The 71,927-nt window shown below is 47.2% G+C and overlaps 3 protein-coding genes across 3 annotated transcripts; 1 reads left to right on the top strand and 2 right to left on the bottom strand.

The window, feature by feature from the left end:
- Positions 1 to 26,965: 26,965 nt before the first annotated feature.
- On the top strand, positions 26,966 to 30,739 carry LOC127291991 (uncharacterized). The gene is made up of 6 exons (XM_051321336.1): positions 26,966 to 27,509; positions 28,323 to 28,537; positions 29,210 to 29,426; positions 29,496 to 29,581; positions 29,948 to 30,039; positions 30,201 to 30,739. Exons 1-6 carry the CDS (start codon positions 27,123 to 27,125, stop codon positions 30,458 to 30,460), a joined length of 1,257 nt encoding a protein of 418 aa, XP_051177296.1. The 5' UTR covers positions 26,966 to 27,122; the 3' UTR covers positions 30,461 to 30,739.
- Positions 30,740 to 32,349: 1,610 nt separating this feature from the next.
- On the bottom strand, positions 32,350 to 35,538 carry LOC127291992 (phosphoribosylformylglycinamidine cyclo-ligase, chloroplastic). Its single transcript, XM_051321337.2, has 8 exons — positions 35,165 to 35,538; positions 34,701 to 34,795; positions 34,511 to 34,612; positions 34,337 to 34,396; positions 33,666 to 33,838; positions 33,407 to 33,518; positions 33,165 to 33,323; positions 32,350 to 32,751 (listed from the first exon to the last, which is right to left on the bottom strand). The coding sequence occupies exons 1-8, from the start codon at positions 35,457 to 35,459 to the stop codon at positions 32,590 to 32,592; spliced, it is 1,158 nt and encodes a 385-aa protein (XP_051177297.1). The 5' UTR covers positions 35,460 to 35,538; the 3' UTR covers positions 32,350 to 32,589.
- A 12,926-nt stretch (positions 35,539 to 48,464) lies between these two features.
- LOC127291994 (uncharacterized) lies at positions 48,465 to 50,582 on the bottom strand. The gene is made up of 3 exons (XM_051321339.2): positions 50,314 to 50,582; positions 50,097 to 50,199; positions 48,465 to 49,355 (listed from the first exon to the last, which is right to left on the bottom strand). Exons 1-3 carry the CDS (start codon positions 50,434 to 50,436, stop codon positions 48,661 to 48,663), a joined length of 921 nt encoding a protein of 306 aa, XP_051177299.1. The 5' UTR covers positions 50,437 to 50,582; the 3' UTR covers positions 48,465 to 48,660.
- Between the last annotated feature and the right edge of the window lie 21,345 nt (positions 50,583 to 71,927).

The following is a 71,927-nucleotide window of genomic DNA, read 5'->3' on the forward strand; positions in this document are numbered from 1 at the left end:
AAGGAGATCATAATAAACAACCTTAGGCTTATATCTTAACTTTAACTTGTGAATCACTTGGTGATCATAAGTAGAATCCTACCATATCTATGAGTCATAAATTAAAGAACCCAAGAAAACCTTAGAGTCAAACTCCATACTTAATATAGTGAGAAACCATCCATCCATATGACCAAAGTTAACTATAAAAAGAACTATAATCAATGTAGTTACTTAAATGATAAATTGAGGTTAATAATAGAAGCCAATTGGTAGAAGATAAAACCAATTCTCAGTATCATAGTAACTAGAGGAGAACATAAAATGTTAAGTAAACAACCACCTTATCATGGTTAGGGGAGATTAAACCCTAGCATGCAATATGGTGTCATCCCATAGCTACAACCTAGAATTATATCTTAACCTAGATTGTATATCACATGGGTGATCACAAATAAAACCTAAACCACAATTAAGATTCAACCCATGTGTCATTAGGTAAATAGCATTGGAACCATAGATTTGCACATCAAATAAATCTTATGCTTCAATTCTGAACATAAGCAAAATCTTGTGCTACACTTTATAATTAAAACCCTATGTATGGTGAGCAACCACTTAACCTATTAATCAAGATCAAACCATGATGAGAGTAGAATTACTCTAAGCATTTCAAGGTACTAGTAAAATACAATATTAGTAATAACCTTGACATAGAGTGATAATCAAAATTACAAGATCTTAATAAATAGAGGATCACATAAAATCATATGCAGGGAACTAAATTCTCAATTAAGAGCTCAAACCAAATAATAAATTCCAAAACACTTAGAGAAGAAATTATCAACCCTAACAATAATAATAGATTTGATTACACAAGATAAAGGAAATTAAAATGAGTGCATAAAATCATGATTATTACAATTTGTAATAAAGACCACATATGTGAAATGTTTAATCAAAACAATTGAGTATTACAATAATACATTTATTAGTCTTCTTAAAAGACCAAATGTTTAACTCCTGCAAAATAGAAAAATAGATAATACATGAATTATAAACAGAATTCAACACTAAGAATAAAGCAGAAAATAGAAAAAAATACAAAACAGAAAAGAATAGAAGAGATAAAGGAGTTGGGGCTTACCTGGACCTTACCAGCCTAAGCAGCCCAGCAGAAGCCTGCCCAGTAGCCCGACACCACGGCCCAGGCCATCACTACACTGCAGCCCACGATACCCCTTCGCTAAAGAAAACAACGGGAGGGGGTCGTCCTCATCCCCACCGTGCACTGAGGCCACCGCGACGCCGTGTCTCTCTTCTCCCTCTCGCTGGCAGCTTCTCCTTCTTCGGCAGTATGGCGTGGCGACATCCACAGCACCGTATAAAGGCCCCGAACGGAACCAGCTTCGAGCTCTTCTTCTTCCTCGCTCCATTTTCCCCAATTCCAAAACCCTAGTTCAACCCGGCCATGGTCACCGCCGTCAACTGGGGCAACCCCGAGCCCCGCCGTGACCACCATCGTCTTCAGCATCCTCGACATGCCCAACATACGGGAGGAATCGAGCTGGGAGGCCCCGGAGCGTCTCCGACGAGCTCATCTCTCCGACGGCCGGCGACCCCAAATCCGGCGAAGCAAGCCTCCCTCGACCTCACCGTCATGGCCGTCGTGCTCACGGTGAGCCCGCGCATCTCCTGAGCATTTGTTTGCACCGAATCGTCGCCTGTAGACTCCTAGCCGTGTATACCCGTGTCCGCCGTTGTTCGGCCTCGCCGGCGAGCAAACTCCGGCGACCTTTAAGGAGCGGCGCTAGTACCATTGTGTTCACTGCGGCGAGCTGAATCGAGTGGTTCTATTAATCCATCCGCGCGAGCCCGGGAACGGCGGCGCCGTCGCCGACCTCCCGCCGGCAGAGAAGCCCCTGCCACGTTTCGATTTTGACCCTGGTCAAATGCTTGTGTGGCAGCCACCGTGGCGTAGGCCCACTCGTCAGTGTCCCTGAGGGTAGCCAACCCGGGTAGATTTAGCAGTTCCTTTTGTTTTAATTCAAACTCAATAATATCTGAAATTTCAAATGAATTTGTAAAATTCATAATAACTCAGAAAAATGAAAATAAGATATCAAAATTCTTAGAAAAGAAAGATCTATCCAATAAAAATATAATATGAAATTTTTATTTTCAATAAAAATTTAATTATTTAATACTTGTTAATTAAGTCCTTTCCTTTAATTTTAAACACAATTAAAATTCAGAAATTAAAGAAAACATTTATAAAATAAATAAAACCAGTAAGCAAATAAAGAAAACATGAAAACTAAATTTCTTAATTTGTTATCTTATTCAATTTTATTAGTGGAAGATTTAAACCCTAATTAATAATTACCTAATTATTAATTAATTAAAAATAATAAAATACCAAATTGAATATTATTTTTAAGTTATTAATAACTTCAACTTTAGAATGAAGTTATTAATCATAGAACTATATGGTAAATAGTAAACCCTAATTCCAAATTGAATGAGATTACAACCCATCATTTCATGTGATCCCTAAAACCCTAATATCATTAGGAACCCTAGCTCCATTATTACATATAAACCCTAAAGTGTTTCTAACCTAAACCTTAGGTTAGAACATGTGATCATGGTACCTTCTTTCCAAATCATAGAACCATAGTAGCAACTAAATACTTGTCTTATACACATAAAATGTAGAAGACCTATCACTAATATATGGGTATCCCATGTGATCATTTTCATCAGACCTAAATAATCAAGTAGGGTTAATCAAGTAAAAACCCTAGATCCTATTACCAAAGCCACCATCACTATTTATCCCTATTTAGCATCACACCATTGTGATGAACCCTAATAGCAACCATACCTACTATTTTACATTACATAACCCTGTTCCATTAAACCCTACTAGTGTGAGATACTTATGAACCATCCTATTTAGGAACCAACTATTCTCTACTTAGAGATCCAATAGCTAATACAAGACAACCTCAACCCTAATTGATATACTTCTTATTATTTAAGAAGTATGTTCTTCAAAAGTTATTCTTTTGAAGAAAATAAAGAATCATCATCAAACCTGCTTATAAGGACCTATAAACCCTAGCTAGCCATCACCAACAAGATGAATCAACCTTGATAACAACCATGTATAAATACTTGCTTAGGATACCTAGGCTTATCTTAACCTTACAAGCCCTAGTAGCTGATGAATCCAACTAGGTTGTGATCCATCTAATATTTACTCCAGCAACTACCTGAAACCATAGTCAACCATAGAAACCCAACCTAATTACCATACTTGTTCTTTATCTAAGAACATGTTCTTCAAAAGTTATTCTTTTGAAGTATATGATAATCAATCATTAACCATGCCATACAGTACTAAAACTGACCACTGTTCTTTACTTGATAACATTATGCCAATTGTTATTCTTTGTGTGCTCAATTGATTACTATGCTTTATTATCTACCTGTTCATGGTACCAAGTAATCACACCTGAATAAGAACCTTGTTTGTGAATCACTCTAAAAGTGCAACACACCCTGAATCAATTATTACCACTCACTAATCCTAAATTATCGGGGTTAGGTCACGCTTAGAGCGATTGCATCTCATTCTTATGCATTATTGCATCCTTGCCAATCTTTTAAACATCGTCCTTACCGGACGATGATGCTATTTCAGAATTTGGAGTTATTACGCATCGAAGACCTTGCCTGCATAATCTTGCAGTCAAGAAAGGCAAGTTCATCACTTGCTCATGTCATTTGAGTATTTTTATCAAATTACTTGCAAAGTATTATGGTTATCACTATTGCACAAAAATCAAAACCACTACTTTCATAACTATGAATATGACTATGTGGTGGGCAATGGAACCATGGATTGTGTTGATATGGTGGAGGTTCCATTGCACGGGCTGATATCCATCTAGGATTAAACAACAAATGTCGCCAGTGATTCTTGTGCCGTAATATCCGTGTTAACCATAAGATCCGGAGTGGGACGGAGTAGTCAAAAGTGTTTCCACCTCTCGTTCATCAACGGATGCGCTTTACCATAGACACTTGTATACGTCGGGGCAAGCGGTGGGCTGGGGAAGCCTTAAGTCCCCACGGCATAGTCCGTAGACACTTGTCGCTCGAAGTGCAAGCGGTGGGCTGGGGAAGCCTAAAGTCCCCACGGTATCGCGGTCTATGATGGGTTGCAACTACCGGCGAAGGAGTTTGGTTAACGAGTCCCAATCTGTTGTCGTGGTCGGGGTCCATCCTTAAGTGGTATAAGAGGACCGACGAGGACCCAGGGTCGGGGTATGCAACAAAGGGTGGGTGTTCGAGGTAGCGGAGGAACATGATTGGCTAGACCTTATACCGGGCCTCACACCAAAGGAAGTGTGGACGGGAACAATTGCCCGGTTGGCACCAAGGTTAAGATCTCTTATGGGTAAAGCAACACACCTCTGCAGAGTGTAAAGAACCGTGACCTGTCACTCCCTGTTCCGGGATATGGAACTGCGAACGCGGCCGGAAAGGAGCTCCATGAAGTTCTAGTAAACCGGTGAAGGCTGACGGACATAGTTCTTCTGAATAAAAGCAACCTCTTGAAGAAATGATTATGAAAACCTGCATTGGTATTAGACTTTCTGGTCTAATGCTGTAGCTAGTGCATTAAACACCTCTTTCCTATAATGAACTTGTTGAGTACGCTCGTACTCATCCCACTCTTAAATCCCCTGCTTAGATATGGAGGCCACGATGGAGGATCTACAGTGCAACTCGAAGACCGAGGAGTCAACAACTACTTCAAGAGACAGGACCATTTCAGAGGAGTCAGATACCACGTCCAACAAGGAGAAAACCTAGTTTAGCCATAGAAGGGAACTAGCTTCCTAAACCGAGCTCCTATTTAGCTAGAGTCTATTCTTAGCCTCTGTAGTTAGTCAAATACTCTACAAATAGAGTCCGTGATAAGACTAGGCTACGAGTCGTTCTTCTGGAGTTATTTGCAGTTTTACCTCATTGTAAAGTAGGAGGCTGTGCTGATCTTATGTAACAGAGTCTGTATGTAATTCTATAGACATGCCTTGGACCCGCATATGTTTCTGTTGTACCACTCTGAGCGATATAATACTAGTGGAACGATGTTTCATTGGTGTTATATCAGACTTGCATACTACACCATGCAGTGGTATGCCGGGTCACCACAGTTGGTATCAGAGCAAATGCTTTGACCCTAGGATTAAAACCCTTTAAAGGAGACCTATAGGATTGGTAGTGTCTATAGGAGGTGGATTTAGATAAACCAAATACTTCTTTTGACTTGAGATGGATATTCACTTGAGAATAATCCTGACACACTTGAGTCAACATTTCCTACCTATCCTTCCTAAGTGAAGTTAGTTAGCTAATCCCAAATATGTAGCATACATTGAGTCTTTCAAACCATAGATGAGTAGATCACAGTTGGTATACAATACATGGTAGTCCAAAGAGAGGATACAACCATAAGGAAGATATCCTATTGGAAGATGTATACCAACACATGTCATGATTAAGTAAGAGTTACTCAGACCTGTTATAGAAGTAATATCAAGTGATAAAGATAATTAAGATATCCTAATAAAAATGATAGACCAAGTTAAATAATGAGTAAGTAAATTGTACAAACTTGTGAAACAACTGATAGTAAGTGATACAAACAAGTGAAATGAGTAGTATAGACCATGATGAGTCAATCATGGGAAATAAGGAAGAGAGATAGGAATAAAATATGCCTACTTACATGGTAGAGGCAGAAATCATATATGATTCACCTGGGAATCATTATGTGATGGAATAGAACATCATAAACATTTAGGAAGAGAACAATAAGAAGCCAGACAATCGTGCAAGTACTATGTTCCGAAACCATGGGAAGTGTGCCAAGCACATCATGACCATATGCTTATGGTAGAAACGCTTAGAAGTATAGGAACTATATCCTAATAAATATGTATTCAGAATAACCATATTAGAACTAGTGGTATCATACAAAATAATCCTCAATAGCGCTTATATATGGTATAATACTTTGTTAGTACTTTCAAACAAAATTAGGTCAACCATAACTATCCTAGACCACTATGTTCCAAGTTATCCCATTGCAATTGTGCAATTCAGGTAAATGTCAAGACAAATAGTAGAATGCCCAAATTTATGTGCTAAGTATCACAATATAACCTATCTTATGTGGTGTTATATACTACACATCAGAGCCTGATGTTTAGAGATGTCTTACTCAACTATTATATTCAGGCTTATGATGATGTGTATTATAAGCACAAAGCTGAATCTTCTTGGATTTTATTGGAATTTCATTGTTTGACTAGATCCATACATGAAGTTTGACGTTGATATACAAGTGCATGTTGCAATATCAAGCCCTTACTTGATGCTATAGATCTAGAGGGTAATGGTATTCGTGTGAGGAAGTGACGAATTCTGAAGATTCTGAAGACAAGATGAAGGTGCATCAGAAAATGGAAGTAAAGTTGTGGGAAGTAACCACAATACTCCGAAGAAAATATCAACCAAAACTCATGCTTTGCCTCAACAGAGGAGTACTTTAGTACATAAGAAGCATGAAGGTGAGAAATCTTGTGATTATGGTGAAGCTGAAGCAGATCCATAGTGAACATAGAAGAGGGAATGCATGGGAAATCACTTGAGATACTATATTCATAGTGTCAGCTAGTGGTTTTCTTGCAACAATAAAACCTCGGAGAAAGGAAGATGATCTATGAAACCATAGCAGATATAAGAAGACCATAGTTGATACCAGAAGATCACAATTGATATAGGATCAATACTGCGAGATAAAGCAGAAAATACCTCGTTCAGTTGATCAGAACCTATAATAGAATCCATTTTTTTAGATATCAAATAGCCACAGTTGGTATAATACCCACAGCTGGTATCAGTTGGTATTACAAATAGTCCTCGATTTAATTATTTGTAACAAGAAGTTGTGCACAAATAAAATTTTGTTAACCAAATAACAATGACCTATAAACATTTAGACAAAGGATTCACATTGGATGTCCACAATTGAGTGGACACACCACAAGGATTCTTCACAAGACCTTAGATGAATATAAACCACAAGCTACACCTAGACAAATATTCTAACCATCAATCCAATGGTTGGAATAAAAAAAAAGAGTTGAAGAACATAAGTAAACTCTAAGGGGTAGAGTAAAGATTGAGTTGGATGTACAATGACTCAATACTTTAAGTTAGATAGAAACAGAAGGTCTAAACTGAGAGGAAGTTCGATCTTATTTTCATAAGATTGTTGGACATTACTTTCAGAAGGATGTCAGACCAAAAGCCGAGGTTTATACTTCGAGGAAGTAAGAAGTGGACTGTAACTTGAGAAAGTGAGTAATATTTACTCAGAAGTATGATAGCCCAAGTAAATTAAGGCTAAGGAAGTTGGATAAAGGAAATATCGGAGACCAAATACAGCTTGGGAAGGCCAAAGACCGAAGGATATTGATTATACCAAACCTAAAGACTAATTGAATGATTCCTTTCATGGAACCTAAATAACCCAAAATAGTTATAGGTATCAATTATAAACTCTGATTGGATGGACTAAATGAGTCAAATCCATTTCTAGGTAAATAAACCATCACAACCATTTCCATGGTAAGTGCCTTACCAAGTACCATTACTGCACTTTAGGTAGTAAGGGAAAACAAAGACCTATTTTTTTTCAAATAGGAGATTGTTATCCAATTAGTCCTCAATTAAGACTGTCAGGACCAGAAGAAGTCCTAATCATTGAATATTCAATGAGAAAGGAAACAAGATTATAATAGTTGGAAGAAATCAATGAATCAAAGTAAGAGCCATGGTTCAGAGACAGGTATTATTAGATTCCCGGAAGAAAATCATAGAACTGGAGTTAGAAACTAATGTTCAGAGACAAACCCTAATGGATTCCAGGAAGAGTCTGGACAAGGGATATATTCAATTATATCCAGTGAGATCACCAAGGAGTTTGAGAAAAGATATAGTGTGCACAAGTCATATCCACACTCCGAAACGTGAGAGAGTTCAAACTTCGAGGACGAAGTTTAGTTTAAGGGGTAGAGACTGTAATATCCCAGCATTTGGGGTTACAAAAATAGAGGAAACAGATGTGTGCATTGCATTCATGCATAGAAAATCTGGGGAATTTTCGCGCTTTAAAGTAAAACAGTCACAGTAACTGAAGTTTCACTTGACCTTGGTGGAATTGAAGTAGCTCATCAAGTCAAGCGCTATAAACCTCAATGTGACTTTGTTCAAACCTTGTTTTGGGTAGAGATGATTTGATCTAAGGGGTTAGATCAAATGGAACTAATAATCAACACAGCAACACTTTACTCAATGATCAATTGCTTGATCTTATAAAAAAATCACAACATGGTAATCCTTGCCATAACATAGGAACATCCATTTAATTGGAAATCAAGTAACAATAATTGGAGAAACCATTCTTGACTTATCTTTTCCATGTCTTAAACTAATCCATGATCCTACCATGAACCTCATGGTATTTATTCTATTTCAATCTTGGGAACATAATAAGGAGATCAACTCTAGAAATATTTATCCTTCTCTATTCCATGTTATTATACATCAAACCTAGAGAGGTGAGAGTTCTATATTAATAATTAAAGAAGCAATAACAAACCTTGAGCTAAACCTTGGATATACATCCAAGTATTCAAATTATCATCTTCAAGAGGAACCCTAGAGTATTATTCAAGTCCTTCCCAAATGAGAGAGAGACCAATCATACTAATTCTAGCTTTACCTATTTAAGAATCAATGTTAAACTTTGAACTAAAGTATTAGGTAAACCATTTCACCTTGAAGTGGTGAGATCACCAAATACCAAGTGGAATAAGACTATATCCATGACTTAGTGAAATAAGGAGTGGAATAAACCAACTAAGATAGACAATTGAATCTTTGGCTCAGTAACCTAAATAAATATTAGGAGTACACCATACACCCTAGAATAACTATTCTTAAATGAGAAAGCTCAAACCATGGTGTTATACTCAAGATAATTGAGACAACCATAATCATGTCCACTCAAGAAACTATAAGGGAGATATTATGTTTAGTTAATCTAGACAATGCTTGATCATGGAAGTGAGAACCCATTTAATGAGAGATCCTTAGGAAGCCAAACCTTGATCATATTAATTAAGTGATGATCATAAACCCTAAGAACTTGAGGTATGGAGAATAAACCCTAATTAGGAAAAGCAGATATCATTAGCCACATGAAATTATAAGGAGATCATAATAAACAACCTTAGGCTTATATCTTAACTTTAACTTGTGAATCACTTGGTGATCATAAGTAGAATCCTACCATATCTATGAGTCATAAATTAAAGAACCCAAGAAAACCTTAGAGTCAAACTCCATACTTAATATAGTGAGAAACCATCCATCCATATGACCAAAGTTAACTATAAAAAGAACTATAATCAATGTAGTTACTTAAATGATAAATTGAGGTTAATAATAGAAGCCAATTGGTAGAAGATAAAACCAATTCTCAGTATCATAGTAACTAGAGGAGAACATAAAATGTTAAGTAAACAACCACCTTATCATGGTTAGGGGAGATTAAACCCTAGCATGCAATATGGTGTCATCCCATAGCTACAACCTAGAATTATATCTTAACCTAGATTGTATATCACATGGGTGATCACAAATAAAACCTAAACCACAATTAAGATTCAACCCATGTGTCATTAGGTAAATAGCATTGGAACCATAGATTTGCACATCAAATAAATCTTATGCTTCAATTCCTGAACATAAGCAAAATCTTGTGCTACACTTTATAATTAAAACCCTATGTATGGTGAGCAACCACTTAACCTATTAATCAAGATCAAACCATGATGAGAGTAGAATTACTCTAAGCATTTCAAGGTACTAGTAAAATACAATATTAGTAATAACCTTGACATAGAGTGATAATCAAAATTACAAGATCTTAATAAATAGAGGATCACATAAAATCATATGCAGGGAACTAAATTCTCAATTAAGAGCTCAAACCAAATAATAAATTCCAAAACACTTAGAGAAGAAATTATCAACCCTAACAATAATAATAGATTTGATTACACAAGATAAAGGAAATTAAAATGAGTGCATAAAATCATGATTATTACAATTTGTAATAAAGACCACATATGTGAAATGTTTAATCAAAACAATTGAGTATTACAATAATACATTTATTAGTCTTCTTAAAAGACCAAATGTTTAACTCCTGCAAAATAGAAAAATAGATAATACATGAATTATAAACAGAATTCAACACTAAGAATAAAGCAGAAAATAGAAAAAAATACAAAACAGAAAAGAATAGAAGAGATAAAGGAGTTGGGGCTTACCTGGACCTTACCAGCCTAAGCAGCCCAGCAGAAGCCTGCCCAGTAGCCCGACACCACGGCCCAGGCCATCACTACACTGCAGCCCACGATACCCCTTCGCTAAAGAAAACAACGGGAGGGGGTCGTCCTCATCCCCACCGTGCACTGAGGCCACCGCGACGCCGTGTCTCTCTTCTCCCTCTCGCTGGCAGCTTCTCCTTCTTCGGCAGTATGGCGTGGCGACATCCACAGCACCGTATAAAGGCCCCGAACGGAACCAGCTTCGAGCTCTTCTTCTTCCTCGCTCCATTTTCCCCAATTCCAAAACCCTAGTTCAACCCGGCCATGGTCACCGCCGTCAACTGGGGCAACCCCGAGCCCCGCCGTGACCACCATCGTCTTCAGCATCCTCGACATGCCCAACATACGGGAGGAATCGAGCTGGGAGGCCCCGGAGCGTCTCCGACGAGCTCATCTCTCCGACGGCCGGCGACCCCAAATCCGGCGAAGCAAGCCTCCCTCGACCTCACCGTCATGGCCGTCGTGCTCACGGTGAGCCCGCGCATCTCCTGAGCATTTGTTTGCACCGAATCGTCGCCTGTAGACTCCTAGCCGTGTATACCCGTGTCCGCCGTCGTTCGGCCTCGCCGGCGAGCAAACTCCGGCGACCTTTAAGGAGCGGCGCTAGTACCATTGTGTTCACTGCGGCGAGCTGAATCGAGTGGTTCTATTAATCCATCCGCGCGAGCCCGGGAACGGCGGCGCCGTCGCCGACCTCCCGCCGGGCAGAGAAGCCCCCGCCACGTTTCGATTTTGACCCTGGTCAAATGCTTGTGTGGCAGCCACCGTGGCGTAGGCCCACTCGTCAGTGTCCCTGAGGGTAGCCAACCCGGGTAGATTTAGCAGTTCCTTTTGTTTTAATTCAAACTCAATAATATCTGAAATTTCAAATGAATTTGTAAAATTCATAATAACTCAGAAAAATGAAAATAAGATATCAAAATTCTTAGAAAAGAAAGATCTATCCAATAAAAATATAATATGAAATTTTTATTTTCAATAAAAATTTAATTATTTAATACTTGTTAATTAAGTCCTTTCCTTTAATTTTAAACACAATTAAAATTCAGAAATTAAAGAAAACATTTATAAAATAAATAAAACCAGTAAGCAAATAAAGAAAACATGAAAACTAAATTTCTTAATTTGTTATCTTATTCAATTTTATTAGTGGAAGATTTAAACCCTAATTAATAATTACCTAATTATTAATTAATTAAAAATAATAAAATACCAAATTGAATATTATTTTTAAGTTATTAATAACTTCAACTTTAGAATGAAGTTATTAATCATAGAACTATATGGTAAATAGTAAACCCTAATTCCAAATTGAATGAGATTACCACCCATCATTTCATGTGATCCCTAAAACCCTAATATCATTAGGAACCCTAGCTCCATTATTACATATAAACCCTAAAGTGTTTCTAACCTAAACCTTAGGTTAGAACATGTGATCATGGTACCTTCTTTCCAAATCATAGAACCATAGTAGCAACTAAATACTTGTCTTATACACATAAAATGTAGAAGACCTATCACTAATATATGGGTATCCCATGTGATCATTTTCATCAGACCTAAATAATCAAGTAGGGTTAATCAAGTAAAAACCCTAGATCCTATTACCAAAGCCACCATCACTATTTATCCCTATTTAGCATCACACCATTGTGATGAACCCTAATAGCAACCATACCTACTATTTTACATTACATAACCCTGTTCCATTAAACCCTACTAGTGTGAGATACTTATGAACCATCCTATTTAGGAACCAACTATTCTCTACTTAGAGATCCAATAGCTAATACAAGACAACCTCAACCCTAATTGATATACTTCTTATTATTTAAGAAGTATGTTCTTCAAAAGTTATTCTTTTGAAGAAAATAAAGAATCATCATCAAACCTGCTTATAAGGACCTATAAACCCTAGCTAGCCATCACCAACAAGATGAATCAACCTTGATAACAACCATGTATAAATACTTGCTTAGGATACCTAGGCTTATCTTAACCTTACAAGCCCTAGTAGCTGATGAATCCAACTAGGTTGTGATCCATCTAATATTTACTCCAGCAACTACCTGAAACCATAGTCAACCATAGAAACCCAACCTAATTACCATACTTGTTCTTTATCTAAGAACATGTTCTTCAAAAGTTATTCTTTTGAAGTATATGATAATCAATCATTAACCATGCCATACAGTACTAAAACTGACCACTGTTCTTTACTTGATAACATTATGCCAATTGTTATTCTTTGTGTGCTCAATTGATTACTATGCTTTATTATCTACCTGTTCATGGTACCAAGTAATCACACCTGAATAAGAACCTTGTTTGTGAATCACTCTAAAAGTGCAACACACCCTGAATCAATTATTACCACTCACTAATCCTAAATTATCGGGGTTAGGTCACGCTTAGAGCGATTGCATCTCATTCTTATGCATTATTGCATCCTTGCCAATCTTTTAAACATCGTCCTTACCGGACGATGATGCTATTTCAGAATTTGGAGTTATTACGCATCGAAGACCTTGCCTGCATAATCTTGCAGTCAAGAAAGGCAAGTTCATCACTTGCTCATGTCATTTGAGTATTTTTATCAAATTACTTGCAAAGTATTATGGTTATCACTATTGCACAAAAATCAAAACCACTACTTTCATAACTATGAATATGACTATGTGGTGGGCAATGGAACCATGGATTGTGTTGATATGGTGGAGGTTCCATTGCACGGGCTGATATCCATCTAGGATTAAACAACAAATGTCGCCAGTGATTCTTGTGCCGTAATATCCGTGTTAACCATAAGATCCGGAGTGGGACGGAGTAGTCAAAAGTGTTTCCACCTCTCGTTCATCAACGGATGCGCTTTACCATAGACACTTGTATCTGTCAGGGCAAGCGGTGGGCTGGGGAAGCCTTAAGTCCCCACGGCATAGTCCGTAGACACTTGTCGCTCGAAGTGCAAGCGGTGGGCTGGGGAAGCCTAAAGTCCCCACGGTATCGCGGTCTATGATGGGTTGCACCTACCGCGAAGGAGTTTGGTTAACGAGTCCCAAGCTGTTGTCGTGGTGGGGTCCATCCTTAAGTGGTATAAGAGGACCGACGAGGACCCAGGGTCGGGGTATGCAACAAAGGGTGGGTGTTCGAGGTAGCGGAGGAACATGATTGGCTAGACCTTATACCGGGCCTCACACCAAAGGAAGTGTGGACGGGAACAATTGCCCGGTTGGCACCAAGGTTAAGATCTCTTATGGGTAAAGCAACACACCTCTGCAGAGTGTAAAGAACCGTGACCTGTCACTCCCTGTTCCGGGATATGGAATCGCTATGACGCAGCCAGGAAAGGAGCTCCATGAAGTTCTAGTAAACCGGTGAAGGCTGACGGACATAGTTCTTCTGAATAAAAGCAACCTCTTGAAGAAATGATTATGAAAACCTGCATTGGTATTAGACTTTCTGGTCTAATGCTGTAGCTAGTGCATTAAACACCTCTTTCCTATAATGAACTTGTTGAGTACGCTCGTACTCATCCCACTCTTAAATCCCCTGCTTAGATATGGAGGCCACGATGGAGGATCTACAGTGCAACTCGAAGACCGAGGAGTCAACAACTACTTCAAGAGACAGGACCATTTCAGAGGAGTCAGATACCACGTCCAACAAGGAGAAAACCTAGTTTAGCCATAGAAGGGAACTAGCTTCCTAAACCGAGCTCCTATTTAGCTAGAGTCTATTCTTAGCCTCTGTAGTTAGTCAAATACTCTACAAATAGAGTCCGTGATAAGACTAGGCTACGAGTCGTTCTTCTGGAGTTATTTGCAGTTTTACCTCATTGTAAAGTAGGAGGCTGTGCTGATCTTATGTAACAGAGTCTGTATGTAATTCTATAGACATGCCTTGGACCCGCATATGTTTCTGTTGTACCACTCTGAGCGATATAATACTAGTGGAACGATGTTTCATTGGTGTTATATCAGACTTGCATACTACACCATGCAGTGGTATGCCGGGTCACCACAGTCACCTAGCGGTGCATCAAGCACATATTGCAGATTTCCGCTATTGAGGAAAATCCTCACATGACGGAACCAGTCGGTGAAGTTGCTACCGTTGCTCTTAAGCTTTTCTTTCTCTAGGAACTGGTTAAAATTGATTGAGGACGCCATATCTACAACATATTTGCAATAGTTTAGACTAATGTTTATGACAAATTGAGTTCAAATTTTAATTCAATATAATTAAAAACTAAGTGAACTCCCACTCAAAACAATATCCCTCGCATTGTCTTAGTGATCACACGAACCAAATCCACCACACCAAGTCCGATCATCACGAGACAAGATGTAACTTCAATGGCGAACACTCAAAGTGTTCATCATATCAATCATATGATTCATGCTCTACCTTTCGGTATCACGTGTTCCGAGACCATGTCTGTACATGCTAGGCTCGTCAAGGCCACCTTAGTATCCGCATGTGCAAAAACTGGCTTGCACCCGTTGTATGCACTTGTTGATTCTATCACACCCGATCATCACGAGATGCTTCGAAACGACAAGTCTTGGCAACGGTGCTACTAAGGATGAACACTTTATTATCTTGAGATTTTAGTGAGAGGGATCATCTTATAATGCTACCGTCGCGATCTAAGCAAAATAAGATGCATAAAAGGATTAACATCACATGCAGTTCATATGTGATATGATATGGCCCTTTTGTCTTTGCGCCTTTGATCTTCATCTCCAAAGCACGGACATGATCTCCATCATCAACGGGCATGATCTCCATCATCGTCGGCGAAGCACCAAGGTCAATGGCGCCGTCTTCAAGATTGTCCTCCATGTAGCAACTATTACAACTACTTTGAAATACTACTCAACATGAAATTTAAAGACAACCATAAGGCTCCTGCCGGTTGCCACAATACAATAATGATCATCTCATACATAGTCATCATCACATTATGGCCATATCACATCACCAAACCCTGCAAAAACAAGTTAGACGTTCTCTAATTTGGTTTGCATATTTTACGTGGTTTAGGGTTTTCGAGTAAGATCCAATCTACCTACTAACATGAACCACAACGGTGATACTAGTGTTGTCAATAGAAGAGTAAATTGAATCTTCACTATAGTAGGAGAGATGAGACACCCAAAGCCACTTATGCAATACAAGTTGCATGTCGAGCGTGGAGCAAATCTCATGAACGCGGTCATGTAAAGTTAGCCCGAGCCGCTTCATCCCACTATGCCACAAAGATGCAAAGTACTCAACTAAAGATAACAAAAGCATCAACGCCCACAAACCATTGTGTTCTACTCGTGCAACCATCTATGCATAGACACGGCTCTGATACCACTATAGGATAACGTTGCATAGAAAACAAAAAATTTCCTACCGCGAACACGCAATCCAAGCCAAGATGCAATCTAGAAGACGGTAGCAACGAGGGGGTATCGAGTCTCACCCTTGAAGAGATTCCAAAGCCTACAAGAGGAGGCTCTTGTTGCTGCGGTAGACGTTCACTTGCCGCTTGCAAAAGCGCGTAGAAGATCTTGATCACGATCGGTTCCGGCGCCACGAACGGGCATCACCTCCGTACTCGGTCACACGTTCGGTTGTTGATGAAGACGACGTCCACCTCCCCGTTCCAGCGGGCGGCGGAAGTAGTAGCTCCTCTTGAATCCGACAGCACGACGGCGTGGTGTCGGTGGTGGTGGAGAAGTCCGGCAGAGCTTCGCTAAGCGTGCGGGAAGTGGAGGAGCGGGGCGGCTAGGGTTTGGGGAGAGGGGGGCGCCGGCCACTATGGGGTGCGGCCACCTTGGTGGTGTTTGAGGTAGCCGGCCCCCTCCCCCTTGGCCCTCTATATATAGGTGGAACCCCAAGAGTTGGTCTCCAAGTCTTCGAATAAGACCCGAACAAAAAACCTTCCATATGGAGGGGAAACCTAGCCAAGCTAGGACTCCCACTAGAGGTGGGAGTTCCACCTCCCATATGGGGGGGTGGCCGGCCCCCTAAGGGGGAGTCCACTTGGGACTCCACCCCCACTAGGGTTGGCCGGCCATGGAGGTGGAGTCCCATGTGGACTCCACCTTCCTTGGTGGTTTCTTCCGGACTTTTCTAGAACCTTCTAGAACCTTCCATAGAACCTTCCGCGACATTTTAATTCACATAAAATGACATCCTATATATGAATCTTATTCTCCGGACCATTCCGGAACTCCTCGTGATGTCCGGGATCTTATCCGGGACTCCGAACAAATATTCGAACTCCATTCCATATTCAAGTTCTACCATTTCAACATCCAACTTTAAGTGTGTCACCCTACGGTTCGTGAACTATGCGGACATGGTTGAGTACTCACTCCGACCAATAACCAATAGCGGGATCTGGAGATCCATAATGGCTCCCACATATTCAACGATGACTTTAGTGATCGAATGAACCATTCACATACGATACCAATTCCCTTTGTCACGCGATATTTTACTTGTCCGAGGTTTGATCTTCGGTATCACTCTATACCTTGTTCAACCTCGTCTCCTAACAAGTACTCTTTACTCATACCGTGGTATGTGGTCTCTTATGAACTCATTCATATGCTTGCAAGACATTAGACGACATTCCACCGAGAGGTCCCAGAGTATATCTATCCGTCATCGGGATGGACAAATCCCACTGTTGATCCATATGCCTCAACTCATACTTTCCGGATACTTAATCCCACCTTTATAGCCACCCATTTACGCAGTGGTGTTTGGTGTAATCAAAGTACCTTTCCGATATAAGTGATTTACATGATCTCATGGTCATAAGGACTAGGTAACTATGTATCGAAAGCTTATAGCAAATAACTTAATGACGAGATCTTATGCTACGCTTAATTGGGTGTGTCCATTACATCATTCATATAATGATATAACCTTGTTATTAATAACATCCAATGTTCATGATTATGAAACTAATCATCCATTAATCAACAAGCTAGTTTAAGAGGCATACTAGGGACTTCTTGTTTGTCTACATATCACACATGTACTAATGTTTCGGTTAATACAATTATAGCATGATATATAAACATTTATCATAAACATAAAGATATATAATAACCACTTTTATTATTGCCTCTTGGGCATATCTCCAACAGCCACACACTAGGCCGGCGCGGCCAGGGCTTGGGCCGCGCCGCCCTACTGTGTCCCCACCTCGTGGCCCCACTTCGTTTCCCCTTCGGACTTCTGGAAGCTTCGTGGAAAAATATGACCCTGGGCGTTGATTTCGTCCGATTCCGAGAATATTTCCTTACTAGGATTTCTGAAACCAAAAGCAGAAAACTTGACAAGCTGGCCCTTCGGCATCTCGTCAATAGGTTAGTTCCGGAAAACACATAATAATGACATAAAGTATGCATAAAACATGTAGATATCATCAATAATGTGGCATGGAACATAAGAAATTATCGATACGTCGGAGACGTATCACACCCCAACGACCAGAGTTCCAATCCTGTCAGGAACGAATTTCTGGAATTCTCATGCCGAGGTCCCGCTTCTACTATATCATTTAGTGTCTAGTTCCTCCTAGCACTATTTCATTTTTTTTGTTTACTGTTGTGGTTCCAGACGCAGCTAGTACTAGATATTTGGGCGACAGTATGACACACTCTTGGGAAGAGACTTGTATAGGGTCTCTCTATTAGGTGGGATCATAGGATCAACCCACAGAAAACATATTTTAAAAATGTAAAAAACTGAAAATAATATATAACATTCCTATTGGTTGTGTTTACAACTCCAAAAAAAATCAGCTCAAAATTTGATCTACACTTGGAGAAACTAAAAAGACAAATTTGGCTATGAGTAGTGACAGATCTGGTTGAATAGAATTTCACATTATTCACACCTTAATTTATCTTTTTTGATCCTCTAAGTGTATGTCGAATTTGAAGCTGTAAAATTTTAACCTTGCATATGTAACACACATGTGTGTTGTCATTTTTCTCTAGAATCTTTAAACATGTTTTGTCTTTCAAAAAAAATGTTCTCATATATCCCATCTAAAACTTAATTCTACCTAAGTCTTCCCCATCATTCTTGTGCCCGCTGTTCTATCCCCTGTCGACTCTGGTGTCGTTCTGTCTGTGCGCAACATGCTCACACGCCGAGGTGACCATCTGAGCCTTTCGTTATGGAGGAAGGTTTAACAAAATGGGTTGGAAGATATGCCGCTGACATCTTTGGCAAAAGCAACTCGTAGTCTTTAGGCATGAGATATATGTCAGCTCGTGATTGGTCTAGACTAGAGTGCCTCAAGATTTTTGTGCTTTTTTTAGGGAAGATTTTTGCGATTCTAGCATGCCTTGCAACATGGATATATTCCTCTTACATTTTTTCGATAATGGACGCTTTATTATTTGATCAAGCAATTACACCCGGCATCTGCATAACCAGGATGCACACAGCCGTTCGAGTTTCAGATATCTCAAAATTAAAACGACAACGACGAATTACATATCAATTATGAGCAATTGTAGAACGTCTAAAATGATATTGGAGGCCTAGTCTGTAGATTATGCTGCCACCCATGTAGAGAAAAAATATATCTCTCGCCGTATCCTTCAACCGTGTACAGACCTCCTCCGTAAAGAGGTATCGGTTCTCCACTCTCTGCAGCGTAGACCACGAACGGGGAATAGCGGTGCATCAGTAAAGAACCTGCAAAAGGGAACAATTTTTATCATTAAAAACTTTTTCATTTCTACATAGCTATAGCGACCATATAACGGTGAGTGCTCCCACCCTAATAAGCGTTCTAAACCTGTGATCAATACCATGAAGCCAATTTCCAAAGATATTGGTTACACTGGTCGGAGGATATAGATCTGAAGCTACTTGGATGCATGACCATAAAGATCTGGCAAAGCGGCACTGGAAGAACAAGTGTTTATTGTCTCATTGTGCTAACAGAATACACACTTAGTACTCCCAAGCCAATTGCTTTTCACAAGATTATCTTTGGTTAGGATTACCCCTCGATGTAAAAATCACCCAAAACTTTTAATTTTTAGCGGTATTTTCATCTTCCAGATCTTCTTGTTCTTATCAACTGGTACGTTCGGTTGGATAATTGCATTGTATAATGAACTTACTGTGAACTTCCCATTGGATTGTAAGTTCCAGCGAAATTCATCCGGCCCTTTGGATAACTGATGGATTCCAAACAAAGAAGTAAGGCATTCCATGCATTAAGCCTTTGTACGTAGAAATCTCGTCTAAATGTCACATACGGTGGTGAGGTCTCCATTACAAGAGCAATTGTATCACTTTTACGACGAGCAATGATATATAACGCTGGATATTGTTCCGAGAGAGTTCTATTCTCTAACCAAGAATCCTCCGAGGACCGTATTTGCGATCCATCCTTAATGGAGAAAGTATCATATTTGAATACAAATTTCTTCGTTGTCATTAGGCCGGCCCAGAAGTGCTAGTCTCCTGGTTTCCATATGATTTGGGATAACGCTTTCTCGCCAATGTAGTTTCTCTTGAGTAGGATCTGCCATACACCGTCTTCAGTAAGTAGCTTGAAAAGTCATTTACCTAGTAAGGCTGAGTTCTTAACCGCAAGGTCGTGAACACCCAACCCCCCATATCCTTGGGACGACATACAACATTCCACTTACCCAGTTGATATTTCTTTTTCTCGCTATCTCCTTGCCAAAAAAATCTCGATCGATAATAATTGAGATTATGTAAAACACCTTTCGGCAAAAGGAAGAAGGATATCATATACAACACCATATTGGAAAATACTGAATTAATGAGTACCAATCTTCCTACCAGAGATAACACTTTACCCTTCTAACTACTCAGACACTTTTGAAGTCTTTCCTCCACTAGTTTTCATTTAGCAATTGTTAATCTCTAATAACGAATCGGGATTCCCAAGTAATTGATAGGAAACTGGCCTTGCCCACAACCAAATAGTTATAATCGGCAACTGAGTCCTGGAATTCACCGAAGCAGAACAATTCACTTTTATGAAAATTAATTTTGAGGCCGATAATTGCTCAAAAGCGGCCAAGATTAGCTTCAGATTCCGAGCTTTGTCAAGGTCATGTTCCATAAATAAAATTGTATTATTAGCATATTGAAGAAATCCGACTTGGCACGTTCAATCAGGATGGCGATCATATAAGCAATGTTAACAAAAGTGGTGATAGAGGATCCTCTGGCGTAAACCTTTTCTAGTCTGAAAGAAGTGACACGTGTCATCATTAACACGGATCGCAACACTTCCACCAGACACTCGATCTGTGTTTACTCGGTCTCATTTAACTTATCTTGCATTCACATACTTATAGTTTTGTGAAAAAATATGACGGTAACAGTCATCCGATATTGTTTTGGCCAACATCAACTAGGCTACCCTTTGTGTTACAAAATATGAGACATGAACACGACCAACATACAATCCTATATATGATTGAAGTAGTGAACGCCGTCATGTCATAACTCGTTCATCACACATGCGCAATCATCATGATTGTGTTAGCCACACGATATAATGGTCGTGCTGATAAATACCTTGCATATTGTACGATTTTCAAAGTAAATCATGAGGACACAACTCATTAGAATTTATACGCATAGAAGCATTTAGAATTATAGGGTTGTGGTTATCGAATTCCAGCATGGTTTATTAAAATATAGACACAACCCCCAAATTAATACTTTGGCCATCACTTACCGTAAAAATATGTCATTTCAAGTAAAAGCAGTGGATCTAATAATGTGAACTTCACCTCTCAATGCTGGTAAAAACCCCATATGAATAGTGAAACTTAAGAACGATTGAGTGATCCAAATTTTCACCCGGCATATATTTGTCCTTAGAATAAGGGAGTGGTTAGTAATGTTTTAACCTTTTACTATGTATGTGTATTATTTGTTTCATGCGGATTGGTGAATCGTCATGTCGCTTGGAAACTCATGAGGGAGTTCTTTTATGTTTTAGGTCATCCATGTGTGGTTCCAGAGAGCTAAGCGTGATAATTTGCTCGCTAGGATACTTTTATTTTTTTTGAAAGAACATGAAAAGCTCAAGAAATCTCATAACTTCATACATACATCCGAACCAAGCTCATAATTAAAGGATGCTAAGTTATTGACCTAGTGCAGGACTTATGACTTCATTTCAATGATACCATCCACCTTATTTATAAGGAGCAACCCTCCCTATGCTAAATATGAATGACGTTTTTACCGTTTTTTTTACTTCTTTGTCTAGAAAATACCCAATCTCATTTCGTCCAACATTTGTATGTATACTCGGAATATAAACTAGATAGTATAGGTATGGAAGGCACCGAGAATTACACGTCCATCACTAGAATTAGAATATGTTCTCTTTGAATGTGACCAATGTCATGAATTCCTAATGAACACAAAATAAATGCGAGGAAGTTGAGTCTTCGAACTAGAAGTTGATCTTCCGCGTTTAAGTATGAGTAGGATAACGCTACTAATTGTTACTATATCGGTCATTGGCGGGATAACGCTTTCTCTCCAATGTAGTTTCTCTTGAGTAGGATCTGCCATACACCGTCTTCAGTAAGTAACTTGAAAAGGCATTTACCTAGTAAGGCTGAGTTCTTAACCGCAAGGTCGTGAACACCCAACCCCCCATATCCTTGGGACGGCATACAACATTCCACTTACCTAGTTGATATTTCTTTTTCTCGCTATCTCCTTGCCAAAAAAATCTCGATCGATAATAATTGAGATTATGTAAAACACCTTTCGGCAAAAGGAAGAAAGATATCATATACAACACCATATTGGAAAGTACTGAATTAATGAGTGCCAATCTTCCTACCAGAGATAACACTTTACCCTTCCAACTACTCAGACGCTTTTGAAGTCTTTCATCCACTAGTTTCCATTTAGCAATTGTTAATCTCTAATAATGAATCGGGATTCCCAAGTAATTGATAGGAAATTGGCCTTGCCCACAACCAAATAGTTATAATCGGCAACTGAGTCATGGGCTTCACCGAACAATTCACTTTTATGGAAAATAATTTTGAGGCCCGATAATTGCTCAAAAGCGGCCAAGATTAGCTTCAGATTCCGAGCTTTGTCAAGGTCATGTTCCATAAATAAAATTGTATCATTAGCATATTGAAGAATTGATAAACCCCCATCAACTAGATGAGGGGTCACACCTTCAATAAGGCCATCTGACTTGGCACGTTCAATCAGGATGGCGATCATATAAGCAACTATGTTAACAAAAGTGGTGATAGAGGATCCCCTGGCGTAAACCTTTTCTAGTCTGAAAGAGGTGACATGTGTCATCATTAACACGGATCGCAACACTTCCACCAGACACTCGATCTGTGTTTACTCGGTCTCATTTAACTTATCTTGCATTCACATACTTATAGTTTTGTGAAAAAATATGACGGTAACAGTCATCCGATATTGTTTTGGCCAACATCAACTAGGCTAGTGGCTACCCTTTGTGTTACAAAATATGAGACATGAACACGACCAACATACAATCCTATATATGATTGAAGTAGTGAACGCCGTCATGTCATAACTCGTTCATCACACATGTGCAATCATCATGATTGTGTTAGCCACACGATATAATGGTCGTGCTGATAAATACCTTGCACATTGTACGATTTTCAAAGTAAATCATGAGGACACAACTCATTAGAATTTATACGCATAGAAGCATTTAGAATTATAGGGTTGTGGTTATCGAATTCCAGTATGGTTTATTAAAATATAGACACAACCCCCAAATTAATACTTTGGCCATCACTTACCGTAAAAATATGTCATTTCAAGTAAAAGTAGTGGATCTAATAATGTGAACTTCACCTCTCAATGCTGGTAAAAAACCCATATGAATAGTGAAACTTAAGAACGATTGAGTGATCCAAATTTTCACCCGGCATATATTTGTCCTTAGAATAAGGGAGTGGTTAGTAATGTTTTAACCTTTTACTATGTATGTGTATTATTTGTTTCATGCGGATTGGTGAATCGTCATATCGCTTGGAAACTCATGAGGGAGTTCTTTTATGTTTTAGGTCATCCATGTGTGGTTCCAGAGAGCTAAGCTAATTTGCTCGCTAGGATACTTTTTTTTGAAAGAACATGAAAAGCTCAAGAAATCTCATAACTTCATACATACATCCGAACCAAGCTCATAATTAAAGGATGCTAAGTTATTGACCTAGTGCAGGACTTATGACTTCATTTCAATGATACCATCCACCTTATTTATAAGGAGCAACCCTCCCTATGCTAAATATGAATGACGTTTTTACCCTTTTTTTACTTCTTTGTCTAGAAAATACCCAATCTCATTTCGTCCAACATTTGTATGTATACTCGGAATATAAACTAGATAGTATAGGTATGGAAGGCACCGAGAATTCTGGGTGACATGTGTGTGAGGTTTTACATATAACACACCTGCACCTAAATATTATTGAGGAATTGAATGTACTATTCCCATTATTATTCTCCCTCCCCAAGCTCCATGGATCTTATGTAGTGTTTATCCTTGAATCTTGAGAGGTGGCATGGGAACCAAATCATACTACCCCACTGACATTTCAGCGCGGTAAGTATTGAAATATTGATGTCACCGCCCGGTGCAGTTGTCGTGTGTGTGGTATGGTCTCTCCCTGCCTGGGGAGTGATGTAGTGCAGTCGTGTTTACCGTTGTGGACTCAATGCCCCTACTTCAACGTAGCCATCGTTCTTGTATCTCCTCCCGTGGAGAGTGGTCATGTACTCATATTCTATGCTCGTCACGCACTAATGATCGGGTGATCATTTAAATCTTTTCATTCGATCTGGCAGAATGGTTACGTAGAGGTCCTTCCCACAAAAGTATGCTCGCCCCAAACTTGTTGATTGGAACTGTTTTTTCAAGAAGGTTTGGAACATAATTATTAGGAGGGTCTTAGAAAAGCATTAATAGGTTTTATTCAAGGAATTTTTCCACCCAAGAAGGAGGGTTAAAATTTGCTTTGACACTCGCTCCCGCGAGGACATGCTAGCCCCGACAAGTTTTCATGATCCAATGTAGTGTATCATATGATCTAATATGTAGAACAAAATCAACTTCTCGTGGATTATGGTTTATGTTCGACGTGCATTAGGAGATGTTTTAGGAAAAATAAATCATCTAACCATTGGAAATGGTAATTATTTGCGCGGGAATGGACCGTTTCTTGGATTTATACGGCATCTATCTGATGTGACCACCCATTTAAAATGGTAAGCATTTTCGCGGGAAATGAACATGTTTTTTGAATTTATATACCTCTGAAAGTCACCACCAACATTTGTATGTATACTCGGGATACTAACTAGATAGTATAGGCATGCAAGGCACCCGGAATTACACATCCATCACCAGAATTAGAATATGTTCTCTTTGATTGTGACGAAATACCATGGATTCCAAATGTTTGGCCAGTCTAACACAGAGTGATGAAGTTGAGTCTTCGAACTAGAAGGTGATCTTATGTGTTAAGTGTGTTATTTCATTTTAGTTAGAGTATTTCTAGTTGTTTGGACCGTGGGCCTTGAGTGAGTAATTGGGTGGCATGTGTGCAAGGGTTTATATATAACAGACACATGCACCCAAATATTATTGAGGAATTAAATGAACTATTCCCATTATTTTTCTCCTTCCCCAAGCTCTATGAATGTTGTATAGTGTTTATCCTTGAATCTTGAGGGAAGAGGCATGGAAACCAAATCATACTACTCCACTGATATTTCAGCGTGGTAAGTATTGAAAATATGCATGTCACCGCCCATGGCAGTTGTCGTGTGTGCAGCATGGCAAGATGATGTGGTGTGTGTGGTATGGCCTCTCGCTGCTTGGGGAGTGATGTCGTGCAGTCGTGTTTACCGATGTGGATCTCGATGCACCTACTTTAGCATCACCCATCATTCTTGTATCTCCTTATGAGGAGAGCGGTCATGTACTCATGTTCTATGCTCGTCTCGCACTAATGATCGAGTGATTATTTCAATCTTTTTCATTTGATATAAGGAAATGGTTACGTAGAGGTCCTTCCCACAAATGTATGATCGTCCCAGACTTGCTGATTGGAACTATTTTTCAAGAAGGTTTGGAACGCAATTATTAGGAGGGTCTTAGAAAGCATTAAGAGTTTTATTCAAGGAATTTTTCCATCCAAGATGGGGGGGGGTGTTAAAATTGCCAAACGCCTAAACCCTAAGCATCCCAACAACAGTTGCCATCCCAAATCCCAATTGCCAACCCCCATCTCTAACCATCCTGCTCGTCGTTGCCGCGATGTAAAGCTCCACCGCCGCCTTTCCCTCCTCCCCAAGCCAGCTAAAAAGCGACCAATTTTGCTACCATCAACGTTGTACTTGTGCTTTGAGACTCGCTCACGCGAGGACATGCTAGCCCCGACAAGTTTTCATGATCCAACGCAGTGCATCATATGATCTAATATGCAGAAGAAAGTCAGCTTCTCGTGGATTATGTTTTATGCCTTTGGTGCGTGCATGAGGAGATGTTTTAGGAAAAATAAATCCACTAGCCACTTGGAAATGGTAAGTATTTGCGCGGGAATGTAGCGATTCTTGGATTTATACGACATCCAAGCCCGCTTCCCTTACCCTAAGCATCTCAACAACAATTCCCACCAGAAATCCCAATGCCAGACCCCATCTCTGACCCTCCTTCTCGCTGCTACCACGATGGAAAGCTCCTCCGTGGCCGCCCCTCTTCCCCGAGCAAGCTAAAAAACCGACCAATTTTTCTACCATCAATGGTGTACTTGTGCTTTGACACTCGCACCCGCGAGTACATGCTAGTCCCCACAAGTTCTCATGGTCCTATGTAGTGTATCATATGACCTAATATGGAGAAGAAAGTCAACTTCTCGTGGATTATGCTTTATGTCTTACGTGCGTGCATCAGGAGATGTTTAAGGAAAAATAAATGCGCTAACCACTTGAAAATGGTAAGTATTTGCGCGGGAATGTACCGATTCAGGGATTTACACGATGTCTCTCTGACGTCACCACTCATCTGCGGGAAATAAACATGTATTTCAAATTTATATACCTCTGGAAGTCACCATCCATTTGAAAAAAATGGTAGGCATTCCCGCGGAAAATGAACTGACATTATGCAATTCTTGACATATCTTCCATGCTTATTAGCATAACAAAAATACATGAAAACAATGAGAAAGTAGTCTCAAACTCCAAAAAAAAAAAAAAAAAAAAAAATTGGTCAGCCTACAGCCACGAGCAGGAGAGGCAAAACGAGACGCAACAATTGCATCAACAAAAAAAAAGTGCATAGCGCCTGCCGCTCTGTATCGTTCTCGCCTGCATATGCTGCTGCAGCTCGCTCTATAGCAGTCTTCAGATCTAACACACACACAGAGGGCTAAAAAGGCCAGCAAAACCCTAACCCTAATCATCCCTCCAACAATTCCCACCCCAAATCCCAATCTGCTCAAACCCTACCTCTGACCCTCCTCCCTCCTCTCCGCCGCCGCGATGGCAGGCTCCTCCGGCGCCGCCACCGCGTCTCCCCGCAACCACCACCACAAGAACGACCGCTTCTACTACCCTCCCCACCGCCGCCAGCACCAGCAGGACCAGCAGCAGGGCCTGCAGACCCGCCGGCCCCCGTCCTCGCCCTCCGTCTCCCCGTCGCCCTCCCCGCGGCGGAAGGCGGCTGCGGCTGCGGCGGCGGTGGTGGCTTCTGAGTCCGTTGACGCGGACGCCCGGGCCGATTCCGACGACTCCTCGTCGACCTCGTCCAAGTCCGAGGCGGCCGACGTGATTGCGTCGTCGTCGCCGGCGGCCGCGGAGGAGTCCGGGAATCTGGACCGGTTCCTCGCGTCCACCACGCCCTCTGTCCCCGTCCGCTGCTCGTCCCAGGTATTCTAACGCTGACTTTGCTAGCGTAGATTGCAGTTATAAAGGATGGTGGGGTGATTGGGATATGAAACGCTGTTTGATCCTTTTGCCATGATGGGATCTTACTCTAGTTTCATTTTCGTTAAGGAAAGCTGCTAACACGTGACTGCAAAACAAATTCTACCCGTGGTATATATTTCCTCATCTCAGCCAGTGCTGTCCACTGGTATAGTAGGTTTGTTGGGATGGTCGACATGGACTTTTCCAAGGAAAGTGAATATTTCTGGATGGCCGTATTTAAGGATCATGTTGGAAGTTATTGGTGGTTCCAGACCATGGAAAGTTCTTAATGGTGGTAGTAGTAGTAATTGTGGATGGCTACCAACTTCAGTTCCAACATGATCCTTAATCCAGTTCATCTCAACTTTCAATAAATCGTTTTGCTACTATGGCACCCAACAGATGTATGCTGGAATGTGTTCAGTATTTGTTGATATTTTTAGGAGCACTTCATTTTGTTAGCGAACGAAATAGTCCCCCCTGGGAGATTCTGGTTTGCCCCTTATTGTGCATGATGTAGCATAGATATAGTAACTATTCAGGTACTCTTATTTTGCTTGCAATCTTCACGTCCATGCGATGTGTATCTGTGCCAATTGCCATCTACAAGTCATTAATTTCTCTCAAGGATTAAATCATGATATTTGCACAATGTCCTGTTTGCACATGCCCCTTGAATTCCCAGTCTGGACTATACCACTTTTTGTTATTTAAGTAAAAAAACATACTATTTTAGTGTTACCATTAAGCTATATTCATTTTGGTCATTTGCAGACAAGCTTGAGGATGCGGAGGAGTGGTGATGACATGGATTCACCTCCTTACTTCCGCCTTGATGATCTCTGGGAGTCATTCAGGGAGTGGAGTGCTTATGGAGCTGGTGTTCCCCTGGTGCTAAATGGCGGTGAATCTGTGATACAATATTATGTGCCATATCTCTCTGCTATCCAGCTGTATGCTGATCCATCTAGACCTGATGCAACTACCAGGTAACAATCTTATATGTGGTTATGCCTTCTAGGAAATTCACCATTTTTGGAATAAGAACTTTTGTTAGGTCTATCTCTATAACAGTTTCACGTGTGCCTCTCTCTTTTTTATGTTTAGTTCTGTTCGAACTTTGGGATTTTCATCATATGGTAATGCAACTTCACAGAACACAAATAGAACTGTGTGGAATGCATTTTGGTATTATATTAGATATTGCCAAAGTGCTGGTTTATTAACTCTGTCCCAGGTTATACATACAGATATTGTCAGCAAAACTTATGGTAGAGAAGGGATTCTCTTTATTTTTCCAATTAGTGTTCCAGGCTTCTGTAAAGGAAAGGCACCTAGTGCTTTGCTGAGTCTCAACATGCTTTTGTGGTGAAATCTTCGCTAGCTCATCTAATTTCACAGCTTTCTCTGTTGTCAACCTGTACAGATCCATGCTTGAATTTATAACTTTTGTACTTATATTTCTATTAGCTAGTATATGGTGTGAAAGTTTAGTAGTCTCTCTCTTGTGTACATATAGAAGAATAGTATGAAATGAAAGTGGATGAATAAGAGAACTTAGGATAGGTGGGAAACAATCCTACTCTTAGTTCAGAATGTTTTTTTGGTGATGCCTTTGATACTGTTTAACTTTTTCTAGTTAATTTTCTGGCTTACTTAAGGCATCATGGGGGTGGAAGTGATGATGACTCTGCGGATACTAGCAGTGAGAGTAGCACTGAAACTGATATTCACCGATTAAGAGTCTCACCGACACATCGGTTGGAAAATGGTGGCTTACAAAGTGATGATGGCGAACCTTATGCGTCTGCAAGTTTTCCAGTATTTGAGCATCTGGAGAGAGATCCTCCTTATGGCAGAGAACCTTTAACAGACAAGGCAAGTTTCTAAAACTCATGCTTGCTACAGACGTCCAGTGTACAAAATCTTATTCTGCATGCCCTGCAGGTGTCAGTTCTTGCTGGTAGATTTCCAGCTCTCAAGACATTCAGAAGCTGTGATTTGCTGCCATCCAGTTGGATGTCTGTTGCATGGTATGTTTCAAAGAACTTTGAGCTTCTTTACTCGGACATTTTTTTTGACTTCTTCCAGTGGTAATATGTGTTCTATTCCATTGGTAGGATGTCATATATTATTCTCTTTTGCCGTATATTATTCTGTAGACAATGTTTTTGTTTCATCAGAATTTGCATGATGCCGTTGCATTGCAGTGGTCAAGTTATAACATTTGCCACCTGTGCTGGCCCATGCAGAGGATGCCTACCAGTTGCCATGCCTAACACTGGGCATGCCTATCGTGCTGAATTGAATTTCAGCATAAGATAGAAGAGCAACACTGCATTAGCGGTGCTGCTATGATTCTATACGTTACTGGTTTCATCCTCATGCTGTGATTGCAGGTATCCCATATATAGAATCCCAACAGGACCAACATTGAAGGACCTTGACGCGTGCTTCTTGACATTCCATTGCCTAGCAACACCTTCCAAGGGTAAAATACTAGCTCCTTGTAGTGCCATATGGAATAGGGAATTTATTTTGCCTCCACTGGCCAACACCAGTTAGATGTTCACATTCTAGATGTGACCTTTAGATCACACTCGGCCTCTTCCGTCAGTGCATATAAGCTCACAGTGCCTTTTCAACTTGCAGATAGCCATCCCACTACACCAGCATGCCCTGGTTTTGAGGGAATCAACCATTTCACCAGTTCAATGGGTAAACTTCCATTGCCTGCGTTTGGATTGGCATCTTACAAGCTTCGCAGCTCCCTATGGGCTTCTAATGGCGCCCCGGAACAGGAAAGCGTCACCTCACTGATGCAGGAGGCTGACAATTGGCTTCGCTGCATACAAGTGGACCACCCTGATTTCCGATTCTTCGTCTCCCACTTTGGTGCAGCGTGGAGATGAGTTGTAGATGTATGTAATAGTTAATTATATGGATGTTTTGCCAAAGTCTGAACCCAGCTGTGCGTTGAGCACCCCATCTCTCTATGGCACATAGAGCACCCTCAGCTAAGGGGGTTGTATCAGTTTAAAGCGTTTAACTTAACTTTTGTAGTCTCCAATAAGTTATCTGGTGTAGGTAAATCTTTTTTGAGAGGGTAAAATATCGAAAGAAGAATTGGAGGCTTGTAAAACTTTTGGAAAAGGAGAGAGGAAACAAAATAAAATATTCCATTTAGAGTATGTTTGCATGTAGTATGGCTCAGCTCATGCCCTGTTCCTGTTCTGGGGGCGTTTGATCAAGAACGTGATATGCTATCTTGGTTCTCTAATCAATGCTTGATTTGACGTGCAATTCGCTTGCACCCAGTCTCATGGATTTTGAGCAAATATTCGTTCTACTATGCTTGTCGTAAATAAATTATCATGCATTTTTGTTTTCTTTTATTCTCTGGAGAAAAAAAAAGAGACAAGGTACTGTGAAATGATCCGATATCTGCCTGACTTGGTAGGGTGCCACTTGTTCCAGCCAGAGGACAAGGGCGCACATCTTTGCCCCGCAAATCACAGCTGCCGGACGGGCAACTTGCAAGTGCTCATCCACTACTGAAAAGAAATGGTCAAGACCCAAAACCAGATGCAAAATTCTGTTGCTCCATATGTGATTTTACCTCGTGCCAGCGTATTGGCAGCTTGTCACACGAAAACAAGGGTCAGCTGCTAGACACACAACATAAACAAGAACCATACAAGAAGTTAAATTTTTGTTAAATCTTTTTCCTTTTCGTAAAGTACGTTCATGTTTACACGTCCCATTCATGTTTTCCTTCTTCTGGACGTTACTCGTTCGTGTTTAAGTTGTAATCTACTACGATCGTGCTGAGCCTGGTTCTCTCTGGCGAAATTCACCCTCATTTGGCACAAAGAAGAAGAATAATGTAAGCTCCGGCCGTTACCTGCCAAGCACTAACGCCGAAAACTTGAGAGAGATCGATCTCAATCATGCCGTCATGGCCGGCCTCATCCCTCTGCTCTCGCCCGTGTCTATATATACCAGGTCCCTCTCTATCGCGATACTCCAGCTGCAAACGCGGGCACTCCCAACACGTTACGTTTTCGCGGCACAGAGAGAGAGAGATAATGAGGGATCTGGAGGATTACCGGGGCGGCTCGTCGGCGTCAGCGCCGGGGCCGCGGAACGGCAGCGGCGAGGGCGCCGTGTCGTCCTCGTCGTCGTGGTGGGCGGGCGACCCGGAGGCGAAGCGCCGGCGGAGGGTGGCGGCATACAAGGCCTACGCCGTCGAGGCCAGGCTCAAGGCGTCGCTCCGCCGCGGGTTCCGGTGGATCAAGGACCGCTGCACCGGCGTCGTCCACCGCCGGTGACATCCTCCCCGCGGTGCAGCCCGCGCGCGACGTGCTTGTCACAACGTCGCCCTTGCTGGCATGGCATGTGATGCTTCGACCGTCTTGCCCATCATCTGTTCATAATCTTTTTGTTTTCTCCTAGTCTTTTTTTTCGTGCAATTTGTTTCCGTGCCTGATTATTTTGTTCTTTCGGATGCAAGAAACGTATAGAACAGAGTTCATTCAAATAACTGTGAAGGCTTCTATTCTACTAGTAGCTGATAAGATGTTTTTTTCTCAACCGATATCACGCTTTAGTCGTTGCACATGCCTAATCAAGGTAATAATCTTATAGAGTAAAATAATTATGCGACTTAAGCTAAGACAATACCCAAAAAAATCCATTAGGGTAACCACTTGGGAGGGTAAACACAAAAATATTTCTGGATGGTCGTCAGACACAAAATAGAACAAGCCTCAATGCTTTCATTTCAAGCAGACGGGTAGACTGATTAACAGATATATATTTCAATAAAATTCAGTACACTGGAGGCACCTCCGCATCGCTCTCAGATAGCAACACCAGCCATTTAGGCCAAGTTCTGATGAAACTAAAGCATTATTCCCGTTTTTTCTCATCTCATAAGAGTAAACCGATTTACTCCGATACTTAACCCCATAACATAATGGGGTTGCGAAAATTGGGCTGCTTTGCCCATCAGCCAAGTGATTCTAAAATGTTTATGAGCTCAGGCGTAGTGCACTCCCTCGCCCTGGATCACCTCTCCGATGCGATAAGCGGGACTCGATTCTGCAAGGATCCTGTCTGCTGCATCTTTGCTTACCACCAGGACCATTCCAATGCCCATGTTGAATGTTCGCAGCATCTCTGCATCTTCGATTTTGCCAACCTACAAATGTAGAGAAAACATAAGCTAAGGAGAGCACAGTGTGCGCAGATGGATAAAAAATCAAAATAATGGTGTATAAAGTGTTAGTGTTTCTTTGGGTTACACAGAACTCCATGCTTGTTCTATTGTGATGTTTTACCGAGCTACAAATTACTATCTAGTACGAGCTTAAATATTGCAAATCCCTAACTACCAATGCTAACAAGATTTTCTGCATATCATCAAATTTGTCACTCCGATCATTGTTTTGCTACTAAGTTCCTTATCCTGTTGGATGTGGCTGGTACACATTAAATATATTCAAAATGGATATTAAATCATAAACTGATTATTTTGATTAAAAACAAGTGAATATATTTGCTGGGGCTACAAGAATATGCAAGCAAGCCTCATGGATTGTTATTAGCTCTTACCTGCTGAAGCCATTTGAACACAGGCAGCACTTCCCACGAACCCGTAACAATTTTGGCCCCAAGTCCTTTAGGAAATACTCTTGGGATATTATCAGTAAAGCCACCGCCAGTAATATGGGCTAGTCCTTTTACACCGCCCTTGCTGATAATCTCAAGTACCTTTTTTCATTCCAAACAATTGAATCAGAAATTCAGGTAAGAATCCCATTGGAAATATGAGACATTCGCCAGAATAAGCTAACCTGCTTAACATAGATAACAGTTGGTGCCATGAGAGCTTCACCAACAGTAGTCGTTACACCATCATTTCTTGGGAGTGGATCAGTCAAAGAGAGTCCGCTTCTCTCCAGTACTCTAGAAAAAAATGCATGTTTTCCTGCTATCGTTAACCAGAAATAATAATTGCATAAAAAAAGTAACCATCAGTGACAAGAGAATACAATTTGCACTCTCAGTCATCTGTTTGGAGTTTCAACAAATGAAGCTGGATAAATGCAATACCTCCTAGCAAGAGAGAACCCGTTTGAATGAACCCCACTGGAAGGAAGACCAATCAGGACATCTCCCTCCACAATGTTTTTACCGTCGATGACCTTATCCTTCTTTACGGCACCCACAGCAAAGCCACTGAGATCATATTCACCTTCCTGGTAGAAATCAGGCATTTCTGCTGTCTACATGGACAAAATGTTGCTTATATTCAGATTTGTGTAGTCCACATGGAATGCTTCAGGAGAGTACATATCAATGCCTAGACTAAAACATACACTATGTCAAGTATTTATTCGTTACTTAGTTGAATTAGTCCATGTATCAAGAATAAATAAATAGTCAAATAACCAGAGCATCTTGTTACAGCTTTCAAAAGCCATAATGAAATAAATCTTAAAATAAATTAGGCTCATGACATGAAGTAACGATAGCATATACAAATGTGATAAGATATACAAAGGTTCAGGTGATAATTCTGGCTGGGGTTAGCTCATGTCAGCCAGTGAATAGTCAAATTATCAGTGTAAGAAGAATTATATTTGTCCTTCAGCAAATAAAACCACCAACCGTGTGCAAGATAGATGACCAATTCTGGAACAGTTATTTTGATTTACTCATCTATTCAAAGATACAGATACTTAGATAAAATGATAAAACACGTGTATTGCAGAACATATCACCTCTCCTCCTAGCAGGACACAATTTGATTGCTGGCACCCTTCCACAATCCCCTTGATAACCTACGAAAGTTCAAAACAAAGTTACAGGCATCATCCTCCATGGGCAGAGCACAGATAAAATTAGCAAGAGCAAGAATTACAGTGTTTTATGAGCAACAAAAATACTGACAGTACCTTCTCTGCAAGGTCAACATCGAGCCTGCTCGTCGCAAAGTAATCCAGGAAGAACAATGGTTTCGCGCCCGAAGTTACAATGTCATTGACACTCATAGCAACCTGCCGGTGATGGATCAAACATGTTACAGTGAATCTCCCAGGGAACGTGACAAACAACTGTGTATGAAAAGCAAGTGAAGAACCATACCAGGTCAATCCCGATAGTATCATGAATACCGGTCTCAAACGCTAGCTTCAGCTTTGTCCCAACTCCGTCAGTACCAGCCACCAAGTACTCATCCCCTGTTCAACAGAAACAACAGAAAGCCAAATTTACTAATACGGCAAGACATTTCTGTATCTGAGTAAAGAAGTAGCAACTAGTGAAATAGAAGCAGCAGAACCGTTCAGGGCCAGAAATGGATCATCTAAGTGCAACTATAAGAAATTCTCAGTTTCCACACCAGCAAAAACTGCAGTGCTCCCTCCGTCACTTAGAAATGCCCGTATTTCAGTCAATTACTCAATTATTACATGGCACGGCCTCCACCATAATAGAATATATGCTTCTGGACGCTTGATTTGTGAATTGTGACGCAATCGTGCAGGAAGGCCCGCTAACCAACTAGAACAAAAGGCAGTAAGTGAGCGAGGAGAGGATTCGAGATGCACCGTGGGGGAAGAGGCCGCCGAAGCCGCCAATCCCGGGGGCCATCTTGCGGATGCGGCGGACGAGCTCGGTGCCGGCGTCGATGTCCACGCCGGCGCCCTTGTAGGTCATGCCTTCCTCGTCGGCGGAGCCGGAGCCGGAACCGGAGCAGGAGACGGCGACGCGGCGCATCCCCGCGGCGGTCGTCTGGGGGAGGCGCACGTAGTTGTGCGGCTGGGGATGGCCGCCGGGACGGGCCGCTGCGGCGGGGCAGCTCGCCGGCGCGCGGGCGAGGTGGAGGAGGCGGCCGGCTCCCATGGGTGCGTGGATGAGTGAGGGGAAAGGGGCGAAGGTTTAGGGCTTTTGGTCGTGCGCCGCGGATGTGCTGTGCACCGTCCGAATGTGTGTCGTCCTCTTAAATCTCTCTTTTGATTTTTCTGGGCATATTTTCGATACATTTTTAAATAAATTATTATTCTAGAGATAAAGATGGGGCTTTTTTTTGTTATGCATATGCACACTGATTAAACTGGGCCTGGGCCTGGGAGACCTCGACCTAGCCCGAGTTGCCCATGTTTGGTTTTAGAAGAAAAAAAAGAATCCAATGCAAGCTTGTCCTATACACCACTGTTCTCCTGCAAATCCACGAGTGGATCACCCGGTCACCAAATCCACTCGTGGATTTGGTGACCGGGTGTATACGTGAGCACGCCCTAGCTACCGTTGGATCAACCTTGAGATTCATTTTCTGCTAACGGCAACCATACGGTGTTAATCCTTTCTCTCCCACGCTCCCTTCGTACCCGATGCACCTTATCCCCTCGTTCTTTCTCTGAACCACACTTTTCTCTCGCCCCCTCTCCAGACCACCACAAAAACGCCGCCAGCCACACTCCAGGACGGGAGGTCGACCGCCGCTAGCCACGCTTCGGGACGGGAGGTCGATCCTTCCTCCACGCCGGCCTGGAGCCCATCGCCACCAAGCCACAAGTCACCTCCGCCTAATCCCCTGCCCGGCCAAGAATCAGAGCGCCACCGTCCTAGCCAGAAACGCCGCCGCCGGCTGACTCGATTTGGGCCGCCCCTTGGAATCGCCGACTGAATCGATTTTGGGACGCTCAATGGCGTCGACCGGTGCGGGAGGAGCCAGAGCCGTGGAGCGCGCGGCGCGGGCGAGCCAGCTAAGGTCTCGATTTGAGCTGCAAGGCCACCCCTCGCGCTCCCATCGACGGAGCACGCGCAGAGCAGCAGTGCGGGAGGCGGCAGAGGGCACAACGGGCGGGCGCGCGGTGCGCTGCCGGCCAGGGCGGCGCGTGGGAGCTGGCAGGATGCCACAGTCGAGAATAGAGGAGGCCAGCGACGCCGCGCACACGCAGCAGAAAAGCTTCGCTCGACGGGCGCGCGAGGAGGCGCCGAGCTGGGAGATGGAGGGTCTCGTCCGTATCAGCGCGTGTCGCCGTCTGTCCACGCGCGCAGCGCCGCCGCACAGAGCTGGAGATGGAGGATCTCGTCCGCATCAGGCGGCGGAGAAGCTTCGCTCGACTCTTTCTTTTTATCTGTGAATGAATCCTTTTTTTAATATGTTCTTAGATCGAACTATGTTCTTAGATCGGACTATGTTACCGATTGTTCCCAAAAAATTGCTAATTTCTTCACGGATTGTTTTGTATTAGTTATGATTGATGTGTGATGAACTACTGATTCTTTTACCGATTGCTCCGACGCCATGGATAAAGTTTCTGCAGCGATTCTTTCACGGAGGTGGGGAGGAAAGTATAGGTAGAAGATGACAGAAAGCGGGCCCCCTGTTAACGGATTAACGGATGGCGTTAGACACGTGTTGAGCAGGTAACGCGTGCTCACGTATACACCCGGTCACCAGGCTTCTTTCGTATTATCTGATCCCTTTTTGTACTCAATGGAGTAATCGAATTCTAGAAGCTTCAGCATCAATTTGTGTTGGATGCCTTCTAATAGTCTTTGGCTGCTCAAGTATTGCAAGCTTCTCTGGTCAGTTTTGATCACCACTTTGTTTCCAAGAAAATAGTGGCGCCATTTTTTGAGGGCTTCTAGTACTGCCATTGCTTCCTTTTCATACACAGATTGGGCACTGTTGCGAGGACCAAGACATTTACTGAAGAATGCAAGTGGCCTGCCCTCATGCATGAGAACTGCTCCTAACCCTGATGCACACACATCTGTTTCCAAGGTGAAAGGCTTAGTGAAGTCTGGTAAACGGAGCAGAGGTGGATTTGTCATCACCTGCTTGAGGGTATCAAAAGCTCTTTGTTGCTCAGGTCCCCAGTGGAAATTATCCTTTTTGAGAGCAGCAAATAATGGTTGGCAAATTGTTGCATACCCTTATATGAATCTTCTGTAATATCCACTAAGGCCCAAGAATCCCCTGAGTTTCTTGACAGTTGTGGGCTTGTCCCAGTGAATAATGTCTTGTATTTTGCTAGGATCAGTAGCTACTCCAGAGGATGAGATGATGTGTCCAAGGTATTCAACCTGTGGCTGTCCAAAAGAGCACTTGCTCAGTTTTGCTTTGAGCTCATGGTTCCTTAGTGTATTAAGCACTAGCTGCAGATGGTGTTCATGTTGTGACATAGATGAACTGTAGACCAAAATGTCATCGAAGAATACCAAGACGAATTTCCTTAAATATGGAGAGAAAATGGAGTTCATAAGCTCTTGGAAGGTAGCAGGTGCATTGCTGAGGCCAAAAGGCATAACTGTGTATTCATAGTGTCCCAAATGAGTGGATAATGCAGTCTTAGGAATATCTTCAGTCCTCATTCTGATCTGGTGATATCCTGCTGCTAGATCCAATTTGGTGAATATGGTTGCACCATGCAGTTCATCAAGGAGACCCTCAATTACAGGAATAGGAAATTTGTTCTTGACTGTAATGTCATTGAGGCCTCTGTAATCCACACATAGTTGCCATGATTTGTCTTTTTTCCTGACTAGGATGACAGGAGACGAAAAAGGGCTTGAACTTGGTTGTATTTCCCCTTTTTTCAGCAGTTGCTTGATAATTGCTTCAATAGTGTTTTTCTGGCTGTGGGACATTCTGTAGGGCCGTATGTTTGGTGGTTTGGCACCTGGGAGGAGGGGAATGGTATGGTCAGCTGCTCTGTGTGGAGGAAGGACAGTGGCTTCAGAGAAAATATCTGTGAACTGCTGGAGTAATTGTTGCAATTCGAGGGGAGTTTGGCCAGTGATGGTGCTTGGAGTATCAGTGGAATAAAGCATGTATCCTTCTGCTCCATTGTCCAACAGTTTAGAGCACTCATCAGCAGATATGAGGAGATGCTTTTCTGGTACTAGATGGTCAGGGAAAGCATAGCAGGTGTCCTGGTTGCCCAGTGTGACTGTTCTGCCCACAAAATCAAATGTGACAGGGTTGTGGAGCTTGAACCTGTTGACACCAAGGACTATGTCAGAGCCCTGTAGCTGGAGGATCTTGAAAGTTGCTGTAAAAGGTTTTCTTTGAATTGTGAAGGAGCTGTTGGGAGCTGTTGCAGTACTGACAAGCTTCCCTCCACCTGCTACTACTACTGTTCTAGCCTCTGTGTCAATCATAGGAATGTTGTGCTTGATTGCAAATTTGTAGTCCATGAATGTATTTGTACTTCCAGTATCAGCCAAAGCAACTGCTTGTGTGCCAGGAAAGGACATCAACAAGGAAATGGTGGAGTCACTTGGAGAACCTGTGTATGCCGAGATGGAGATATGCATCAGTTCTTCCTCTGGCTGTATAGGAGCAGCAACAACAGCTGGTTGTGGTATTAGCTGGTCTCACTCATCTTCATCAGAGCTTGCTTGCATCTGTATTGCATTGAGGACTCTCTGCATAGGAGCACACTTATGACCATATGTCCAGTTTTCAGGACAGTACCAACATTTCCGTGGTTCTCTAACTCTTTGTTGTCCCTCTCTATTCCTGTCTCTTGGTTCACGAGGTTCCCAGAAACTTCCATGATAGACGAAGATGAAGAGGATGACATCATAGATGGTCAGCTTCTCTCGGCTATCATTGGTAATATCTCAGAAGTTGACTTAGAACACTCGGAGCTTAGTTCAGTCTATGATCTAAAAGCTTCAGCACGAGGTTCTCGGTCTTCAGCTGGGAAGAAGTCTCGTAGATATAGCAAGAGTTCTAAATCTAAAATAGTTTCTCAATGGATGGCATGTTTCGGAATAGCAAAGGTCTTGGTGACTTGGCCAAGCATTCTCACATTGCCGATGGTTGTAGAAACTATGATTTAGATTTTATTGCAATATCAGAGACGGGTAGGCGGAATTTCTCACAAAGTTTCCTCGACCGTTTATCAGGCGGGATTAACTTTCAGTGGTTTTCCCGCCCGCCTCGTGGTAGGTCTGGTGGCATTTTAGTTGGCGTCCGAATAGACACCATGACTGTTCTAGCTAGTTCTGATGGAGAGTACCACATTAAACTCGACATTCAGAATAAAGCTGACGGTTTTACGTGGAGTCTGGTTGCCGTGTATGGTGCCGCCCAAGAGGCTTTTAAGGCTGACTTTTTACGTGAGTTGGTGAATCTTACTAAAGATAATCCCTACCCGATTTTGATCGGTGGAGATTTTAATCTATTAAGATTTCCTCATGAAAAAAGTAAAGGTCTTTTTGATGGACATTGGCCTTTCTTGTTTAATGCTGTCATTGATAGCCTTGACTTAAGAGAGGTGTTTATGTCCGGTCGACAGTTTACTTGGGCTAACAGCTTGCCTGAACTCACATACGAAAAACTAGATCACGTGTTGATGGATACTGAATGGGAAGATAAATACCCTATGGTGTCGGTCCGTGCACTAGAACGTATTGAAAGATTGTCTGACCATGCTCCTATCCTCCTAACTACTGGAAATCCCCGCACTGTCTGTAAGCGGCCTTTCAAATTTGAACTTGGCTGGCTACAGAGAGATGGGTTCCATGAGATGGTTAAGATGGTTTGGGAAAGGCCGGTTGGTGGTAGTACTCCAATCTTGAGATGGAATAATAAGATGCGCGCAATGCGCAGACATCTCTCTGGTTGGGCTACCCATACGACTTGTATTCTTAAGAAGGAGAAGGCTCGCTTATCAAGTGTGATTGATGAGCTTGAGGCGGTTGCTGAGGTAAGACCACTGTCTCCGCATGAGATTGAACTTAAGAATCAGTCTAATGCGCAGATGGCGAGTCTCCTCCGAGAAGAGGAACTCAAATGGTATCAATGTTTCAAAGCTCAATTCATTTTAGAAGGAGATTCAAATACGCGATATTTCCATGGCATAGCCAATGGGAGACATCGGAAAAAACGTATTCATTCTCTTTCTCAAGATGAAGGGCTGATTGAAGGCCATGAGCAACTAAAATCTTACATTACTAATTATTATAAAGGTTTGTTTGGTCCTCCGGATGAAAGCGCATTTTCTCTAAATGAGAACTTAACAGCTGATATACCCCAAGTTTCTATAGAAGAAAATGGCTTACTAACTGCACCTTGTTCTGAGGAAGAAGTTCAGAAGGCTATTTTCCAAATGGAATGCAACAAAGGACCGGGTCCCGATGGTTTTCCAGCGGAGTTTTATCAAACTTTCTGGGATACTATTAAAGCGGATCTTCTAGATTTGTTCAGTGCCCTGCACATAGGACAACTAGAATTATTTCGTCTAAATTTTGGTGAAGTAATCTTGTTACCGAAAGTTAATGAGGCAGAAAGGATTCAACAATATAGACCTATTTGCCTCTTAAATGTAAGTTTCAAGATTTTCACAAAAGTGGCCACCATTAGACTTAATACGGTTGCGGAGCATGTCGTTCGGCCATCTCAAACCGCTTTCATGCAAGGAAGAAATATCCTTGACGGAGTGGCGGTTTTGCATGAGACGGTACATGAGATGCATACTAAGAAATTAAATGGGGTTATTTTAAAATTAGATTTTGAAAAGGCTTATGACAAGGTCAAGTGGTCTTTCCTTCAACAGACACTCAGGATGAAAGGTTTTTCTCCTGAATGGCGCACTTTAATAAATGATTTCGTGTATGGAGGTAGTGTGGCAATTCGGGTTAATGATGACACCGGCCATTATTTCCAAACACGAAAAGGGTTACGCCAAGGGGATCCGTTGTCACCTATGTTATTCAACATTGTGGCGGATATGCTGGCTATACTCATAGAGCGGGCCAAGTCTGATGGTCAGATTGAAGGTGTGATTCCACATCTCGTTGATGGTGGTTTATCTATCCTTCAATATGCCGATGATACAATTCTGTTTATGGATCATGGTCTCGAAAAAGCTCAAAACCTGAAATTAATTTTGGTGGCTTTTGAGCAGTTGTCGGGATTGAAAATCAATTTCCATAAAAGTGAATTATTCTGTTTCGGTGATGCTCAAGATGATACAGCTCTTTATACAGAGTTGTTTGGTTGTGGGCAAGGCCAATTTCCTATTCGCTATTTGGGTATTTCGATTCATTATGGGAGACTTACAATTGCCGAATGGAAAATAGTGGAAGAAAGATTACAGAAACGCCTTAGCAGTTGAAAAGGTAAATTGTTGTCCCTGGGAGGAAGATTGATACTCATTAATTCGGTACTGACCAATATGGTACTGTATATGTTATCATTCTTCCTATTACCAAAAGGAATTCTGCATAAACTCGATTATTATCGATCCAGATTCTTTTGGCAAGGGGACAGCGAGAAAAAGAAGTATCGACTGGTTAAATGGAGTATAGTTTGTAGTCCCAAAGATCAAGGCGGGCTTGGAGTTCATGACCTGGAGGTCAAGAATTCAGCCCTGCTGGGTAAATGGCTTTTTAAGCTCCTTACCGAGGATGGGATTTGGCAAACGAATCTTCGGAGAAAGTATATAGGCTCCAAGACGTTATCTCAAGTGGTTTGAAAACCTGGGGATTCACACTTCTGGGCTGTTCTAATGGCGACAAAAAATATCTTTTTTTATCATGGAACTTTCTCAATTAAGAATGGAGCACCGATACGTTTCTGGGAAGATGCTTGGTTAGACAATGCACCCCTAAGTGAACATTATCCTGCGTTGTATAGTATCGTTCATCGCAAAGGAGATACCATTGGTACAGTAATGGCTACCTCTCCTCCGAATGTGACGTCCAGACGAGTTTTGCTAGGACAAAGGCTATTGGCGTGGAATACCGTAATTCAAAGGTTGGGGGGTATCAATCTATCACCTGCACCAGATGAATTTAGATGGAATTTACACGTAGATGGCTCTTTCTCGGTCAAATCTCTATACAATGCCATACTCCATTCGGATGTACCAGTGGATAATAATAAAAAAATTGGAAGATGAAGATACCATTAAAAATAAAAATATTCGGATGGTATCTTCGTCGAGGTGTCATCCTCACCAAAGACAATCTTGTTAAGCGGAATTGGCAAGGTAGTAAGCGATGTATTTTTTGTCATCACGATGAAATATTAAACACCTTTTCTTCCAGTGCCAGTTTGCGAGATCTATTTGATCTGTCATCCAAGTAGCCTCTACCTTGTATCCTCCGACTAGTGTGGCCAATGTCTTTGCCAATTGGCTTCATGGTATAGATTCAAGGTTTAAGTTGCTTCTTAGGGTGGGGGCGCTAGCAGTTATCTGGGCGCTTTGGCTGAGTAGAAATAACAAGATTTTTAATGATAAAAATTGCTCTTTGTTGCAGGTCATCTACAGATGTACAGGTATTCTCCGTTTGTGGTTACCTCTTCAGCGCATGGAGAACCGAGACCTATTTACGAAGGTATGTACACGGTTGGAGGCTACGGCGAGGGATATTTTTTTCCTACATGGGTGGCAGCATAGTCTACGGATTGAAGCCCACCCACATCTTAGGCGTTATATGTTTCATCGCTTCGATATGTATTTCGCCTAGTTCTTTTTTTATTTTTTTGGATTTTTTCTAGTCCTAAAAAGACTCATAAACGGCTGTGTGCACCCTGGTTGTGCAGAGGCTGGATGTAATTGCTTACCAAAAGTAATAAAGCATCTTTTATCGAAAAAAATCAGCCGTGCAGTTCAGTATCACCTGGCTTGCTTAGTGAAAAACATCATGACTGGCGCAGCTTATCAGCGAACAAGGTACTCGTGTATTTTGAGCTCGTTGCATGCTATAGTCAGTTCTTATTTTGGTAGCTCGTTGAGTTAGGCCGAGCCAGTGCCATGGTCCTGTTCCTGAGTTGCAGTTCATCGGCCGTGATCCATCTTTGTCTGCATATATGTACACTAACTGGACCATTTAAACATAGTATGTTACAAATCGTTTTATGTGTGCTAAAAACGGAGAATGGTATTTTGGCACATGGGAGCATATGCTCCCTTTATTTTGAAATGCATGTTACATACATTTTAAAATTTTAAAAAATTGAAACGAAAAATTCGAACGTACATCTTCACGTGCTAGACGCTCACAAAGTTGTTTGATAAAAATCCGACTTGTCGTGTGACGTATGTAAAAAAGACAAAATTCAATGCTGAAAATAAGTTTTTTCAGGAGATAAATTTTCTCTTTTTTACACAGATCACAAAACATATTGGTTCCTCGCGAAACTTGACGAACATACGTATATTGTGGAGATGTACATGTAGAATTTTTTGTCAAAATTTTTCGACATTTTGAAATATAACTTTTTGATAGAAGGAGCATATGCACCCGGGAGCCGAATTGAATTTCCGCTAAAAACGCGGCTAGTGTAACGTGGTACTGCTACTTTACTGGACAGTTGCAGCTTGAAACCGTTTGGTGACCAGATGTGGCTCTGAATTTTTATGCATCTCATCAGGCGTGCATGTATGTATCTTGATTAATTTCTACAGACCTACTTGTACCCAGTCCTGCACTGCACTGCATTGCACTCTACCATTAACTTGAACTTAATCAACTTGTTTGTTGATGATTTCCACATAGTTTAAATAGCCGGCTATCTTATTTAGCCGCTATTTTTTTGGAGGCTATAAAAGGCTATAGCCGGGTTATAGCGGGCTATTCCATTTAGCCATTTTTCCAAAAATTTGAAATATTTCAGTCATATCTTACCAAAAGAAGAGGAGAACTATGACTCAAATAGGATTCATGACACAACTTATTCAACTATTCAAGGCAAACAAGTATTTAATTATTCAACTCACAAGTTTTATCTAATTGCTGCAAAAAAGGGGCTTCCCAAATAGATTCCGTAATTGGATCGTCGCGCTCCTGGTTACAGCGGCCTCGAGGGTGCTTTTGAATGGGGTGGCCGGTGTGCCTATTCTCCATGGGAGGGGTTTGCGCCAAGGGGACCCCCTCTCGCCACTCCTTTTGTCCTCGCCATCGATCCTCTATCCCAGATCTTGGAGTTGGCATCTTCGCACGGCCTCTTGCACAAGATCCAAGGGTGGGGTAATGTGCTCCAGACATCTCTTTATGCGGATGACGCGGCAGTTTTTGTGGGCCCTTACAAGGAGGTTATTCAGAATTTGGAGGCAATTCTCTACAGTTTTGGGGAGGTGACCGGTCTATGTACAAATTTTCAAAAGAGTTGTGTGGTTCCCATCCGTTGCGGCGCTTTGAATCTCGATGATATTCTTGAAGGCGTCCCGGCTGCTCGCGCGTCCTTTCCCCTTAGATACCTTGGACTGCCGCTTTCGGTTCGATGCCTCAAAAGGGCGGACTTCCTCCACCTTGAGGATAAGTGCGCCGGAAATTTGCCAACTTGGAATGGGAAGCTTGTCACCACAGCCGGCCGTGCCGCCTTGGTGAAGTCGGTCATCGCCTCTCAAGCCATGTACCATCTCACTCCCCTTGCCTTACCGCTGGGCACTATCAAGTTCATCAACAAGATTGAAAGGGCTTTCCTTTGGTCCGGCAAGGAATCCACTACCGGCACAAAATGTAAAGTCAATTGGGACACGGTGTGCCGTCCCAAGAAGTTGGGCGGTCTTGGAATCCTACATTTGGGAAAGTTCGTGATGGCACTTCGACTTCGTTGGCCTTGGCTTCAATGGAAAGATCGAATAGGATTTAGGCGGGATACGACAACCCTTGCACCAAAGAGGATATGGAAATTTTTTACGCCGCAACCGAGATCACCATTGGGAATGGAAATAAAACCCCATTTTGGCACGCTCCTTGGCTCGGGGGGAGGAGGCCTATAGACATTGCACCCCTAATCTTCGACATATCCAAGCGCAAAAATTGGGTGGTAGCCAAAGCTTTGCATGAAAATTCTTGGGTGGCCAAAATTGACCTTGAGAAGAACTTCACTATTGAACACTTCAACCAATTCCTTGAGCTTTGGACACATTTGTCCACTATCCACCTCAACGAGCTTGTAGAAGATGACATCTCTTGGAGGCTTACCTCCAACGGCCAATACTCCGCTAAATCGGCTTATGAAGTGCAATTCTTAGGATTGATCAAGTCTCCTATGTACGACACGGTGTGGAAGGCTTGGGCGCCTCCCAAAACGAAGTTTTTTGCATGGCTCGTCACGCAAAATAGAGTTTGGACGGCCGATCGGTTAGCCAAGCACGGTTGGCCCAATTGTGGCGTTTGCCCTCTTTGCAAACAATGTGTTGAATCTGTCAATCATCTCTTTATACATTGCCGTTTCACCAAGCGGCTTTGGGCCCTTTGTGAGCTCGCTTGGAATCAGCGGAGTTGATACCTCCCTTTGGGCCGAGTTATGCATGAAGGAATGGTGGAATGGGATGGCGGCCAGAGGTGCTCCAAACCGCAAGGCCATGTCAACTCTCACCTTGCTCATAACTTGGGAGATTTGGTGCGAGCGGAACGCGGGGATTTTCCGTAACAAACAAGCTCCCGCTCAAGTTGTTTTTGAGAACATTAGGAGAGAGGCTAAACTTTGGGTGTTAGTGGGTGCAAAACGATTGGGGGATTTGATGCCGGGAGAGTAATTCTTGTAACTTGTACCTTGTAACGTGTCTGTAAACTTGCTAAACTTCTCCTTAATTAATAGGTTGGAGCAAAGCTTTTGCCCCTGTTTAAAAAAAAATGAACGCAAATTTAGAAAATAAGAAATAAAGAAAGAAAAGAGAAGTGAAATTCAAAATGCAGGAGGTTTAGCGCCTAAATTAGAGGCTAAATAGTGGCTAAATAGGGCTATAGCCGGCTACTAGCGATTTTTTCTCATTTAACCTACAAATGGCATAGCCGCAACGGCAGGTCTCCCGAAAGGTTATACCCAGATATTTAAAACTTTGGATTTCCATCATCTTTTCGTTTTCCATGATAGCTAATCAGTTCTTCATATGGGCTTTTGGCAGGTGGATCAACTGAACAGAAGTACTCAAGGAACCTTACTTTACTGAACAATTGCATCTTGAAACCGTTTGGTGATCAAATGAGAAGAACTACAGGATTGGGTTGCAGTTGTTTTGTTGTTTCTTTCATACTAATGCAACTCAACTGTTCGTTCACTGAAAATACAAATAGTTTTAACTTGTTCTCTGCAGCTCTTCGCTGTTTGTCCACCGGCGGCGCTCAGGTTCTCGTAGGCTACCTCCTCATCACGGAGGACGCCCGGGGCAGCGGCTTTGGGGCATGTCGGTGGCGATCTTCTCCTTCGCTGGAAGCGGTTGGCCGGTTTTGCAGCAAGTTGGGGATGCGCGGTTCCCGGTGAAAACCATTGTCCGACCCCGGTCATGGCGGGCGATGTCCTCGTCTACGCGTCGCTACCTTCTTGAAGACATCGCCGTCGCATCATGTGTCTACTCACACATGCTGTTCCGGGGGAAACCCCAGATCTAGGTATCCCAGATCGAATGATGGTAGCGCTTTTGGCGTCGTTAGGGGTCATCTTTTTGAGCAATTGTTAAATGGTGGCGGCAAGTGGTGTGCATCTACTTAGTCAATGACGGCGAGTCTTGGCGGCTTCGCGCAGCAGAGCAGACGCGATGTGTGATGGACTTGTGCAGGTGGGGGCTAAGTCTGGCACCATTGGGCGTCGATGATAGGTCTGGCAAGGGCTATACGGATCTGTTCCCTGAAGATGGACTACCGGTTGATGGTAGTAACGACTTTTGAAGCGAGGCATGATGCACTCGCCAAGGGTCTGCTAGATCGAATGTGTGTTCTTGTTTTGCCATAGGGCGACTCAATGATGCCCTCGGTATTTAGTTGATGAGGAGGTGTTCGTGTTTTTTTTTGGGCCTTATTACCCGCTGTTGGTTTTGTAGGTGTTGAGTGGTGGCTTCGGGTTGTGTGATGTTTGCTCCCGATAAAGAGCACTCTGTTCAATACAATCTAAATAAAAGCCGTATGCATGCATCGATTGATGCAGACGTAGGGGCTTCCCCATATTTTTCAAAAATGATCCTACTTTTTTCTATGGAGTTGGTTAAAGTTAATAAAATTTGACTTAAAGACATGTCCAAAGGCGCCCTTATTTGTGGATAGAAGGAGTACTAGAGATTCGGTACAAAGCAAGACAAGTTGTTTATTTATTTGTTGTGACTAATTCTCAGTTGGCTGAGGATTTACCTTAGTTGTCAGTCAGATGACCGCTATTAAATCTCAGTTGCAACTTATAACTAGCTCAAATTACGAAGCAAATTTAACATTCTAGAGCATTTTTCGTAGTTGCATCTCTACTTGTAACTGGAAAAACTCAGTTGCGACCCACACTTACAACTGAAAAAACTAGGTCACAATTCAACTTGCAATTCATATCTGCACGAATCAGGATGCAACCAGAGGGTGCTGGACTTGACAAAGCACTAACTTAATTCTCATCTGGCTGAGATTTAGCAAAACCGTTATTTATTATACTTGGTAAGACATGTATGTTTGAAACAGACCAAATTGCATATAGCTTGTTCGGTTGGAACATACTTCAGCAGGAACCATCAAACATTATATTTTATTTGGCTTTCATTCTATTTATTCTGACTCTTGGTGAGTCCTCATGTGTACAATCAGCGCAACAGGTCATCTACGTCTAAGTTATTAATATCAACCCATAACGGGGTACGTTCTCAACTTCTCATCTACCTTGCGTGGGAGAGATATCGTGGGACAGGGAAGATATTAGTTAGGATAAACGAAGAACATGTCGTACATTTTCTCTTCCAACGATTAAATCTTGATACACCTAACAAATTAAGAGTTTGCTTACAACTTATATTTAGACTAGAAACAGAGTGAACACATAGATTACGACATGAGATTAGTAGCTGAATCTAATAGTTAGTCAGATGACTCGGTCTGATCATCAAACTAATAGTACTCCAACTTATAACTAGACTAGAAACAGAGATAGTACATAGATTAAAACAGTAGATTACAGGCTGAGTAGTAACTAGAACTAGTTGGCAGTCAAATTGGCCCAGTCTGATCAAACTAATACAGCTTATATCTAAGTCTAGAAAAATAGAGAGTGCATAGGCTGAATAATAATTAGAACTCGTAGACCATTTCATGAGTGGATCTGATCCTTCTTCTGTGAGATAAGCTGCCTTCCACACTTCACAGAGGTCCCATCCCCTCACTTTTTAGTTGGGAGATAATCATCAACTATCTCTACCATCCAGGCTTCACACAGGTCTGATCCCCACACGAGGAAGTCACCTCCAACGCCTTTCTCCCGGTTTGATTTCCCCTTGCTGGTGGAGGCGTGGGCATCAATCCCCCCAGAATCCCTGGCCACGAAGTAGGTTTCATGTACCGGCTCAGTCCCTGCAATGTGCTTGGGCCCCAATCCCGACCCAATCAGCGCTACCATATGGAAGCCCTCATTGAATTTGTTCGGTATCAAAGTTGGTGCATAATACACCTCCTGGCACGAGATCAAGCTCTGAAGACGACCCATTGGCACAGTTCCTATGAGGGGGAATCCATTACCGATCAGCTTAGTCAGCTCCTCTATGGGCAAGTGGATAACTGAGAGGCAAGACTTGATTTTGATGGTACGCTCTGGAATTAGAGCACCAGAGCAGAGTTTGCTCGATTTTATGGGGATCCCAAACTTTAGCACGAGATCTAGGGCCTTTTCAATGTAGATTTCCTCCATAGGATTTCCGTGGCGGTCCCTAGGATAGGTTACCAAGTTGTGCAAACGATAGAGTGCTGCAAATTTAACTTCATCTGGCTCCACACTGTGATATGCACCGAAACTCCAAGCAAAATGAAGACGCCACATAAGCTGAACCACTGTAAGAGTGGCATAGCAACCGCAGTTTTCTGTGAAATTTAAATTGGGAATAGTCAGAGTTATGACTGAGAGATGTAAAAGCAACATGTAAGTAAAACGAAGCAGCATATATCACATATATCATCCACGATGTGTGTATTAGTACAATAATAACCAAGTACACTAGTACTAACCAACGCCCCTGAATCTTTACCCCCGGTTCAGTGTGAGCTACCAATGTTCCATCTCTCCACTATAGGCCAAAACGCTCCCAAAATTAGATTAGTCGGAGGGAATGTGCTCCCTGGCTCCGCCTCGCCATCCCCTCCACTCCGACGCCGTCCAACGCGCCAGCGACCGCGTCTGGAGCAACGCCTACTTGACTGATGGTGTCGGCCAAACAACCGATGGCAGGGGGCGGCCGGGAGCAGCGGGCTATCGCAATTCGCAAGAGCGCAGCAAATAGCGACGGAAATCTTTCTAAAAAACCCCAATTTGATCCATCTATCGCATCCCATCATACACAATTTAATTGCTGACACAGAAATCCGTGACTTTTAATCCCGCTCGTCCCTAACCAATGGAACTGCACTGCCCTTAAAACGAAACAAGTACTGTGAAGATCCAAACAAAAGGACAGGCTGAATCATCACGTGTCAAAAATCTGAATCTGAATTTAGAGCCATCTTGTGTAAACAAGAGAGAACTTAGCACACATACTCCTAGTTGGATCTAGGGTTGACACAATTGCTGCAGCATCAGGCAAGATCAAGTAAGATCGAAACACATACCCGCATTCTGGCGGTAAATCGGCACGTCCAGCTGAATTTTCTGCCTGCTCTGACGTCCAACGATGACGGTTTGGGTCAGCCTGCACTCGTAGCTCGTAGTACTCTGCACGGAATACATGCATTAGTTAGAGGATATCGAGCGGAACCTATGAGCAGGCGCTGCCTATGAGATGCTACCAGCATGGGTAAGAAAGATTTAGTTTGCACAACACTATACCCTAGTCTTGCATCCCGGGCCGCCGCAAGTGAGACGAGGTATGACTGCGAGCTTACAGACAACCGGGTGATTCTCGTGATGGCACTCCAAGCATATCCAACCCTTCCCGCTCGGATTGGACATGGAGAAAAAGAACCTCGGGTAGGAGAGAAGGGGGGTGGGGATGGAGAAAGAAGGGTGATTGGGAGAGGAGAAGGGGGAGCCAGCCGATTGGGGGAGGAGATGGACAAGGAGGATATAGGCCTGGCTGCGGGAGTACTGAAGGGGTGTGTGGGTGGTGGGGGGATGTAGCAGATATGCACTGATCGATGTGACCAGACGAGGTGGCAGAGGAGTCTTGTCTCGGCATGGGCACAGTAAATGCATCGCTACTTTCTCACTTTCGTGCTTAGGTGAACCGGTGAAGAGGAGAAAACTCTCGAAGAGCCGTTGGGTGAAGCACCCGGGGTTTGGTCTCTCTCCTGCCCCATTGATTCTTTGGTCACGGTCTCATAGTCATGGAGTCAAAAGCAGACGGTCTGGACTCTGCAGCACAGAGAGGGCGATCATGAAAGAGCAAGTGTATGGACGACAGCTGGGCTTTTTCTCTCCTAAGGCATCTCCAGCGGCGCGACGCATTTTAGCGTCCGCGCGCGTCCTTTTGCATCGGCTGAAATGGTCGAAATCGACCGCGCATCCGTTTGCGTTGGTGGGTGGCTCCAACGGCACGACGCTTTTTTTTTTTGCCGAAACTTTTTTTTAATACATGAAACATAATTTACATAGTTAAAACATGAAAAAAAACCTAACACCTACTGCTGCTCCTCGTTGCTGTCGAGCACGATGAGCTCCGGTATCACCCACGGCCACTTGCCATCCGGGGGAGCGTACGCCGGGCGCGCCAGGGGTGCTGGAGGTGGAGGAGGCACCCAGGGCTGCGGCGGTGGAGGCGCCCAGAGCTGTGGCGGCGGTGGAGGCACCCAGGGATATGGTTGTGGCGGCGGTGGAGGAGGCGCCCAGGGCTGCGGCTGTGGCGGTGGTGGAGGAGGCGCCTAGGGCTGCGGTTGTGGCGCCGCCGAGTCCTGTAGTGCCAGTCGAAGGGCTTCATCCTCCGACAGGCCCGGCGGCATGACGCCGGTGGCGTACCGGGGCAGTGGCGGCTGCACAGGCGCGTCGTTCTCGGAGACGAGGACGCCGAGTTTCGCCATCTCGTCGTCCGTCATGTTCTCCGGGAACTCAAAAATGCGGCCCTCCGCGACGGCCAGCTGCCATTTGTGGAAGACGGCCACGACGTAGTCGTCGCTGTCGTCCTTCACCTCCTCGTTATGGTACGCGAGCGCCTCGATGTAGTCGTCGTCGTTGTCGTAGGCGGCGTAGGCGTCGTCATCGCGGTCGTCGGCGTCGTTGTGCTGCGCGTGCGTCGCCGCCTGCTGACGACGCCTCGGCGCCTCCTTACTTCGTGGACGAGTCGGCGGTGCAGCTCCGAAGGGAAAATCCCTGTCGCCCATGAAGCCCGCCCTTCTTCTCTTATCCGTCTCAGTTGTCAGATACGTACGCCAGCTGTCGAAGTGGATGGCGTACGCCGGATCGGCGCGGAGGTCCGGCGGCAGGTACCGCCTCCTTCACCGGATCTCCGCGGTCCGATCAGGCTCGCGCGCAGGGACGGGAGGGATGGGCACCCGGCGGCAGCTGAGCAGCTGTTATCACCAGAATTTGACCGAGTCAGAAGTGGGCCGCGATCAAGATGGACTTGAAGATATATATATAGAAGAAATACGTGAATCGGCCTTGCATGCAAAGTTTGGGCTCGTTTGCCCTTGTATCTGTAACATATTAGATTACGTGTCGGTTTAGAAGTTAGAGTTTTACCCGTGCACGGTTAGGTGCACGCTTGGATTAGAAAGTCCCTTGGACTATAAATATGTATCTAGGGCTTATGGAATAAACAACAACACACGTTCAACCAAACAAACCAATCTCGGCGCATCGCCAACTCCTTCGTCTCGAGGGTTTCTATCCGGTAAGCGACATGCTGCCTAGATCGCATCTTGCGATCTAGGCAGCACAAGCTCCACGTTGTTCATGCGTTGCTCGTACTGAAGCCTTGTTGATGGCGAGCAACGTAGTTATCATAGATTTGTTAGGGTTAGCATAGTTCTTCGCGTAACATGCTAGCGTAGTGCAACCCTTGCATATCTAGCCGCCCTCACACCTATCTCAGGTGTGGGGGCGGCACCCCGCTTGATCATTATTTAGTAGATCTGATCCGTTACGATTGCTCCTTGTTCTACAAGGATTAGTTTAATATCTGCAATAGTTAGGCCTTACAAAGGGGGGGAGGATCCAGCGGCACGTAGGGTGTCGTTCGCAAGTCCTAAACAGGATGTTCCGGGGATCAACTTCGTGTTGGTTTTTAGGCCTTGTTTAGGATCGGCTTACGATCACCGTGCGTGGCCGCGAGGCCCAACCTGGAGTAGGATGATCCGATTATGCGGTGAAAACCCTAAATCGTCGTAGATCTCATTAGCTTTATCTTGATCAAGCAGGACCACCATATATTCGTGCACCCCGTACGAATCATGGGTGGATCGGCTCCTTGAGCCGATTCACGGGATAACCTGAGAGCCGATCGAGGCTCGTATTTAATGTTTACGTGTATGCCATGCAGGAAACTAAGCGAGGCATCTCCATCACCTTCCTGACCAGGTATAGGTCAGGTGGCACGCCCTTGCACTCAGCATCGGACGTGTGACCAGAAGTGCTTTGCGGGCCGTCGCTCGGAGGGACCTCAGCCAGCCGCAGCTCTAGGTTGTTCCCGGCTCTACGGTGTTGACAGTCGCTGCCCGCCGGTGGGTTTTGGCAGTCAACACATTCTGGCACGCCCGGTGGGACAATCTTCTACATCAACCACATCGCCATCTACATCTGAGATGGCGGACGGCACGCCAGTCACCTACGAGGAGCTGCCCGATGAGCTCAAGAAGAGGTATGACGAGATCAAAGTCACCCTCGAAGCCGACCTCATCGGCTCTTTTCAGAGAACCCGTTCCCATGGCATCAGATGGAAGGGATTCTCACCGGAAGGTGCACTCGATGGGATAGACCTCTCTGCCCCGTCGGAGGAACGCACCAGGGGCCTACGGCAGGAGATCAACTACTTGGTGGCTCACTCGCTACACCGTCACTCTGAGAACCTGGTCAACACGTTGGAGCGTGTCGCTCTTCGCGTAATCCAGGAGATCATGAGGCACCAGTACTCGCCGTCAGGACCAGCTCTCGGGACGCATCAAGGAGAGTTGCCACTCCAGTCCCGTCCACCGCTGCCATATGCGTTGGCAGCACCAGAAGTGCCGGCTACACCGGCATTCGTCGTCTACAAGATTGGTGGTGACCCTAGTGACTACCAGTTCTTGCCCGAGGCGCCTAAGGAGATCCCTCACGGGTACGCGTGCACGTATGTGCCGGATTGTGGCAACTGGGCACTCACAAACCAGGCCACAACATCAGGGACTTCTGGGAAAACAGGAGAAACGTCAGCGACAGAGCTTGAGAAACAGACGTGGCTAGCTAAGTACGCCACCCCGACGAACCTCCAGAGCTCAGCTCCTACAGTTGGCTCAGAGCTGGAAAAGCAAACATGGCTGGCTAAGTACGCCACCCCGGCGAATCTTCAGAGTTCAACTCCTACAGCCAGCACAGCGGATCAGATCAGTACTATACTGAGAGACCAGTTCGGCATGGTGCCGAAGAGGAGGGCAATCGGCTATTCCAAGCCGTACCCCGACGAGTACGAGATGATCCCGCTGCCACCTAAGTATCGGCTCCCTGATTTCTCCAAATTCAGTGGATCAGATGGCTCCAGCTCCATCGAGCACGTCGGCCGATATTTGGCACAACTAGGACCGGCTTCAGTGTCGGATCAGCTACGCGTGAGGCTCTTCTCACAGTCCCTCACGGGATCGGCTTTTGGATGGTATACCTCTTTGCCACCAAACTCCATCCAGACTTGGAAGCAGTTGGAAGAGCAGTTCCATATGCAGTACCATTCAGAGGCTTCCGAGTCTGGCATTGCCGATCTAGCACAACTACGTCAGAAGCGCGGAGAAACTGTGACAGAATACATCCAGCGCTTCAGGAATCTTAGGAACCGATGTTATTCGGTCCGTATAACTGAAAAAGAAGCAGTCGAGTTGGCGTATGAGGCCTTGCAACACAGCTCAAGGACATGGCCTCCCAAGCAGATTATCCCTCACCGGCGCATATGGTTCGAAACTATCGGCATATGAACAGCGCCACCCGGACCTGTACCAAGACAAGTTCAAACGTGCGGTAGTTCTGGTCGATGCGAGAGGAAGACGAAGTTCTGCGGGAGACCAAGAGGTAGCGATGGCTGAATGGACTCGGGGAGGAACCCCGTGCCACGCAAATGGGTAAAGCCACCAGGCCCACCCAGGGATTTGATTTTGACGTGACCAAGACTGAGCAAATCTTCGACCTCCTGCTCAAGGAGAAACAGTTGACGATTCCTGAAGGTCTCAAATTCCCCACGGTGCAAGAGCTGAACGGAAAGCCATACTGCAAATGGCACAACTCGCTCTCCCATGCCACCAACGACTGCAGGGTATGGCGTCAGCACATCCAAGCGGCGATAGAAAAAGGGCGACTAATTTTCAACCAGTACGCCATGAAGGTCGACACCCGGCCCTTTCCCGCCGTTAACATGGTGGAGTGCACTTACCACGAAGGTTACCAGCCGGGATCCTCGTTCGGCATCAACATGGTAGGACACAGGAACCACTCTGGCAAAGATGGAGACGAGGGCAGCTGCTCTCATAGCAAGGACACAGAGGAGGCCGCTCCACGCGATCGGCTCCGTCATGGTGGCAAGCGCTACGTTACAGAGGGAGAGGTGAAAAACATAAGATATCAGTGACCCCTCTCTGATCACCTCCTCAACAAATATGTGAGTCAGTATGACCAACGCCGACGGTCCAGCTATGATGATGAAGGAGATCGCCTGGCTAGAGAAGCCAGAAGACATCGTCGGCATGATCGCGATGAGGAGGAGCACGAGCGCCGCGCCACGGAAGGATCAAGGGAGCAAGATGACAACGCCAGGCACTGGGACTGCCCCTTCTTCAGACACTGCTGGGATTCAGGAATGAGCCGATTGCCCACAATCGGCAATTGCCCAGAATGCAACCAGAAGAAGAAGGAGGCAGCCAACGTGTCTGTGTTCAAGCGCTTAGGGCCTCTCCCGCCACAGAGCAAACGTGCTGAGTCCCCTCGGTGGGCAGATCTCGAAGATTCCGAAGACGAGGGACAAGAAGAAGAAGAAGACAGGTATCACCGTCCAAGGTGGTGCCCTGACGGACTCAGCCGTTCACAAAAGCGCAGGGTTCAACGATTGCGCGGCCTGGAGGAAGCCGAAAGGTTATACCTGCATACGCTAAGGAAGGCACGGCCTGATCTGGCTGCGAAAGTTCAGCGAACCCTGGATGAAGAGGGTCGTCCACGGAAAATGGAGTGGCGCCCCAAGCAACGGAAAGCCGATGATGAAACATCGGCTAGTACGAATATGGTGCTCGTCCTTCCGACGGAGCTTAGTGCTCCACGAGTCTACGATGCACTCAAGGTGGACGACAGCAGGCGCATCAAGTCAGAGGTTGGGTTGGTTTTATCCAGCCTGACCGAGTAGCAAAGACAAAGCCATGAGCAAACGGGGCGAGGCTGATCCTTGTGATCGGCCCTAAAAATTATGAAGGAACATTACAGAACCTTAAGTCAGCGCTCTAATGGATATGGAGGCCGATTCCAGCAATCGGCCAAAATTATGTTCACCACATGTTCAGCACATATTCTGCTTGTGTTCAGCATCGATCCACTGGGCAGCGGCCACGTCGGCGGATGAAAGTCAGCACGAATCCTTGCGGAGCCGACGTGCAAGAACATTGCCCTGGCTAACCCTAGAAGCTGATATCTGCAGTCATTTGGCAGATTCGGCTCGGGGGGCATACAGTCGGATGAACATGTGCAGATAAAACGTGTGTAAACATGCGTGCAGTGAAACATTGGGGGCCGATTAAGAAAAATCGGCCAAATAAAAATTCGAAAATTTTTAAGCACAGCCGATGCAGCAGGCATCGACTTAAGGGTAGGAAGCTGATGCATGACCCTCGACTCCAGAGGTACAACCGTTATGAGCAGAGGGTCAATGGAGCAGGAAGTGAGTCATGAAGAGAGATTATAATGGAAGGGCTCCTCAATAGAGTGGTTTGATGACTCAGACCTTCTCTTCAAGAACCTCTGGATTCTTTTTGCGAGTATTCGAGTCGCGGTATCAGCTGGGGCAGGTTTGAGGGATCATGACCCTGACCAATACCAAGGAGCAGCATGGATGTGCAGATCAGGTTAAGGATGGGTTGCATCAAATCCACCAAAGGAAAAGAGCCGATCCGACCTGCAAGGCGCGAGAAGTGGACTGAAGAAGCTCGGGGGGTAGCTCGCCCTGAAGGTTCTCTGCTTTGGGGAGCCGATTTTGTTGAAATCGGCTGACCTTGCATAGGCGGCACATTCGGCTGATCCATTACCATTCTCGCCTCGACTGAGACTCGGGGGGCAGCTGGCCTGGTGGATGCTCTGTTTTTGAAAGCCGATTGGTGGCCATCGGCTAGTCCTGCACCGCGATTTTCGTCAAGGGTGGTGATCCAGCGGAACTCAAATTCATTGTTCGAAAGGACGAAGGGTGGTTCATGAAGGCTTGATGCGTTGACATTGGCTTTTTGAGTTTTGACCAAGATTGCGGTCACCCCGTTGTCAAAGGATGGATTATGAGAGACCGAGGCGTTGCCATCAGCTCATTAAGAATCGGTTAAAAGAGATCGGCAAAGTCGAATTGAGGAAACTTCTTCATTCATAAACATGATTTCTTACAAAGAAAGAGCCGATTGCTCAAAGAAGGAAGAACAAAATAAGGGTCTATTGACCAATCTACTACTGCTAGGCCTACACTAGTAGATCCTAATCTACGGGCCATCACTTCCTTCGTCGTCATCCTCGGAACTCTCATCGGCACTGCTGCCGATGGGTTCCTCGTCGCTACTCCCGTAGCCCTCTACGGGAGCTTCGTCCCCGTCTTCATCGTCGCTGCTGTCGTCGTCCCACCACATGCGGAGGCGTTTCGCCGGCGGGTAGCCCTCGAGGGAGTCGTCGTCGTCGTCGTCTTCCTCTTCCTCTTCTTCAGAGGTGGGGCAGCCGTCCCAGGAGAACCGGTCGTCCTCGCTTTCCGACTCCAGTTCCCCGACGGCAAGGAACTGAAGATCTTCATCCCCGCTGGTCAGGGACTGGTCGTCTTCGGACCAGATGGAGGAGGCGTGGTCTTCCAGGTCCCATTCTGCTGGGGCGCGGATGTCCGGCGGCGTCTCGCGGGAGGAGGAGGACCCGTAGGAAAGCTCGGAGGAGGAGTCGTGGAAGACCGACGAAGAAGAGGAGGAAGAGGAAGACATGGCTATGAGAGATTGGGGGTTTTTTGGTGCCGATGGCCAGAACAGAGCAGGATGATGAAGTGGCAAACTGCTCAGAGCGGTTAAATAAAAGGGACTATGGTGAAAAAAGTCAATGCCACAGCAGTTTTCGAGGAGGCAGTGCCCAAAGACAACGGTTAAATCACGCGGAACAGTTGAGAAGACAGGGCATCATGATGAAGAATGCTGCAACGGTTCTGCTCTGCCACGACATGACTCGACGATAGAAAGCGTAATGATTTTGGAAATGTCATTTCCAAAACCAGGGGGGCATGTGTTATCACCAGAATTTGACCGAGTCAGAAGTGGGCCGCGATCAAGATGGACTTGAAGATATATATATAGAAGAAATACGTGAATCGGCCTTGCATGCAAAGTTTGGGCTCGTTTGCCCTTGTATCTGTAACATATTAGATTACGTGTCGGTTTAGAAGTTAGAGTTTTACCCGTGCACGGTTAGGTGCACGCTTGGATTAGAAAGTCCCTTGGACTATAAATATGTATCTAGGGCTTATGGAATAAACAACAACACACGTTCAACCAAACAAACCAATCTCGGCGCATCGCCAACTCCTTCGTCTCGAGGGTTTCTATCCGGTAAGCGACATGCTGCCTAGATCGCATCTTGCGATCTAGGCAGCACAAGCTCCACGTTGTTCATGCGTTGCTCGTACTGAAGCCTTGTTGATGGCGAGCAACGTAGTTATCATAGATTTGTTAGGGTTAGCATAGTTCTTCGCGTAACATGCTAGCGTAGTGCAACCCTTGCATATCTAGCCGCCCTCACACCTATCTCAGGTGTGGGGGCGGCACCCCACTTGATCATTATTTAGTAGATCTGATCCGTTACGATTGCTCCTTGTTCTACAAGGATTAGTTTAATATCTGCAATAGTTAGGCCTTACAAAGGGGGGAGGATCCAGCGGCACGTAGGGTGTCGTTCGCAAGTCCTAAACAGGATGTTCCGGGGATCAACTTCGTGTTGGTTTTTAGGCCTTGTTTAGGATCGGCTTACGATCACCGTGCGTGGCCGCGAGGCCCAACCTGGAGTAGGATGATCCGATTATGCGGTGAAAACCCTAAATCGTCGTAGATCTCATTAGCTTTATCTTGATCAAGCAGGACCACCATATATTCGTGCACCCCGTACGAATCATGGGTGGATCGGCTCCTTGAGCCGATTCACGGGATAACCTGAGAGCCGATCGAGGCTCGTATTTAATGTTTACGTGTATGCCATGCAGGAAACTAAGCGAGGCATCTCCATCACCTTCCTGACCAGGTATAGGTCAGGTGGCACGCCCTTGCACTCAGCATCGGACGTGTGACCAGAAGTGCTTTGCGGGCCGTCGCTCGGAGGGACCTCAGCCAGCCGCAGCTCTAGGTTGTTCCCGGCTCTACGGTGTTGACAGTCGCTGCCCGCCGGTGGGTTTTGGCAGTCAACAGCAGCCAGCCGCCAGGCAGTTGCACGCCCGACCATCCATCGCACGGCATCCATTTGCCGTGCATGAGCCTCCCCAGCGTGATGGGGAGCGGCACCCTCTTGCTGCCGCTGCCGGAGGCCTCGAAGTCATTCTTCTTCCCCATGGCGCTGCGGCGGCGGTGGTGCGAGTGGAGGTGTGGGGGAAGGAGGAACGCGGCCGGTGGTCTTTTAAGGGCGGCCGCACGCGGGATACGATGCCATTGAAGGCGGCGCAGAAGCCCAGCCGCCGCCCGCCAGTGCGCGTGCAGAACAGGCAGCCGCGCCATTGATGGTGAAGGCTGCGGCGCAGACGCGGAAGCGCTGACCGCCGAAGCGATGCCCTCGATGCAGACTCGCTACCAGGCGGGCCCGGTGGGGAAGCGAGCGGACACTTTCCGCGTCCGCCGAGCGTCCGCAGAGACGCAAACCTGGCGCATATTTGCGGCAAGTTTGCGTCTCCGCGGATGACCCGGTCACTTTGCGTCGCGCCGCTGGAGAGGGTGCCAGACGCATTTCCGGTCCACGCGGACGCAAACGGTCGCTCAGCGTCCATTTGCGTCGCGCCACTGGAGATGCCTGTCGGGGGGAAGACCCCGGATAGGGCAATGGACGCGGAGCAGCCGGCTGGCCACTGGCCGGCTCGCGGCAAAGGCCGGCTGAGGAGCAGCCGGCTGGCGCCGTGGCCGGCTGGTCCGGAAGCCGGCTGGCTCTAGGTCCTAGTCGGCCTGGCTACGGCCACCAATGCTGTAGCTGGGCCGGCTTCTACAAGCCATATCCGGCGGGGTTTGTACCTCGGACCGACTCGAGGCTGGCGAGTCTTGCACTTTGGAAGGAACCGGGTTGGTGATCCGGGTTCCCAAAGTCCACGCTGACTCCATCTTCCGTAAAGCGCGGGCACCTTGTGGAGCAATAGTGCCACGCGCCGGACAGGCCGTCGGGGCTTACGACGATCCGTGCGGCTACGGTGGGCGACGGTGACAGAGACACTTCCTCCATACCGCCGACCGTGGCAGCCGGATGGGACAGGCCACGATGCCTCAACGGCTCCCGACGTCATCGCCTCGGGAAGGAGCGGAAGCCGAAGCCGGCCAAGCCGGCCGATGAACTATAGGGTCTTATGTGTAAAGTGCCGGTGCCTATATAAGCCGCACTACCCCTCTAGTGCAGGGAGGATCGATCATTTATTGCTTTCACCCACCTACAGAGCTGCCCTGTAAGAGAGACCATAGTCTCCCTTAGCCTCTCAGGAGCAGCCGGACACAGCTCTAGGAGCACCGTTGTATTGTGTGATCATCATATACACTCACAGCAGGAGTAGAGGTTTTACCTCCATCGGAGGGCCTCGAACCTGGGTACGTCGCCGTGTCGCTCGTGCCCATACCCGCATCCGGATACCGCCGTGAGATCCCTCAGGAACCACTTCGATTAGCCACCCTATGGCATATGCCGTGACGATACCACGACATTTGGCGCCCACCGTGGGGCCTTCAGCATCCTCGGCCGGCGTCTTCATCCGGACGGGCCTCACCACCACCACCGGCGAGCGAGTCGCTTCAGGCTTGATCTGGAGATTCGGCTCCCTCAACTGCGTCAGCGACAATGCTGGCTGCTTCGCTGACCGGCCCTTCCCAGCCGGCGGCAGCGTCATCTCCTTCGGTGGCTTCGACGTCTACGTGGCCACCGTCGCACCGCCGCGCTACCCGCGGCAGGTGCTGCGCTGCGCTAGCCCTCCTCCGCGAGCCGGCAGCAGCGCTCCCGCCAGCCCCGCCGTCGTGCAAGTCATGATGGCTGGCGACGAGCTCCCCACCAAGAACCCACGCATGCGCGGCCCCGACTTGGAGCGCAACATCGACCCCAACGCCTCCGGCTCGGGCCCGAAAGCGCCACCACCACCGTCCCGACTGGATGCAGTCCGGGCAAAACTGAGCACCCCGCTCACGCCTGGCGGAGATCCCACCGCCGTCGAGGCGGACTTGGAGGCGCACCGCCAGCTCCTCCTCAGGCAAACCGAAGAACTGGCTGCTGCTGGCGCCAGATGGAGATCACCCAGCGCGAGTACAACCGCGCCCACGGCCTCACTCCAGGCGGCGACGAGCCAAGCCGAGCCGGCCATATCCGCCGCAGGGGCCGCGACCTTGGCGCTGAGATCGCCCGCGACGGCGCTCCTTCGCCGGCTCCGTCCATGGAGCTCCCCGTCTACAACACCCCCGACAAGAACGTGTGCGCGGCAGAAGCCGCCGCGGAAGAGCTGAACCGCCTTGAAGGCGAAGAGTTACGCCGCCAGACCAGGCGGGTGACTGAGCTGCTCAACGCAGCCAACAGGCAGATCGCCGACCCCAGGTATGTCAACGCCCCCAGAGCTTCTCACGCTCGTGGAGCTGCAGAGCAACGACGGGGAAGGCGCCGGGGACACGGCCGAGTCCGCCTCCCGGGACCAAGCCGGCGCCATGACTCCCGGGCCACGCACGGCTCGGGCCGGCCAAGCCACCAGCCGAGCGGCGCGTGACCGCAGCCGGCCCCCTCAAGCGGAACCAGGAGCAAGACTCCGGGCCCCGCCGTCATCACCGGCCGGCTCCGAAGCAAGCGGCGCGCGCCAGCCGGCACACTCCCAGCTGGGCCCGCGCATCGAGCCCGCCGACGCCCGAGATCGCCTCGACCGGCTGGTCGAATCCCGCATTGCGGAAGAAGAAGCTCCAGCCGGCCCAAAGTGCTTCGGGCCCCGCATCGCCAACGAGCCCACGCTCGAAGGCTTCACGCTCCCTCGCGACACCCCCAAGTACGACGGCACCGCCAAGCCGGAGGACTGGCTGCAGGACTACTCCACCGCAGTCGGCATCGCCAAAGGCAACAAGCGCTGGGCCGTGCGCTACTCCCCCCTGATGCTGGTCGGCTCCGCCCGCACATGGCTCAACAACCTGCCAGCCGGCAGCATAAACGGCTGGCTCGACTTCGAAGCGGCCTTCATCAGCAACTTCACCGGCACCTATCGCCGGCCGGGTCGCCCCCAGCAGCTCGAGATGTGCAAGCAGGGCCCCGACGAGACGGATCGCGCGTACCTGACGCGTTGGTGCGAGATGCGCAACTCCTGCGAGGGCGTGCACGAGATCCAGGCCATCAGCTTCTTCATGGGAGGCTGTCGGCCCAACACCATGCTGTGGCACAAGTTGCGCCGCAGTGACCCCAAGTCGATGGCCGCCTTGATGGCCATCGCCGACAAGTACGCGCTGGCTGAGGAAGCCGGCAAGGCGCCGGCTGACATTCCGCCGGCCCCCACCAGAAGGGACAACCACAAGCCAGCCGAGGGCGCCTCGCACGGCAGCCGGCGGGACAACTACCGCGGCAAGCGTCACAGCGACCAGCCGGACCGCCGGTACGGCTCCGCCCACGTAGCCGCCGTGGCAGACAACGCGGCAGGCGGCAGCCGCCGCCAGAAGCAAACAGACCGGCAGTGGAAGCCGAAGTACACCTTCGAGCAGATGCTCGACTCGCCGTGCAAGTACCACAGCGGCAAGAACCCCTCCAACCACACCACCCGCGACTGCCACTTCATGAAGCGGCTGACAAGCGGTGAGCCTCTACCGTCTCCCCCCCCCGCCCCCACCAGCCGGCGGGCCGGGTGGCCAAGCCGGCGCAGAGAACGCCAACCTCGAGCACCACGAGGCTAACCAAGTGCACCATGGTGGCCGATATCTGGCCGAAGACGCCACCTACATCATCTTCACCTCCGAGCCCGAGGACAGGACGAGCCAAGAGCGCCGTTCCCTCGAGGTCAACGCGGTCATACCGCCGGTCCCCCAGTACCTAAACTGGTCAGAGCAGGCCATCACTTTTGATCGCCGCGACACGCCGGCTGTCCTGCCGAAGCCGGGCAGCTACGCCATGGTCCTCGACCCCACCATCGGCACAACCCGGCGCAGCGTGCGTTTTTCGCGCGTCCTCATCGACGGCGGCAGCAGCATCAACATCCTCTACCGCGACACCGCCCGCAAGCTGGGCATCCACGAGGCCGAGTTGCGCCCCACCCCCACCGTCTTCCATGGCATCGTGCCAGGCCATTGCTGCCAGCCGATTGGCCGGATCACGCTGGAGGTGATGTTCGGGAAGCCGGATCACTTCCGCACCGAGAGAATCGAATTCGAGGTGGTGGACCTCGTGAGTCCCTACCACGCGCTCCTGGGCAGGCCGGCCCTGACCAAGTTCATGGCGGTGCCCCACTATGGGTACCTGAAGATGAAGCTGCCTGGCCCCAAGGGGGTCATCACCATAGCCGGCGACTATCGCCGCTCCATGGATTGCGCCACGCAGAGCTCCAAGATGGCCCAGACGCTGGTCATCGCCACCGAGAAGCAGCTCATCCACGATGCCGTTGCCCTCGCCAAAGCCGCGCAGACAGACATGCCGGCTGCAGGCAACCCGGCTGGGACGACTCACTTCCAGCCGGCCGACCACACCAAGAAGATCCTGCTGGACCCGGCGCAGCCGGACAAGTTCGTCACCATCGGTGCCGGCTTGAACAAGAAATAGGAAAGCGAGCTCACCAGCTTCCTCCGTGAGAATCGGGACATCTTCGCATGGACTCCAAGAGACATGCCGGGTGTGCCGAGGGAGTTGGCTGAGCACCACCTCCACGTCCGGCCTGAAGCCAAGCCGGTGAAGCAGCCTCTCAGGCGCTTCGCCGAAGAACGAAGGAAGGCCATCGGTGAAGAAATCGCCCGGCTCCTAGCTGCCGGCTTCATCATGGAAGTGCTGCACCCGGACTGGTTGGCGAACCCGGTCCTGGTGTTGAAGAAGAACGGCTCCTGGCGCATGTGTATCGACTACACCAGCCTGAACAAGGCGTGCCCAAAGGATCCCTTTCCCCTGCCGCGCATAGATCAAGTCATAGACTCGACTGCCGGCTGTGAATTGTTGTCTTTTCTAGATGCCTACTCAGGCTACCACCAGATTCCTTTGAATCCGGATGATCAAATAAAGACTTCGTTCATTACCCCGTACGGGGCTTACTGCTACACGACTATGCCATTCGGCTTGAAAAATGCAGGCGCCACCTACCAAAGGTGCATGCAAAAGTGTTTGCAGGATCAAATCGGTAGAAATGTTCACGCATATGTGGATGATGTCGTTGTAAAAACTAAGGAGATGCCTACCCTCCTTGACGACCTGAGAGAAACCTTCACCAATCTGAGAAGATTCCGGATGAAGCTCAACCCGGCCAAGTGCACATTCGGCGTGCCGTCTGGCCAGCTCCTTGGCTACTTCGTCTCTCAGCGAGGGATCGAAGCCAACCCGGACAAGATCAGTGCCCTGGAGAAGATGGAACTGCCGCAGTGCCTCAAGGACGTCCAGAAGTTTGCTGGCTGCCTGGCCTCCTTGAGTCGCTTCGTCAGCCGGCTGGGAGAGAAGGCACTGCCCCTGTATCAACTAATGAAGAAGGCGGACAAATTTGTCTGGTCACCGCAGGCGGATGAAGCCTTCCGTGACTTAAAGCGCGTGCTCTCAACCGCGCCAATCCTTGCAACGCCGGCTTCAATGGAGCCGATGCTGTTGTACATCGCAGCCACCAACCGAGTGGTTAGCGTTGTCCTGGTGGTGGAGCGCAAAGAAGCCGAAAACAGAGAGAAGCTGGTCCAGCGCCCAGTCTATTACCTCAGCGAAGTGCTCTCCCAGTCGAAGCAAAACTACCCCCACTACCAGAAGGTCACCTACGGCGTCTACATGGCGGCCAAGAAGCTCAAGCATTACTTTCAAGAACATCCCATCAGGGTGGTTGCCACAGCGCCTTTGGCGGAAATCATCGGCAGCAAGGATGCCAACGGCCGGGTTGCCAAGTGGGCCCTGGAGCTAGCCGCCCACACTATCCTCTACGAGCCACGCACAGCCATCAAGTCGCAGATCCTCGCGGACTTCTTCGTCGGCCCAGGCTGAGATGCGATACACCGCCTGTGCCGGATTCCACACATTGGAAGATGCACTTCGACGGCTCGAAGATGCGCAATGGCTTGGGAGCCGGCATCGTCATCACTTCTCCCAAGGGAGACCGGCTGGACTACGTCCTGCAGATCCACTTCGCCGCATCCAACAATGTGGCGGAGTATGAAGCACTCATTCATGGGCTGAAGCTGGCCAAGGAGATTGGCGTGCGTCGCATACTCTGCTTCGGCGACTCCGACTTGGTCATACAGCAAGCATCTGGCGACTGGGACGCGAAGGACGCCAACATGGCCTCATACCGCTTCCATGTCCAGCAGCTATCCGGCTTCTTCGCGGCTGATGCCTTATCCAAGATTGGCTCAACCCGGCAAGCCATTCCGCCGGGTGTCGCCTTGGCGGTTCTCAAGAAGCCGTCCATCATACCGTCACCGGACTCGGATTCAATATTCGTGCCGGCTGACCCGGGGGCTGCTCAGCCAAACCCGGGGGCTTCATCGCCCAAGTCGGGGGCTAACAAGCCAAACCCGCCGGCTAGCATGCCGAACCCGGGGACTTCTCAGTCCAACCCGGGGGCTTCATCGCCAAACTCGGGGGTTAGCAAGCCGAACCCGCCGGCTGGCAAGCCGAACCCGGCGACCATGCAGTCGAATCCGGAAGCTCCCACGCAGGAGGCCCTGTTGGTCAGCGTATTCGAGATAAGATGCGTACCTTCATGGGCACAAGAATTCCTCTCCTACCTCACCGACGGTGTGCTGCCTGATGATAGAGTCCAGGCCAGGCAGATTGAGAGAAGGGCCAAGGCCTATACCATCATCAACCACCAGCTGTACAAACGCAGCGTAAGTGGGGTGTTCCAGCGGTGCGTCGAGCCGGCTGAAGGGATTGAACTCCTACGGGAAATCCATCAGGGAGAGTGCGGACATCACGCCTCATCCAGAGCCATAGTGGCCAAAGCCTTCCGGCACGGTTTCTTGGCCGATTGCGCTCGAGACGCAGAAGATTTGGTGAAGAAGTGCAACGGCTGTCAGCGCTTCGCAAAGCAAAGACACCAGCCGGCTTCCGCCTTGAAAACCATCCCCATCACATGGCCATTTGCCGTATGGGGCTTGGATATGGTGGGCCCATTCAGAACAGCGTGAGGCGGCATGACACATCTCTTGGTGATGATTGATAAATTCACCAAGTGGATCGAAGCCAAGCCAATCAAGAAACTGGACGGGTCCACAGCCGTCACATTCCTCAAGGAAATCATCGTGAGGTTCGGCTACCCCCACACCATCATCACCGACAACGGCACCAACTTCTCCCAAGGCATCTTCTCTCGCTATTGCGGGGAAATGGGGATCCGGATGGCCCTATCTTCTGTGGCACACCCAGAGTCCAATGGACAAGTGGAAAAGGCTAACGGCTTAGTCCTAGCCGGCATCCGGCCCCGGCTGGTGGAGCCGCTCGAGCGAGCAGCCGGCTGCTGGATTGAAGAATTGCCCAATGTGCTTTGTGGAGCTGCGCACAACGACAAATCGCTCGGTTGGCTTCACACCATTTTTCCTCGTATACGGGGCCGAAGCCGTCTGCCGGCGATATCGAGCACGACGCGCCAAGGATCAAGCTCTACACGTGCCGAAGCCAAAGAAGCTCGCGAAGATGGAGTTGACCTGGTCGAAGAGGCCCGGCTGCTGGCTGAGTCTAGATCTACCATCTACCAGCAAAGCCTCCGACGCTATCACAGCCGGAAGGTCCAGCCCTTAGCATTCCGAGAAGGAGACCTAGTGCTCCGGCTGATCCAGCGGACAGCCGGACAGCATAAACTGTCATCCCCATGGGAGGGTCCCTTCATCGTGAGCAAGGCAGTAGGCAATGATTCCTACTATCTCATAGATGCCCAAGAGGCTAAGAAAAACAAGCCGGACAAGGCTGACGAGGAGACTAAACGTCCCTGGAATGTCAGGTTACTCCGCCCATTTTACACATGAGAGCAGGAATGTATGTATCCCTTGTATCCCTTTTGTGAGTTATGAAAAGCTTGCGCCAAGAGCGCCGTTTCCGACAAGTTTTTCGCGTACTTTACCTTGTTTCGCCAATTGGCTTGAACCCTCTCACGCGGTCGGCTCAGTAACGTGATCCGGTTTCCGACAGCCGGCTTCCGATCCAGCTACAGACCGCAACCCGGCTGTCCGGCTGGCGGGAGTAAGGCCTAGGAAGCCGGCACGCGAAAAACGACTAAGGGAAAGAGTAAAAGCGAGTTGACTTGCAACTTTTCATATAAGTGCCGGATTGCCGAATTCAGCTCGTTCGACTGAAATACTGTCGGCCTCACCCAGCGGCCCGCTCTTGATCCGGCGACGGATCGCAAGTCGGACGTACGACCGGCAAGGGCACAGCCAAAGAGTGGGGCGGATGGGAAAAAGCGAACGAGTCGAAAGAAAGCAACTCGGCACACAAATGATTAACAAACACATTAAAGTGTGGCATAATTAAAAGGTGATAATATTGTCTTACATCTGCACCCGGCATCCCGGGGATTTAATAAATTGTCTTGCAAAAGAACAACTGAAAAGCAGGAAATCTAAGCCGGAGGGGCATCAGTGGAGCCAGCTGCCGGGTCGTCCTCAGGCACGTCTTCCGCCTCCTCCTCATCCATGTATTCTTCATCATCGGATGGAGGAGGGTTCGGGTCCGCGACGAAGAGGGTCTTGTCGACGAAGTCGGAGATGGTGCTGGCTCGAGCAAGGCGGGCGGCCTTGAGATCGGCTGGGAGCTTGTCCTCCACGCCGGCTCGCCGGAACTCAAGCTGCCCCAGGTCCACCTCGTTGTACCAGGAGAGGACGAAGGACAGCGCCATGTCGGCACCGGCGCGCGTGGCCGACTCCTTCCAGTCGAGGAAGCGGTCCGGCGCCCGCTCCATCGCGGAGATGAGGCCGGAGATGTCTTGCGGCGCCGCCTCTCCAGGCCACAGCATGGGCACCAGCTCTTCGGCCGCCTTCCGCAGCTCCCAGCCGAGCTTGGTGACGGGCTCGATGCGGGCAGCCATGGACGCCAGATGGTCCTCCATGGAGAAGTACTCCGAGCTGCCCTCGCCGGTTTCCCGCCTCCTGGAATCGCGCGCGACGCCAACGGCTGCCAAAGCCGCCTCCTGCGTCTCCGGGAAGGCCGCTGCAAGAAGAAGAAGCAAGTCAGAAACCATCAAAGCCGAAATAAGCTGAAAAATGCAAATTTTCGAAGTCCTAAGCCAAAAGGAAAAGCCTGGCGGCAGCCGGCAAGAACCGACTGCCGCCAGCCCAAAGATGAGGATAACGAAGAAATCAGAAGTTTCTGCTGCCGGCTGCCAACAAAAGCCGGCAGTCGACAGCCGAAAGCCGGCAAAGGGAAGGAACATAAAGATGCACTCACCCGCCAAGCCGCGATCAAGCGCGCTAAAATCGTCGGTCCAACGCTTGGCGGTGGCCGTCAGCTCTGTGGACTTGGCGGTGACCTCCTCCTGCAGCGCAAGCCGCTGCTTCTCCACCTCCGTTAGCCGCCGGCTCAGATCATCCACCTTCTCCTTCTCCGCCGTCCTGAGGGAGTCGAGCTCGGCGAGATGGTTCTTCTCCAGCAGGCGCAGCCGTGTCAGCTCCTGCTCAGCCAGCTTGAGCTTGCCGGCGGCGGATCGGCCCGCCTCCTCGCTCTCGGCGCACTACGCGCGAGCGGCTCGGAGATCCGACTCCAGCTGCGGGACCTTGGCGGCTTCAGCTGCGAGGCGGCCGGAAAGAAATGTCAGCCAACCAAGATTAAAAAGAAAATAAGACATCAAGTCGAAAGAAGCATAGAGCTTACCCTTGACGGCTTCCAGCTCGCGGGCCAAGTCGGCCCGGTCCAGCTTGGCCTTGTGGTAATGGGTGACGGCGCGATTATACAAAACGGTGCGCCGGTCCATCACAGCCTAAGGAAAAGAGAAAGTTAGTCAATCAGGCGAAACCCGTGCCGGCTCCAAGCAGCCGGCCCATGCCTCGGAGGGCTACCAGGATAACAATCAGATCAAAAACAGATAAAGCTTACCTTGCCGGCTTCCTCCACCAGGCGACGTTAGCCGCGGCCTCGGCTGCCCTGGCCTTGAGATTGGCCTGCAGGCTGGAGAAGAACATCTCCACCGATGCTTGGCCGGGGTTCCCCTCCCGGCTGGTCACCTCGCAGGAGTCGGCGCGGAGCCACGCCTGCTCCATGGTGGCAGCCGAGCCGAGGCTGGAGTCGGAGGCGGACGGCACCTGAAGAAGAAGTGCGCCCTTGGCCACGTGCAGGCCTTGCGGTGACGCCGATGAGGTCCCCGTCCTCACCAGCGCGCGCGAGTCGGCGCCCTCCGTGCGCGCCGGCTCGTCCCTTGCCGGCTCCTGCCTGGTCGGCTCGTCCCTCGTCGGCTGCGGCGGCGGCGTCGCTCCGGGCGCAGCGGATGGCCCAGCCGGCCCGATTGTCTCCGGCGCACAGGCGCCCCTCCGGACTCTCGTCCAACTCCACCACGGTGGGCCTGCTGCCGGCTCCGGCCCCGCGAGCGGCGCGGCCCTGCGGCGCCAGTCCTAGGAGCAGCCCCGCCGGCCGGCCCCGGCTGAAAGGCGGCATGCCCCGCCCGGCCCCGGCGGCTGGGTCCGTAAGAGGTGTCCGGCGCGGGAACATGTCGTCCAGCGTCGGCTGCCGCGTTGGCTCGACCCGCGTGCCGCGATCTGGCGCTGAGGCCAGCGGCACGGCAAAGGAAGAAGCCCCTGTCGCAGGCGGCGGCGGCGTAGGTGCGCGCGAGGAAGGCTGCGGCGTCTGCTCCCTCCTCTGGCGCGGAAGCGGCGACACAACGCGCGGAGCTTGCCGGGAGCCGCCGCCCTGGGCAAACTTGATAGGGGCCCTAGCCGGATAAACAGAAAGATAATAAGCATAAAAGTAAGGAAAGAAGAGGAATCAAACAAGAAAAAGAGAAAGAGAACTCACCCGGCTTGCTCCGGGACCTTCTTCGGCTGCTGCCGGCGCTGTTTCTTCGCCTTCGCCTCCAAGGCGGCGGTGGAGCCGGCTCGCTTCGTGCCCTTGGGCGCCGAAGTCGCCGTGGTGCTTGGCGGCCTCGAACGCAGAGGCACGGCGGGGATTGGCCCCGTGCCGGACGTCGCCGGCTCCTCCTCCTCCTGGTGCTCTGGTGAAGGGGGCGGATTGTGCTCCCCCTGGCCGCCTAGATCAGGCGCCTGCGGCAGGTCGTCGTCGCCGGCATGGTCGCCGGCTTGGTCAGCCGGATCGACATGATCCGGCGTCCACCTCCTCGTCGCCAGGTCGCCGTCCTCGGCGTTCTGGCGCTCAAAAAGCTAGAAAGATAGAAAAAACATGAGCATATGACAAGCCGGAAGTCGGCAGAAGAAAAAGGAAGTCGGCCTCGCAGCCGCAAGCCGGAAAATGGCAAAGACACGAAGCTTACCCGCGCCGGTGGATGGTTCCTGTCGCAGGGCACCAGCCCGTAGCTCCAGTCCTCCGCCAGGTTCGCCTTGGTGATGTGGTTCACCCGGCTGGCCACCTGGGCCTTGGTGAGCGGCACCTTGGACGTCCGGTTCGGATCGAACCGGCCGGACATGTGCCCGATCTTGTGGGTGCGCATCTGGAGCGGCAGCACCCGGCGCTCGGCGATGGTGCAGAGGAGATCTTCGGCAGTCAGCCCGCCATCGGTGGCTGTCGCCAGGAAGTCCCAGAGAAGGTTCACCTCCGCGTCCGGATCCGTCGAGCGGGCGTTGTGGCTCCAGTTGATCCGGCCGACTGGAGGAGCCGGATTGAACTCCGGCAGGTTGATCCGGTCGACGAGCTCCCCCTCGTTGCGCACGTAGAAGAATGACATTTGCCAGTTCTTCACCGAGTCGACGGTGGGGATCTTGGGGAAAGGCGTACCAGGCCGGGTGTAGATCGAGGCGGCGCCGCAGGCTCGCAGGCGGCCGTCGTTGGTCTGCGCCTTCAAGAAGAAGAGCCGGCTCCAGAAGTCGATGTCGGGCCACAAGCCGGCGTAAGCCTCCATGAACGCTACGAAGCAGCTCAGGAGGACGCACGCGTTGGCCGGCAGGTGGTGCGGCTGGAGGCCGAAGTGGTCGAGGAATTGCCGGAAGAACGTTGAAGCCGGCAGGCCCAGCCCGCGATCAAGGTGCGCGCCGAAGACGACGCGCTCGCCGGGCTCCGGCTTGGGCTCCACCTCCTCGCCGGGCACCCGCGTGATGACCGACTGCGGGATCCGCCGGAGGCGCACCAGGCGTTCGATGTCGTCCTCCCGCATGTACGAGCCCCTCCACGATCCGCTGGGGGACGCCATTGACGAGGACGAGGAAGAAGATGACCAGGAGAGGCTGAACGGCGAGGAAGAACCTTGCGACCGCGGCGGCAACAACGGCGGCTGAGGACGCTCCGTCGAGATGCGCGGCCCCGTGGCGCCGGATTGACGGAGTGGCGGCAGCGGATCGGTGGAGGTTCGCCCGTCGGAGTTCGCCAGCGGAAGGAGTTCGCCGGAGCAGCAGCAAGCTCGGGCGCGCAGAGGGCGATGGAAGCAGGAGCGTGAGGAGGAAGAAGTGGCAAGTGGCCGCCTCGATGCCTCCCCCGCGGCATTTATAGCCTCCTGCCGCGGGCGGTTGGCCTCCAAGTGGCGGTCGTGGGCCGTAACTCCCCGGATTTACTGCGCCGTAACTGCGCGTAACTCCTCCCACGTCCACGACGGTTATCGGAAATGGCCACACCACGTCGCC

Source organism: Lolium perenne, chromosome 4 (assembly GCF_019359855.2).
Source record: "Lolium perenne isolate Kyuss_39 chromosome 4, Kyuss_2.0, whole genome shotgun sequence".
Taxonomy (NCBI): Eukaryota; Viridiplantae; Streptophyta; class Magnoliopsida; order Poales; family Poaceae; genus Lolium; species Lolium perenne.

Coding starts and splice junctions, on each gene's coding strand:
- LOC127291991 (XM_051321336.1), top strand. CDS start 27,123: ATGGCAGGCTCCTCCGGCGCCGCCACCGCGTCTCCCCGCAACCACCAC. Junction 28,538..29,209: donor AGACCTGATGCAACTACCAG/GTAACAATCTTA, acceptor GGCTTACTTAAG/GCATCATGGGGGTGGAAGTG. Junction 29,582..29,947: donor AGTTGGATGTCTGTTGCATG/GTATGTTTCAAA, acceptor CTGTGATTGCAG/GTATCCCATATATAGAATCC.
- LOC127291992 (XM_051321337.2), bottom strand. CDS start 35,459: ATGGGAGCCGGCCGCCTCCTCCACCTCGCCCGCGCGCCGGCGAGCTGC. Junction 34,613..34,700: donor ATACTATCGGGATTGACCTG/GTATGGTTCTTC, acceptor CATCACCGGCAG/GTTGCTATGAGTGTCAATGA. Junction 33,519..33,665: donor GGGTTCTCTCTTGCTAGGAG/GTATTGCATTTA, acceptor ATTTTTTTCTAG/AGTACTGGAGAGAAGCGGAC.
- LOC127291994 (XM_051321339.2), bottom strand. CDS start 50,436: ATGTCCAATCCGAGCGGGAAGGGTTGGATATGCTTGGAGTGCCATCAC. Junction 50,200..50,313: donor GCCCGGGATGCAAGACTAGG/GTATAGTGTTGT, acceptor TATTCCGTGCAG/AGTACTACGAGCTACGAGTG. Junction 49,356..50,096: donor GATTTACCGCCAGAATGCGG/GTATGTGTTTCG, acceptor TAAATTTCACAG/AAAACTGCGGTTGCTATGCC.